Source organism: Neoarius graeffei, chromosome 26 (assembly GCF_027579695.1).
Source record: "Neoarius graeffei isolate fNeoGra1 chromosome 26, fNeoGra1.pri, whole genome shotgun sequence".
Lineage (NCBI taxonomy): Eukaryota > Metazoa > Chordata > Actinopteri > Siluriformes > Ariidae > Neoarius > Neoarius graeffei.
Window position 1 is genome coordinate 22589730 of NC_083594.1, and position 61969 is coordinate 22651698.

A 61969-nucleotide genomic window follows, 5' to 3' on the forward strand; every position below is an offset into this window, starting at 1 on the left:
TTTCAGGTTTGAACAAGGCAAACACACAACAGCAATGCTTAAAAAAAAGTTATAAAAAATAAATAAATTAAGGGGGGGGGGGGTGTTTGATACAACATACACATAGCAAGTTAACAGTTCTATATCATACACAAGGCTTGTGTACAAACATAATTATTTCATTAAGTCTTTGAGGAAAGCGACAGCAGCTGACCAGTCACTGATTGATTGTGGTGTGGCTTTATGAAATCTGGCTGTAGCTTGCTCCAAAATCAAAACGTCCAAAAAGTAGGAATGCCAGACAGATGACCGATGAATATCGGGTTCAAACCAACCTTTCAAAATTGTCTTTTTTGAGGCGGTCGGAATATCGAACTCTTCAATGAACCCAAACCACTGAAGAGATCATACACTACCGTTCAAAAGTTTGGGGTCACTTTGAAATTCTTATTTTTGAAAGAAAAGCACTGTTCTTTTCACTGAAGATCACTTTAAACTAATAAGAAATACACTCTATACATTGCTAATGTGGTAAATGACTATTCTAGCTGCAAATGTCTGGTTTTTGGTGCAATATCTACATAGGTGTATAGAGGCCCATTTCCAGCAACTATCACTCCAGTGTTCTAATGGTACAATGTGTTTGCTCATTGCCTCAGAAGGCTAATGGATGATTAGAAAACCCTTGTACAATCATGTTAGCACAGCTGAAAACAGTTTAGCTCTTTAGAGAAGCTATAAAAGGCGGCATGGTGGTGTAGTGGTTAGCACTGTCGCCTCACAGCAAGAAGGTCCTGGGTTCGAGCCCCGGGGCCGGCGAGGGCCTTTCTGTGTGGAGTTTGCATGTTCTCCCCGTGTCCGCGTGGGTTTCCTCCGGGTGCTCCGGTTTCCCCCACAGTCCAAAGACATGCAGATTAGGTTAACTGGTGACTCTAAATTGACCGTAGGTGTGAATGTGAGTGGTTGTCTGTGTCTATGTGTCAGCCCTGTGATGACCTGGCGACTTGTCCAGGGTGTACCCCGCCTTTCGCCCGTAGTCAGCTGGGATAGGCTCCAGCTTGCCTGCGACCCTGTAGAAGGATAAAGCGGCTAGAGATAATGAGATGAGATGAGAAGCTATAAAACTGACCTTCCTTTGAGCAGATTGAGTTTCTGGAGCATCACATTTGTGGGGTCGATTAAATGCTCAAAATGGCCAGAAAAATGTCTTGACGATATTTTCTATACATTTTACAACTTATGGTGGTAAATAAAAGTGTGACTTTTCATGGAAAACACAAAATTGTCTGGGTGACCCCAAACTTTTGAGCGGTAGTGTACATAAGATTTTTATTAATCATTTTGAAACCTGAAAAGTCCCATTATATTTAGAGTGGGTTTTCTTTTCTCTTGCTCCTTTAAAGGGAACAAGAGAAATTATTTGATATGATAAAATTAAATTATAAATGTATTAATCAATTTATATGATAATTTTATTATACATTTTGGAGCTTTTTTTTAAATTGAAAAATCATTTCTCTCATGTCATTTCAGTATGGTATGAAAACCCTGTAGGGTAATGCACCATTCTCACTCACTCTGAAAACATGTATTTTCGCGGACAAAGTACCCAACTTCATTACTTAAGTAAAAGTATGGATACCACTGGTCAAATGTTATTCCGAGACAAATGGAAGTTGTGCAGTTACATTTTTACTTCTAAGTTAAAATACTTGCTTTTGAAAAAATACTCAAGTATTAAAAGTATATTTTCTGTCAACGCATTGTTGTATTATTGCCACAACACTTACAAAACCTAATGCTTCTGAAGCAACCAACTGGATTTACTGACGAGTTTGTAGAACCTGTAGAGCTGAAGCTCCACCTGACATGCTAGCAAACTCTTTTCAAACTCGAAATCATATTGGGTAGCTAACTTTACTAGAAAAGAAAGATTCTACATTCTGTTCATTTGGCAAGATTATGCTAAAACATGTTTCTGAAAGGACTTCAGATACACTGGTGCCTGAAAGTTTGTGAACCCTTTAGAATTTTCTATATTTCTGCATAAATATGACCTAAAACATCATCAGATTTTCACACAAGTCCTAAAAGTAGATAAAGAGAACCCAGTTAAACAAATGAGACAAAAGTATTATAGTTGGTCATTTATTTATTGAGGGAAATGATCCAATATTACATATCTGAGAGTGGCAAAAGTATGTGAATCTTTGCTTTCAGTATCTGGTGTGACCCCCTTGTGCAGCAATAACTGCACTAAACGTTTGCGGTAACTGTTGATCAGTCCTGTACACCGGCTTGGAGGAATTTTAGCCCATTCCTCCGGACAGAACAGCTTCAGCTCTGGGATGTTGGTGGGTTTCCTCACATGAACTGCTCACTTCGGGTCCTTCCACAACATTTCAATTGGATTAAGGTCAGGACTTTGACTTGGCCATTCCAAAACATTAACTTTATTCTTCTTTAACCATTCTTTGGTAGAACGACTTGTGTGCTTAGGGTCATTGTCTTGCTGCATGACCCACCTTCTCTTGAGATTCAGTTCATGGACAGATGTCCTGACATTTTCCTTTAGAATTCGCTGGTATAATTCAGAATTCATTGTTCCATCAATGATGGCAAGCCGTCCTGGCCCAGATGCAGCAAAACAGGCCCAAACCATGATACTACCACCACCATGTTTCACAGATGGGATAAGGCTCTAATGCTGGAATGCAGTGTTTTCCTTTCTCCAAACATAAATGCTTCTCATTTAAACTGAAAAGTTCTATTTTGGTCTCATCCGTCCACAAAACATTTTTCCAATAGCCTTCTGGCTTGTCCACGTGATCTTTAGCAAACTGCAGACGAGCAGCAATGTTCTTTTTCGAGAGCAGTGGCTTTCTCCTTGCAACCCTGCCATGCACACTACTGTTATTCAGTGTTCTCCTGATGGTGGACTCACAAACATTAACATTAGCCAATGTGAGAGAGGCCTTCAGTTGCTTAGAAGTTACCCTGGGGTCCTTTGTGACCTTGCCGACTATTACACGCCTTGCTCTTGGAGTGATCTTTGTTGGTCGACCACTCCTGGGGAGGGTAACAATGGTCTTGAATTTCCTCCATTTGTACACAATCTGTCTGACTGTGGATTGGTGGAGTCCAAACTCTTTAGAGATGGTTTTGTAACCTTTTCCAGCCTGATGAGCATCAACAACGCTTTTTCCGAGGTCCTCAGAAATCTCCTTTGTTCGTGCCATGATACACTTCCACAAACATGTGTTGTGAAGATCAGACTTTGATAGATCCCTGTTCTTTAAATAAAACAGGGTGCCCACTCACACCTGATTGTCATCCCATTGATTGAAAACACCTGACTCTAATTTCACCTTCAAATTAACTGCTAACCCTAGAGGTTCATGTGCTTTTGCCACTCACAGATATGTAATATTGGATCATTTTCCTCAATAAATAAATGACCAAGTATAATATTTTTGTCTCATTTGTTTAACTGGGTTCTCTTTATCTACTTTTAGGACTTGTGTGAAAATTTGATGTTTTAGGTCATATTTATGCAGAAATGTAGAACATTCTAAAGGGTTCACAAACTTTCAAACACCAATGTAAGTTAACGTTATTCATGTTAGCGTAACTCCATTTCTGGGTATGTGCGTGTGCATGCATGTGTTCACTACTTCAGATGGGTTAAACGCAGTGGATGAATTTCACTGTGCTCGAGTGTGCATGGGACAAAGAAAGGCTTCTTCTTTTACATGCTAACTGTGTCTAAGTTAACTAGCTATGTGTTATCGTTAGCCGTGGACAAGGCGATGGCAACTTGGCAGGCAAATCCATAGAGAGTCATTTAACTAACCAGACTGCATAGCTATTGCAACGTTATCGCTAGCTCTAAAAGCACAGACCACTTCATTGCAAGCTTTCTCTTGGAATAAAACGTTTATATACCTCAATATGCTTCTGCAGGTTGGACAGCGAGTTTTTGTAGGCCGTGATGTGGTTCGTTTTAGGCAAACAAAGCAAACATTTAAAATGAAACGAATCTTTATTCCTTCCAGAAAACTGAAACATGGCTTCTTGGTATGGCCATGGGTGCGTGCATTCCCCAGAACTGCCTCTTTCCATTCTGCCATCAACTGATCATGTTCAAATAATACTGCTGAGAAATCAGTGAACTTGATTTTATATAGTCAAGTTTATTTGTATAGCGCTTTTAACAATAAACATTGTCGCAAAGCAGCTTTACAGAATTTGAACGACTTAAAACATGAGCCAATTTTGTCCCTAATCTAATATAGTCTATGGACGTGACCCTAGTGATTACTGATCAGCTGTCTCCGTATCAACTACGAAAAAAAAGTCTTTTTGGGGGGGGGGGGGGGGGGGGGAACCACTTTCAAAGCTGCTTCATAGTAATGAGTAACAAGGACCTTGATAGAAATGTAGTGGAATGAAAAGTATGATATTTGTCTTTCAAATGTAGTGAAGTCATAAGTTTAAAAAAAAAAAAAAAAGACCTCGAGTACAGATACTCAAAAAGCGTACTTAAGTACAGTTCTCAAGTAAATGTACTTTGTTACTGCCCACCTCTGACAGCATACAACTTATATGCTGTAATGCAGTCATGTGAGAATGGGAGCAAATTAATTATATTATTAATTAACAAAATATTAAATCTATCCCCTGGCAACCTAATAACATTTACGGAAATCGGAACCATCAGATTTACGTATTGTGACCGGTTGTGATGTAAATGATGTAGTGATATTGTGATGGAACGACTCATACTACCTCAGTGTAAAGTAACCGGCAGCAAAACTCAAAACAAGCAATCCTCGCCTTTGCTTGAACAAAACAAATGTCCAGAAACAGGAAGAGAACCTCTTTCAAATAGAGATGTGATGAAGCTTGACTGGCGCCATGTTGCTAATCAGATGTGTCTCAGCTTGGGTTTTTCTCAACAATGGACTGGTCATCTTGTGAATTATACGTCATATCCGGTCTCAAATTTTTACACGTCTCGTGGAGGTTTGCGCTCTGTAGCATCCCTTTAAACACGATCAGGTGGGAATACTTTTCCGTTATGAAAGAATGAAAATTAAATCTAGCCCATGTTGTTTTTACCTCGTACAATAACAGGTTTCGGCTGTGAAAGCGGCTGAAGACAGGCTGGGCCTTGGAATTTAAATATGTAAATACTTCGATCTGGTTGGTTAATGGAAACAAAACACACACACGACAATCTGGAGTCACCTATCCACCTACTGGTATGTTTTTAAGAGTACAGGTCAAACATGAGACCCTGCACACAGACAGTAACCTGAAGTCAGGGTTTAACCGAAAACCCTGGAGCTATGATGAAGCAATACGACTGTTTTGTTCATTCATTTCTTTTCTTTTTTTTTTAAAACATCATGTGACGATTGATTGATGGCAGTTACAACACTGATCATCCATTTTGAAATCCTGAGCACACAGATGCATACAGTGCAAATAAAAAAAAAGTAACATTGTACAGTTTACCATCCTAAACATTTAACAGCATTTATTACAGAAATCAACACACAAATCACAGTGTTAACATAAATAAACCTCAGTTCACTTAAATATATCCATAGTGGTATGGCATTACATTTAGACACGACCATGTGATGAAAAAAAATATAAAAAATATTCTCATATAGAACACAAACCGTGAAGGCTGAAAAGTCTCACTTTTTAAAAGAAATCACTGTCTTCATCCTCCAGCCTTTGAGCATCTTCCGCAGCTTTTTCACGCTATACGAAACTGTTTTCAGGAGTCCTTTACAAAAAAAGGTGAAAGCATTCAATTAGACTCAATGACCACAAGGTTAATAAGCACAAATTTTAAAGACGACAAATTTTAACAGACACCAGTTAAGATCGTACCTGCTGTAGCAATTCCTTTGGCACTTTGTGTTATGCTGGAGGTTTTTACTATTGTAGAGATACCTTGTAGAAGAGAAATACAATGTAGTTACACACACACACGACTGTAACCCAAAATCACAGGTTTATATTCATGCACTTGTTCTAATATGTTACTGTTTCTACTGTAGCAACTCATTTGCATGGACGTGTATGACAAACGGTCCTAATAATCTAAAATGTGATGTTATTTAACAAAGAAATGCATAGTTAGAGTGAAGTTTTCTGTAAGATGTTGTTTATAACATTTATAGAAGGAGTCCCCAGTGTCAGCAGTTTGAAACAGCCAGTAGGTTTTCCACCTCAGGAGAGTCTTCAGGGGTTAGCATTGTCGCCTCACAGCAAGAAGGTTCTGGGTTCGACCCCAGCGGCCGACGAGGGCCTTTCTGTGTGGAGTTTGCATGTTCTCCTGTGTCTGCGTGGGTTTCCTCTGGGTGCTCCAGTTTCCCACACAGTCCAAAGACATGCAGGTTAGGCTAATTGGTGGCTAATGGATGGATAATGGATAATGGATGGAGAGTCTTCAGGGCTGAGGATTTTACACTGGTTTCTCAGTAACATGAAAAGGAGAGACAGAGAGAGTGTGAACGAGAGCAAGGCTAGTGAGAGAACAATTGATTACAGCTGCCATAATGCAAGAGAAATCAGGAAATTTAAGCTTAAAAAGAAAAATGTCTTGTAGATTAAGAAGTTAAAAATTGGAATCCTGTTGTTTGTTTTTGTTTACGAGGTTAGTAGGTTCAGTGTTTTGATACGTCTACTCTCACAAGACTGATGACAAAGAGGAAAGTAGGGTGAGGTTTCTGGTAAAACCTCATCCTGTCTCACCAAACCGGCTTGCTTAGTCATGGACGAACAGCAAAGTGGTTTATCTGGTTAACAAAAAAAACAAAAAAAAAACAAAACAAACCAAACCAAAAAAAAAAAACCTGGTGGGTCTTTGCCGAGATGGAAAATACCAAAATGATCTGCAAAACAACATGCAGGAGTTTTCTAGTTATATGAACATGCATGTATGCAAGTAGAAAATGTTCTGATAAATAAAACACCTTAAATGTAATTGAGTCAACATACTAAATACACTGCAATTGCAAAATACAATTAAAGGATATTTTGTAGGGGAGCATGAGAACAGTAGAGCCACTTCGGCTTATAAAGGTAACGTCAGTGCTCTGTGGATGTTGGTTAATGCGAATTGCTCAGAAACCACACAGCACCAAATTGAGTGAAGCAAATATAGTGCCTCTTTGAACTCCAAACAATTCCTGTACAACAGATATAAAACGTTGCTTTAGTTTCCTCCTGCGTATTCACAAGAGCTTAACCTCATAGCTAGCATCTCGTCACTAGCTAGTGAAAAGTACAGTTAAACAATTAGTAAACATCTCGTAAGGACAGTCATGATTTCTGAAACATGCTGGAAAGAAACGAGTTAGTAGACAAATCAACTAGGTATATAACAATATATCATGATAAATCGCAATGTAAATTTATGATTATTTGAATCAATGAAAAAAAAAAAAAAATGAATCATGATCATCAGGCTGTGCGATTTCTTAGTGTTTCCTTGCTGTAACTGTGTTGGTTGAACAGCAGAGAGAGTGGAATAAATTACAATAGAGGGAATACATGTGATCTCACTCAAGGTGGAAGTAACACCGCTCTAATGCCACCAAAACAGATCTAAAATGGGAAAAGAGCTATTGTGCGACTGATTGAAAAGATTTAACAAGAAATCAAAGCTCTCTTTTTATACAGTGCTGAAAGCTAAAGAAAAGAGAAGAAAAAAGGAGGTAGTACAAATGTTCATAAAAAGTTCACTAACAAAGCCTATTTGTTATACCTTTTTTCTTTTTTTTTTAAAAATAGAACCTTTAAAGTTTAAAGCTAAACGGCCTTTTGACTTAATAAAACGTGAAATTTAATCATTGTGATACATGTTTATTCCTATAATATCCCACAAAAAATATCAGGCCATTCTATGGCTGTGAAGTGATTTAATTTGAGGGGATTCCCGAGCAAATAATGTGCATGAAATCGCTTGCTTCACGCAGTCAAGCAGACAGAGGAAGTCTGCGTACGCATGCGCAGGTTTACCTTCTTTTGGGTTTTACGGTAGCTGGCATCCACAGTGTTACATTACTGCCATCTACAGGTTTACCTTGACCGTGCACTGACAGTTCCATCATTCTGTCACTAAACAAACAGCTGATCACACCGAGGTGCTCGCTGACCGCTGATATTTATTAGTTTGGTCCTGCGTTTCCTTTCCTTCGCGACATAATGTCTTTTCTTCTCGCTTTCCGTTACTGTAGTCGGTCTTTCACGTTTCATTCGCACACTCACATCCTCCATTTTTCTCTCCTGTTACAAATTCGGATCCCATAATGCCTTGCGCGAATGGGGAAAGCCCACCACATGATGCATGACGTAGTATTTTGAATTGGTGAAGCAGGGAATAAATAAATAAATAAAATTGAGAATTTAGGGTGGCGGCACGGTGGTGTAGTGGTTAGCGCTGTCGCCTCACAGCAAGAAGGTCCTGGGTTCGAGCCCCGGGGCCGGCGAGGGCCTTTCTGTGTGGAGTTTGCATGTTCTCCCCGTGTCCGCGTGGGTTTCCTCCGGGTGCTCCGGTTTCCCCCACAGTCCAAAGACATGCAGGTTAGGTTAACTGGTGACTCTAAATTGACCGTAGGTGTGAATGTGAGTGTGAATGGTTGTCTGTGTCTATGTGTCAGCCCTGTGATGACCTGGCGACTTGTCCAGGGTGTACCCCGCCTTTCGCCCGTAGTCAGCTGGGATAGGCTCCAGCTTGCCTGCGACCCTGTAGAAGGATAAAGCGGCTAGAGATGATGAGATGAGAATTTAGGGTCACATGGCCCTAAATTCATCAATTGTTCTATTAAAAAAATAATAATAATAATAATAAAATTGGAAGTCTGATTTGAATTCAGTGGCTTTCGGTCCACTAAACAAAAATAATTGGGTGTCAGGGAAAATTCTTTTTATGACCTACACTTGAAAAATCTGAAAAGCAGTCTGCCTTTAACAGGCTATTATACTTTACTTCAACCTTTACAAATGTGGGTAAATAATTACTGTTGATTAAGAAAATGAAACAAAAGGGTTTTTCTAAATTTAATCAAAACACCATCTTGGTAATAATTCACTATTTATACTGCGGATTTTGAGGAGTTAAACAGTGTGGATCGATTTTCTAACATTGCTGTGGTACAAGCGGAATAAAACACTTAGGAACTCTGCTATAGGAACATAATCCACTTATGTTCCTTAAACAGCACAACCCATTGTGCTTTATGCCAAATATAAATATATAGAAATTACACTAAAGCACATCACAATTCTGCTCATTCTGTTACAACCCCGATTCCAAAAAAGTTGGGACAAAGTACAAATTGTAAATAAAAACAGAATGCAATAATTTACAAATCTCAAACTGATATTGTATTCACAATAGAACATAGACAACATATCACATGTTGAAAGTGAGACATTTTGAAATTTCATGCCAAATATTGGCTCATTTGAAATTTTATGACAGCAACACATCTCAAAAAAGTTGGGACAGGGGCAATAAGAGGCTGGAAAAGTTAAGTACAAAAAAGGAACAGCTGGAGGACCAAATTGCAACTCATTAGGTCAATTGGCAATAGGTCATTAACATGACTGGGTATAAAAAGAGCCTCTTGGAGTGGCAGCGGCTCTCAGAAGTAAAGATGGGAGGAGGATCACCAATCCCCCTAATTCTGCGCCAACAAATAGTGGAGCAATATCAGAAAGGAGTTCGACAGTGTAAAATTGCAAAGAGTTTGAACATATCATCATCTACAGTGCATAATATCAAAAGATTCAGAGAATCTGGAAGAATCTCTGTGCGTAAGGGTCAAGGCCGGAAAACCATACTGGGTGCCCGTGATCTTCGGGCCCTTAGACGGCACTGCATCACATACAGGCATGCTTCTGTATTGGAAATCATACAATGGGCTCAGGAATATTTCCAGAGAACAGCATCTGTGAACACAATTCACCGTGCCATCCACTGTTGCCAGCTAAAACGCTATAGTTCAAAGAAGAAGCCGTATCTAAACATGATCCAGAAGCGCAGACGTCTTCTCTGGGCCAAGGCTCATTTAAAATGGACTGTGGCAAAGTGGAAAACTGTTCTGTGGTCAGATGAATCAAAAATTGAAGTTCTTTATGGAAATCAGGGACGCCGTGTCATTTGGACTAAAGAGGAGAAGGACGACCCAAATTGTTATCGGCGCTCAGTTCAGAAGCCTGCATCTCTGATGGTATGGGGTTGCATTAGTGCGTGTGGCATGGGCAGCTTACACATCTGGAAAGACACCATCAATGCTGAAAGGTATATCCAGGTTCTAGAGCAACATATGCTCCCATCCAGACGACGTCTCTTTCAGGGAAGACCTTGCATTTTCCAACATGACAATGCCAAACCACATACTGCATCAATTACAGCATCATGGCTGCGTAGAAGAAGGGTCCGGGTACTGAACTGGCCAGCCTGCAGTCCAGATCTTTCACCCATAGAAAACATTTTGCGCATCATAAAACAGAAGATACGACAAAAAAGACCCAAGACAGTTGAGCAACTAGAATCCTACATTAGACAAGAATGGGTTAACATTCCTATCCCTAAACTTGAGCAACTTGTCTCCTCAGTCCCCAGACGTTTACAGACTGTTGTAAAGAGAAAAGGGGATGTCTCACAGTGGTAAACATGGCCTTGTCCCAACTTTTTTGAGATGTGTTGTCATGAAATTTAAAAATCACCTAATTTTTCTCTTTAAATGACACATTTTCTCAGTTTAAACATTTGATATGTCATCTATGTTCTATTCTGAATAAATCATGGAATTTTGAAACTTCCACATCACTGCACTCCGTTTTTATTTACAATTTGTACTTTGTCCCAACTTTTTTGGAATCGAGGTTGTATTTTCAAACATCATCTTTCCCACATTTGGGGTGGAGGTGGGGGATTCCAGTAATGAATGCTCACTGGAAGTCGTGAGCTTGTGATTACGACATGGGAAGTCATGTACACGAAATGCTTGGCATTCAAGTGGCATCGTCGTGAGAACACTGCTGCTAAGCAACGGCAACACGGACGCAAAAAAAAAAAACCTCTTCGTTCAGGTTAAACATTAATTTAGAAAGCTAATGAGCAGGCAACAATGGAGGAAATGCAAAGGCATAATGAAAACATGAGGCCACTGGGAATATCAGCATTTTCCTCAAACATATAAAATTACAAAGAAAACTCTATGCATCTAAAATTATAATACATTAATTTATCCACCAAAAATGTACTTCCATAGCTTCCGCCATTTCTGAAAACAATCAGCAAACATCACAGCTTGTGAATGCTGAGATTTCTGAAAATTTCCACTTCTGAAGTCATGAATACCACAAGACTGGTGAGCTCATATGGACTCTTCTCGTAAAAACTGTCAACACTGCTCCATTTGAAGGCACCAGAATATATACATTCATGGTTACATAGAAACGAGAGAAAGAATGGATCAGTTTGTAAGTTACATCCAGATGGCACGCTCCCCCTCAACTACAACCCCGATTCCAAAAAAGTTGGGACGCTGTATAAAACACAAACAGAAAGCTCTGATTTGCATAATCATGGAAATCCTATATTTCATTGAAAATACGACAAAGACAACATATCAAATGTTGAAACTGAAAAATCTTATTTCTTTTTGAAAAACTATGCTCATTTTGAATTTAGTGCCAGCAACACATCTCAAACAAGTTGTAACAAAAGACTGAAAAAGTTGTGTAATGTTAGATAGATAACAGGTTAGTTACATGATTGGGTATAAAAAGAGCATCCCAGAGAGGCCGAGTCTCCCAGAAGAAGCTGTGGAGTTGTTCACCCAAGTAGTGCAACAATTTGAGAATAACGTTCCTCAATGTAAAATTGCAAAGAATTTTGGGATCACATCATCTATGGTACAGATCATTAAAAGATTCAGAGACTCTGGAGAAATCTCTGTATGCAAGACACAAGGCTGAAAACTGACGCTGGATGCCTGTGATCTTCAGGCCCTCAGGCGACACTGCATTAAAAACAGACATGTCTGTAGTGGAAATCACTGTATGGACTCAGGAACACTTCAGAAAACCATCGTCTGTGAAAACACGTCATTACTGCATCCACAAATGCAAGTTAAAACCAGATATAAACAATATCCAGAAACACCGCAACCTTCTCTGGGCCTGAGCTCTTTTACGATGGACTGAGGCGAAGTGGAAAATTGTCTCGAGGTCTGACGAATCGAAATCTGAAATTCTGAGGGGGATAATCTGGCTTATCATCAGTGCACAGTTCAAAAGCCAGCATCTGTGATGGTATGAGGGTGCATTAGTGCACATTACATGAGTAGCTTGTACATCTGGGAAGGAAGCATTAATGCTGAATGATGTACACAGGTTTTGGAGCAACGTGCTGCCATCCAGACAAAATCTTTTTCAGGTAAGGCTTTGCTTTTTTCAGCAAGACAATGCCAAACTGCTTTCTGCACATATTAAAACTGCATGGCTCGGTTTTAAATAAATAAATAAATAAATAAAAAGTCTGGGTGCTAAACTGACCTGCCTGCAGTTCAGACCTGTCTCCCATTTAAAATATTTGGTGCATTATAAGCTGTAAAACACAACAAAGGAGACCCTGAACTGTTGAGTAAGCGCAGACTTACATACAGTGAAATGTTTCCTCTGCATTTAACCCATCTGAAGCAGTGAACACACACACGAGCAATGGGCAGCTATGCTCATGAGCAGTTGGTTAGATACCTTGCTCAAGGGCACTTCAGTCCAACCTTCAGGCCATGCTACCCCATGTTAACCTAACCACACTTCGGATGGTGGGGGAAACCGGAGCACCTGGAGGAAGCCCATGCAGACACACGGAGAACATGCAAACTCCACACAGTAAGGCCCCTGCTGGCTGCTGGGCTCGAATCCAGAACTTTCTTGCTGTGAGGACACAGCACTAACCACTACACCACCGTGCTGCAAGAATGGGACAACATTTCTCTTTCAAAACTACAGCGATTGATCTCAGTTCCCAAACGTTTAGAGAGTGTTGTTAAAAGTAGAGGTGATGCAACACAGTGGTAAACATGCCCCTGTCCCGACTTAAAAAAAAAAAAAAAGGGGTTACTGGCATCAAATACAAAATGAGCACATATTTTTTAAAAATAAATAAAAACTATACAATTTCTCTGTTTCAACATTTGATATGTTGTCTTTATAATATTTTCAATGAAAGCACAGGGGTTCCATGATTTGCAAATCATTATCACATTGTTTTAATTTGTGTATGTTTTACACAGTGTCCCAAGTTTGGGGTTTTATTTGGTTATAGTGAGATCATGACTGATGTGACAGGACACACCACTGCACAAAACTCCTAAAAGATTAAAAAGCTTATTACAAGAAGGGAATTTAACTTTATCCCAGTTTTACTCTCAAAAATTTACTGAGTTTTAACAGATTCCTCCCAAAAATGTCTGTTTAACCAATATTATGATCTTAGTGAAACTGGTCCTAAAATAGTGTCCATTTGCATCATATCACTGTGTGTAAAGTATTTCTCTATACTTTTAAATCCCAACAATACAGAAAACCAAAAGACTTTTGATCCTAAATTTCATACTTTTTTTTTAAAATACATCTATCAATGTACATGATGAAAACCCTTAAATGATGCTCAGGTATGCAAACAAGTTGTGTGTGTGTGTGTGTGTGTGTGTGTGTGTATACACACACACATTCAAAAGTTTGGGGTCACTTTGAAATTCTTATTTTTGAAAGAAAAGCACTGTTCTTTTCAATGAAGATCACTTTAAACTAATCAGAAATCCACTCTATACATTGCTAATGTGGTAAATGACTATTCTAGCTGCAAATGTCTGGTTTTTGGTGCAATATCTCCATAGGTGTATAGAGGCCCATTTCCAGCAACTCTCACTCCAGTGTTCTAATGGTACAATGTGTTTGCTCATTGCCTCAGAAGGCTAATGGATGATTAGAAAACCCTTGTACAATCATGTTAGCACAGCTGAAAACAGTTGAGCTCTTTAGAGAAGCTATAAAACTGACCTTCCTTTGAGCAGATTGAGGCTACGTTTACATTACGTCGAATCAGCGGATCATCAGATTAATGTTCTTAAAACGATTCGCGTTTACACTAAAACTGTTAGCCGTGCACATAGCAACACCAATACACGGATACGCTTGGCTCCGCAGGCATCCTGCGCTCCAAATCACTCCGCCCTGAACAGCGAGTGCCCTCTGGAGGGTGCGCACTCCGGCCCTGCGCAGCTCACAGAGCGCGCGAGTGAAGTGAACAAGCTGTGATTCGGGACTGAGCCGCTGTGTGTGTGATCCCAGCGCATATCACTTACCACTTGCAAGTGGAAGGATGGCAAGCCTAAAGACAATCATAACTACACAATGGGCAGTATTTGCATCAGTATTTGCAGTATTTTCATACTTTTATACTCTTTAATGAAAGGTGATACAAGGTGGAAGTCCGCGCCGTTTTTCAGCAGTAGCGTCATATGACCAACGCCAGCGAATCAGGAAGGTGGATGTCACAGTGACGTTGTCCAATGAGACGCCAGCTAGAGCTCAGCACAGCGTATCCGCGTATTCTCAATGTTTACACAGCACCGGAGCTGACACGATCTGGATTGAATACGTGGATGCTGGCGGATTCCTGTTTCCTGGCTTTTCCAGGGGGTTTAATGTAAACGGACAGTGCATCCACGAAGAAAACGAGACAGATACGGTCTAATGTAAACGTAGCCTGAGTTTCTGGAGCATCACATTTGTGGGGTCGATTAAATGCTCAAAATGGCCAGAAAAATGTCTTGACTATATTTTCTATTCATTTTACAACTTATGGTGGTAAATAAAAGTGTGACTTTTCATGGAAAACACAAAATTGTCTGGGTGACCCCAAACTTTTGAACGGTAATGTGTACGTGTGTGTGTGGGCATGCTTTTATTTCTTGGTGTGGACCACAAACACAGCTAGCTGATGGTAAAACAAGCTGTAAGCTCATTAATTTTGACTCGTGACATTTGAGTTGCTTTTGATTATGGCAACGCGACACCTGCACAGCGTAGACACATTACTACAGTACATCTGCCCTCCCCCTGTTCCTCCCTCTCTCCCCCTCTCTGAATTAATTCCTCCATCCTGACAGTGATGTCAGTGTTAGAGGAAACGCAGGATGTTAAAGATAAACATTTCAAACTAGTGTCTTATTACAGAAATGACTGCAGCACTCACTCTTCTTTCCTCCCTACCACATTTACTCCATCTCCCTGACTTTCTCTTTCCCATCAATCACGCTCTTCTCCACATTGCTCTCTTGCTCACTTTTTTCCTTTCTTCCTCTTTCCCTGCCATCTTTACTTTCTCCCCTCCTCCTTCTTTGTCCATGTATAGATTTCTTCTTTCCTTCTCCTCTCACTCAGTTTGAATGACATGCAGAAATGAAAAAGTATTGCCGTGAATTACGAGTTGATTTTTTTTCCCCCTAATAAAATGTTACATCCAATTCCCACCCACCATACAGCTCTCCCCATCACACAACAGTCATCAGCCAGGGAGGATGAAGGCCATCATATACTTCCTCCAAGGCACGTGACACCAGCAGACCACATTTTTTTTTCTTACTGCCTGCTCATGTAACATCAAGAGCGGGGTCACACTTGAACGAAAGCGCCATCCACCCACCTCCACATGCATGAGCTCACAGACACCCATAATTGGCTAGTGTCACTGTAATTGACAAGGGTGAGAGAATATACCACCCCTCCCTCTCCAAGCGCAAAATTGGGCCATGCTCTCTCAGGCTCCTGGCCATGAATTGCTATGGCATCATGAAGATTCAAACTAGCAATCTCCTGATGCCATTTGCTGTTAGAAAACTGAACCAGGGTCAAAAGTGCAGATTTGAATGTCTGGCATCTCAGTAAGAAAATTAAAAAGAATAAACCACACTGGTGCAACTCCTTCAGTTGTTGCAGACAACTGAAATGTAATGGTTTGAAAAATAATCAGGAATAAGGCTGGTCAAGACCCTGGAAACAAAAGCAAATCAAATACAGGTAGAGTTCCGGAGCAACAAGTAAAAACACAGCGTGTAAACGCAGCAATGCAGCTCATGAATGAGCGCCCTGTGCTGGGAAGCAGCGTGTGTTTATGACAGGTATCCAACAAGCACGAACTGGCCGCAGGCGTGCACAAGGTCAGGCGAATACCCTCTGGCTCCATGCCATCTGCATGCGTACAAACAATCTGCATGTGCCGTCATGTTCTTTTGTCTGTGAACACTAATTTCATGGCACATCATGATAAATATCGTTATCGTGAAAATGTCAGAAATATAGCGATATAATCGTCGCCCAGCCTTGATATGACCCAATATCATTAAGCTTCGCGTAGTCAGTGCTAGTCTGAAAGTCCTGAAGAGAATTGTGGATATTAACGAGATGCAGTTTGGTTTTGTGAGTGGCAGAGGAACATGTGATGCAATCTTCATCTTAAGGCAGTTACAAGAGAAGTACCTTGCCAAAGAGAGGAAGGTTTACTTTATCTTTATTGATCTACGGTAGCCTTCGACTGTGTACCATGTGGTGTGCTATGGTGGGCAATGAGGCGATTAGGTGTGCCTGAGTGCAGGGCAGCTGCACATTTTTCAAGTACAAATTTAAAGACTTTTAAGACCTTTTCAAGGCCTCCAAATGGAAAAATTAAGACTGTACCATGGCAAAGAAAATGATAAATACGACAACTTAAAACTATTTTCTGCAATAGTTTTTTTTTACTAACTTTAAGAAGAATGCACACAATTGGTGAACAACAGGGTGCATCAATGGCAACTGTTAGACATGCAAACAGCTGAAGCAAAGTCATATGTTTTGGGTCTGCAGAACTACTGTAGCAGCAAGGAGAAGACTGGTGTTTACTGGAGAAAACACCATGAATCATTTCACAAACAAAAACAATAAAACGGCAAGTAGAACCAGCTGAACAACCTTAGCCGGCATTATTTCAATCCCCAAAGATTATCTTTGATGTGTGATTTTGTGTCCGACAGCAAAATCAGTCTGAGTGTCGTACAGTATACAGCTGGCTGAGGAAGTTCTCAGAGTATCTTCTGCATTATAGCAGGTAACAGCATAAACCTGTTTATGCAGCCATACAATCATCAGAGCGTTACATTAAAGGGCTGATGACACGAACATGACTCTATGCAATTTCTTAAATAAACTATACAACATGGCAAACATGTTAGATTTCTGTTATAATTACGTGAAAAGAAGCTGTTACGCGAATATCCAACTTTTAATTGCACAGCGCAAGAAAACTGGGTCCGTGGCTCGCGGCCATGCTGTGACGTCAGTGGAAGAACACGCTGCGGTTCACTGGCTGTTCTACTCTGGTTCTACTCAATGGAAATGGCGCATGAAAACGCCGGTGAACTCTCTAGTGCTAGCTCTTCCTCTTCTGGGAGTCTAGAATTGTGTTGATCTCTTCCGAATAGAATCTATGATAGCCTACCCTCTTTACCCTTTGCCTCTCGTTGCTAGGCGGCAGTTACATGAAAGCCGCAAGCTTTCACAAGCAAATACATGACTGATATCATGCCGACTTTATGATTACATTTATGATTATCATGTAGAATCTATAGCTCTACGTACCTTTATCTTATGTCGTTTCACAACACATGTTCTGACAGGAGGACTGTCTTTGGATCCGGCATAGCTACTAGTAGACCCCCTCCGGAATACTGGCAGTGTTGCCAGATTGGGAGGTTTCCCGCCCAGTTGGGCGGTTTCAAGTGCATTTTGGTGGGTTTTGAACATATTTTGGGCTGGAAAACTTCAGCAGCATCTGGCAACAGATACTGCTGACGTTTTCCAGCCCAAAATATGTTCAAAACCCACCAAAATGCACTTGAAACCGCCCAACTGGGCGGAAAACCTCCCAATCTGGCAACACTGTGTAGGCACTGCTGATGGTAGTAACACACGGTTGTGCTGAACTGAACACCCAAGAGATTCTTTTAAGCTGGGAAGGGTGTCAAAACAATCCAAATCGAAGTGTTCAGAGCACAGGACGGATGTTGGTGAGGGCTCCCACTTGTCACGAGTGCGCCTGACTTGCTTCACCCACTTCACATGCAGCTCGGGATCTCTGGGAAACTTGAATAAACTTACCCCATCCTTGTGGGTTTTGGAGCAAAAGCCGGCAACACAACGCGAAGGCATAATATCTCTCTCTCTCTATATATATATCTATATCTATATATATATATATATATATATAAAAATGTATAATAAAAATACTAATAATGATAAACTGAACACCTGTCGCATCAACAACAAACTGGTAAGTGAGGAGGAAGGTTCTTTCGCTGACGTCATATAGCTCCTCCTCCTCCTTCGTCTCCTGGGTGCTGCAGCCCCGTCAAATTTGCCCAGATAGCCGCGTTTATCATCATAACTTGTAAAATAGGCGCCTTCGTGAATTAATATATGGATCATCGGGAATTACTTTTTATGTTATAAAACATCGCCAAAGATGTCAAAAACGTGTCATCAGCACTTTAAACACAGAAAAACAACTGGTCACCTTTCATAACCATTATCAATCAATGTGTTGTAATAACTGTAAACTAATTATCACTGCAATTGTTATATCAATGTTCATTATTCAAAAATAATCATTAATTATTATCTATAATCCATGAATAATTGTTTGTATTATTACTACTACTACTACTAATAAAACTACTTTTTTAATAATAATTTAAAAAATTAACTCAATTTTATAACATTTTAATAATCACTACTTATTAGCTATATTAGAGTAGCAATTATAATTCAGAATTATTAATTATTACTTAATTAATAAGCAGTGATTATCAAAATGTAATTTAATAAGTAGTAATTATCATCAACTACTAAATTATACTAATAAATAATAAGTAGTGATTATTAAAATGCTATAAAATTGAGTTATAATATTAGTTAAAAATTATTATTAAAAAAAGTAGTAATTATTATTATTAGTAGTAGTGATACAAAATTATTCATGGATTATAGATAATTTGTTTTTAATAGTGAACACCGATATAAAATAACTACTACTACAAATAATAATAAACAATAATACTACTAATACTTGTTGTTAATGTTATCAGTTCAATTGTTATAACATTAACAACAAGTATTACTAGTAGTATTGTTTATTATTCGTAGTAGTAGTTATATCAATGTTCACTATTTAAAAAAAAAAAAAAAAAAAAATCTATAATCCATGAGTATTTGCTTGTATTCTACCAATTATTACTTATTAAAAATTACAAATTAAAAACTTAATTTTATAACATTTAATAATCCCTAATACTTATTAATCACTAATTCATAAGTAGTAACGATTAATAATCAATAATAATTACTGTTACCACTAATTATTATTATTATTAGTGGTTGTTAATTATATAAAAATATATTATATTAAAAACACTGTTGTAGACGATAAGTAATAAAACTTAAAAAAAAAAAAAAAAAAAAACTTTGTACAAATTATTTATATTGTACTATATTTAGAATTATTGTATTTTCTGGAGTTCTTTGTAATCGAGTTTTGAAATAAAGGTTGTTTATATATTTATATTAAACTTAGTACAATAAACAAATGTTAATTATGTAAAAAAAAAAAAAAAATGCTAATCATCATTATTATTTCCTATAAGCCCCATTTTCCACCTGACTCTTGTGCGCATGCGCGAACCCCCCTGCGTTTCACTCCGGAGCGCTTGACTTCTAACACGCACGTGCGCGCCTCGTGTCCGTGAAAAGCCAGTTTCCCAGTGGGCGTGTCCCCAGCGCTGCGGTACCGTCTTTACACACATTTGTGCGATCCAGCGCTTTTTATCACAAACGATTCTTCTCCTTATTTTGGGGGCATTTATCATCCCCCAACCACTTGTCGTTAAACAGACATCTTCCCATAATTATCAACGCTTTCTAGCGCCCGCGTAAGCTACCTGCGCATCTCTCACTCTTCACACCACACCACACTTCCTCCAGTAGCCTCCTAACGTTAGTTCTTGATCTACGGAATGCATAGAAGACGCACAGAACCAATGCTGCCCCCAAAAGGTGCGCTGGTCACTTTTAAAATTATAGTTAAAAAAATACCCCAAACCGGATGGAGACATTTCACTCGTTCAGGGGGCGTTGTGGCTCGGGTGGAGGGGGCGTTGTGGCTCGGGTGGAGGGGGCGTTGTGGCTCGGGTGGAGGGGGCGCCGTGCTGTGGATCCGGGGACCCGGGTTCGATTCTGACCCGAGGTCGTTTCTCTCTCCGTCTCTCTCTCCCACTCATTTCCTGTCTCTACACTGTCCTATCCAATTTAAAAAAAAAAAGGTGAAAAAAACCCCCAAAAAACTTAAAAAAAAAAAATTTCACTCATTCGGTCCAATATTAAATTTAATACCTCCCTTTCGAAAATTCCAGTCATTCCAAACAATTTAAGACATTTTTAGGCCTTGAAAACCGAAAGTTGTATTTAAGACTTTAAGACATTTTAAGGACCCGCGGGAACCCTGGAGTGGCTGGTTGGTGTAGCCCAGTCAATGTATGCTAATGCAAAGAGCAGAGTTCGCATTAATAACTCCTTCAGTGAAGATTTTGATATCCAAGTTGGTGTTCACCAAGGCTCTATTTTAAGTCCACTGATGTTTGTCATCGTCATGGAGGCTTTATCCTGCGAATTTTGGACTGGCTGCCCTTGGGAGTTGCTATACGCAGATGACCTAGTTCTAGCATCAGACTCCCTAGATGACCTTCCAGAGAGGCTGCGTCTCTGGAAGTCTGGGCTTGAGGCAAAAGGGTTGTGGGTAAATATGGCCAAGGTCAAGCTAATGATATCAAGCCCCCACCTAGGCTCTTTGAAGGACTCTGGCAAGCACCCTCGTGGTGTTTATAGAAAAGCAATTGGTGTGAACACTGCTGTAAGTGCTGGGTTCACTCCGGACCCTGACTTCAAAGGCAGCTGTTGCCTTGGCATGGCCTGCCCCATCAATGGCAGACCCATCGGCCATGTGCTAGAGGTGGTAGACTCCTCCTGTTACCTGGGAGACTCAATCTCAGCTGGAGGTGGCTGTGAGGCTGCGACCATCACTCAGGTAAGAACTGCCTGGGGTAAATTCCGTAAACTTCTACCCATCCTGACAAGCAAAAGCCTTTCCATGAGAACCCGAGGCAGCATTTATAACATCTGTGTGAGAGGCGCAATGCTATATGCCAGCGAGTGCTGGGCCCTGAAGAAGGCCGACTTTTGTAGACTGCAAAGGAACGAGCAATCAATGTCAGGTGGATTTGCGGAGTGAGAGAAGACAATGACGTCCCAACCTCTTCCCTGCTTGAGTGGCTTGAAATTGCGGACCTGAAGACAGCCATTTCAGGCAGACGTCTAAGATGATTTGGACATGTGCAACGCAGCAATTTGTGGATTTGCCAAGGTGACCAGCCTTAGCGTGCCTAGGGGCAGGCCATGGAAAACCTGGGCAGCGGTCATCTGGAGTGACCTCAGTGAATACAAGCTGGAGGCCTCCGACACATTGGATAGACAGAGATGGAAAAGAAAAACCAAAATTGCCATACAACATCGTACCTGCCTCCCGGGGGAGAAACCGACATAAAACCGGATAGTAGTAAGACATCTTTATTCAGTTTGTAGATTTGTGTATAATATTATTCCCCTATAATTTGATGCAACAAGAAGTCATGCAACATGAAGTCTGATGAATATTTCTACAAGAAGTTTAAAAAGAAGCTTCACAAAGCCATGTCTGGTAAAAGGCTGATTTGCCATTCTTCTGTTACACACAAAAGAGATAATGTTACTGGGTAAACATTGAGTATCATGTTTGCAATCCTGCAGCCCCAGTGCCATTTATCATACAGCGTAAATCTTTGTATCTTAAAACTACTAGCTGTGGTTGGTGAGCTAAAAAAATCTGTGATAAGTCTCAGTTACCTTGCTGTACTAGCAGGCCACAGTCTGGGTCATGAGCGAGCTGCAGCAGGATCTCCTCCACGTCACGGTTCTTCCCTGGAGGATCCACCAGCCTTGTGATCTGCTGCTGCAGAGTGCGAGGCAGAGCCATCAGCTGGGTAAACTGGCCCCCTGGACTTTTATCAACCTACAGGAAAACAGGTTCACAGCACACAAACACTGATTTTCAGAAATCTACAGACATTATTCTACAATCCCGATTCCAAAAAAGTTGGGACAAAGTACAAATTGTAAATAAAAACGGAATGCAATAATTTACAAATCTCAAAAACTGATATTGTATTCACAATAGAACATAGACAACACATCAAATGTTGAAAGTGAGACATTTTGAAATTTCATGCCAAATATTGGCTCATTTGAAATTTCATGACAGCAACACATCTCAAAGTTGGGACAGGGGCAATAAGAGGCTGGAAAAGTTAAAGGTACAAAAAAGGAACAGCTGGAGGACCAAATTGCAACTCATTAGGTCAATTGGCAATAGGTCATTAACATGACTGGGTATAAAAAGAGCATCTTGGAGTGGCAGCAGCTCTCAGAAGTAAAGATGGGAAGAGGATCACCAATCCCCCTAATTCTGCCCCGACAAATAGTGGAGCAATATCAGAAAGGAGTTCGACAGTGTAAAATTGCAAAGAGTTTGAACATATCATCTACAGTGCATAATATCATCAAAAGATTCAGAGAATCTGGAAGAATCTCTGTGCATAAGGGTCAAGGCCGGAAAACCATACTGGGTGCCCGTGATCTTCGGGCCCTTAGACGGCACTGCATCACATACAGGCATGCTTCTGTATTGGAAATCACAAAATGGGCTCAGGAATATTTCCAGAGAACATTATCTGTGAACACAATTCACCGTGCCATCCGCCGTTGCCAGCTAAAACTCCATAGTTCAAAGAAGAAGCCGTATCTAAACATGATCCAGAAGCGCAGACGTCTTCTCTGGGCCAAAGCTCATTTAAAATGGACTGTGGCAAAGTGGAAAACTGTTCTGTGGTCAGACGAATCAAAATGTGAAGTTCTTTATGGAAATCAGGGACGCCGTGTCATTCGGACTAAAGAGGAGAAGGACGACCCAAGTTATCATCAGCGCTCGGTTCAGAAGCCTGCATCTCTGATGGTATGGGGTTACATTAGTGCGTGTGGCATGGGCAGCTTACACATCTGGAAAGACACCATCAATGCTGAAAGGTATATCCAGGTTCTAGAGCAACATATGCTCCCATCCAGACGACGTCTCTTTCAGGGAGGACCTTGCATTTTCCAACATGACAATGCCAAACCACATACTGCATCAATTACAGCATCATGGCTGCGTAGAAGAAGGGTCCGGGTACTGAACTGGCCAGCCTGCAGTCCAGATCTTTCACCCATAGAAAACATTTGGCGCATCATAAAACGGAAGATACGACTAAAAAGACCTAAGACAGTTGAGCAGCTAGAATCCTACATTAGACAAGAATGGGTTAACATTCCTATCCCTAAACTTGAGCAACTTGTCTCCTCAGTCCCCAGACGTTTACAGACTGCTGTAAAGAGAAAAGGGGATGTCTCACAGTGGTAAACATGGCCTTGTCCCAACTTTTTTGAGATGTGTTGTTGTCATGAAATTTAAAATCACCTAATTTTTCTCTTTAAATGATACATTTTCTCAGTTTAAACATTTGATATGTCATCTATGTTCTATTCTGAATAAAATATGGAATTTTGAAACTTCCACATCATTGCATTCCGTTTTGATTTACAATTTGTACTTTGTCCCAACTTTTTTGGAATCCGGGTTGTAAGAACATGAGTATAGTAGTTGACCTGTCTGCCTTTTGTCAGAGCTGCAGTTATAGAAAATTAAACAACAACAACGCGATATAAAAACAGTCAACGCCTTAAAATCATTCATTCAAATCTACAACTTATAAGACGCAATGAGCCACACATCCCCCGTATTTACAGACATGAAAGCATAAATGTGCAGCTCATCCTTCTAAGCACAGATGTGTTTTGGGCTGAGAGGTACGAGACTGCATCCACGCTTCGGTAGAAACCTACAAACCTTTCAGCATTTTGTCCTGGACGATCAAAGTTATAAGCTCTTGGCAATGGCAACATGACTCTGGGCATGTTGAAGCAACTTTAATGCTCTTAATATGATGAAATTTCACTTGGCACAGAGTTGGGAACAGTTAGTACCATACCTAAGTCTTACAGGGCAGAGACATGCAATAATGACAGGACTGTAAACAAGTCTGTCCATCAGATTTAAAGAAATCGAGGGGGAAGATCTAATGTGTAAAGTCATAAAAGAGGTAGCATCTTAGTAAGTGACGATACAGAACTGTTTGAATCTGAAATATACAAACAGCATTAAATGAGTTAATTAAGTAATAAAAATAATGCCATGTTTCAGGGGCAAGAATGGATACAACTTTAAGGAAAACGTGGTGAGACTGACAGGCATAGAGGCCCCAGCTTCATTAACCGAGGCTGACAGGCATAGCGGCCATGCTTCATTAACCAAGACTGACAGGCATAGCGGCCATGCTTCCTGAACTGAGACTGACAGGCATAGCGGCCATGCTTCATTAACCGAGACTGACAGGCATAGCGGCCATGCTTCATTAACCGAGACTGACCGGCATAGCGGCCATGCTTCATGAACCGAGACTGACAGGCATAGCGGCCATGCTTCATGAACCGAGACTGACAGGCATAGCGGCCATGCTTCATGAACCGAGACTGACAGGCATAGCGGCCATGCTTCATTAACCGAGACTGACCGGCATAGCGGCCATGCTTCATTAACCGAGACTGACCGGCATAGCGGCCATGCTTCATTAACCAAGACTGACCGGCATAGCGGCCATGCTTCATTAACCAAGACTGACCGGCATAGCGGCCATGCTTCATTAACCAAGACTGACCGGCATAGCGGCCATGCTTCCTGAACTGAGACTGACAGGCATAGCGGCCATGCTTCATTAACCAAGACTGACAGGCATAGCGGCCATGCTTCATTAACCAAGACTGACCGGCATAGCGGCCATGCTTCATTAACCGAGACTGACAGGCATAGCGGCCATGCTTCATTAACCAAGACTGACCGGCATAGCGGCCATGCTTCATTAACCGAGACTGACAGGCATAGCGGCCATGCTTCATGAACCGAGACTGACAGGCATAGCGGCCATGCTTCATGAACCGAGACTGACAGGCATAGCGGCCATGCTTCATTAACCGAGACTGATGGGCATAGCGGCCATGCTTCATTAACCAAGACTGACCGGCATAGCGGCCATGCTTCATTAACCAAGACTGACCGGCATAGCGGCCATGCTTCCTGAACTGAGACTGACAGGCATAGCGGCCATGCTTCATTAACCAAGACTGACAGGCATAGCGGCCATGCTTCATTAACCAAGACTGACCGGCATAGCGGCCATGCTTCATTAACCGAGACTGACAGGCATAGCGGCCATGCTTCATTAACCGAGACTGACAGGCATAGCGGCCATGCTTCATGAACCGAGACTGACAGGCATAGCGGCCATGCTTCATGAACTGAGACTGATGGGCATAGTGGCCATGCTTCATTAACCAAGACTGGCAGGCATAGCGGCCACGCTTCATTAACCGGGACTGACAGGTACAGAGGCCACGCTTCATTAACCTAGACTGACGGGCACAGTGGCCATGCTTCATTATCCGAGGCTGACCGGCATAGGGGCCATGCTTCATTAACTGAGACTGACGGGCATAGGGGCCATGCTTCATTAACCGAGACTGACAGCCATAGAGGCCACGCCTCAGTAACTGGAACTACAAGCGCCTTCATAATTCTGTGCCACCTCATTGCATTTATTTATCCATCTATCTATCCATCTATCTATCTGCTTTAACCAGCACAAGTTAAACTGTAATTTGTGAAGAATGTGTTAACATAATTTTGAAATAACTGCACCTAAAACAGAGTTTGCCTCACACTAGAATCAGCCTTTCCAGGAAGTGTTTCGTGTAAACCATCATCTTACGAGATGGACGGATGCAAACAATACCAAACGATAAAAATGTTCTATACTGCATACTAGACTGAAAAATACCATGAGGAATATTGTGTAATGCATAATACTACCTCAAGATTTAACTTGATAACTAGCACCTCCTGGTGGACAGAAACTACAAAGAAATGTTTTAAACCTGAATTCCAGTCTCACCTCCAGCTTCCCCTGCTGTGGCTTGTAAACCACCTGTGGACATTCTTGGAGAATATTATTATACAAGATCCGGAAGTGCTCCATGCTGTCCTTCACTATGTTGGAAACTTTGGATTTATCTTCGCCGATCACCATCCTGAAATCCCCTAAAATAAGACATTGCATACGTCACAGGAGGCACTTCAGGATTAAACAGCCCTGATTCTATGATGATAAAATTAAAGCATTTCGGAATCCTGAGTGGTGCAACAGAAAAGCGTTCGCCCCATCATTCGAACCCTGTGGATGCTACAGCCATTTGTGGCCAGGATGGTCATGGTCTCAGGGAGGGAAGGGTGACTTTCTCCCCCTCCCCTTTCAATCACAGTGACACTAGCCAATCACAGGCCTCTGTGAGCTCATGCGTGCAGAGGTGGGTAGACAGTGCTTTCCTCAGCGTGTTACACACACAGTTCAAAAAGATGTGGTCAGCTGGGTTCATGTGTCTTGGAGGAAGCGCATGATGGTCTCCGCCCTCCCTGATTAGTCGCAGTCATGTGATGGGGAGAGCTGTTTTGTGTTAGCCATGATTAAAATTGGAGAGAAAAAAAAAGAATTAAAAGCATGTCGACTAAAAGCATGCCTGCATTTTGAAAAGTGCTTTTCTGTAATTATAATAAATATAATTTCTTTAGATGGGACATGGTTCCTGGCATCACTGGCTAGGTTTACATGGAGCCTAATTATCCAATTATAATCAGTTTAAAACCCCAAAATGAACAAAAATACTTCATATAAAACACCTCAATCAGAATAAATAAAAAAAAAGACCAAACTGACTGAAATTTCAATCGGTTTCAGAAGGGTAGTTTAAACCTTTGCAATAAACCAATCAAAAGAAAATATGCACCATATTTGTGCGCATATGTGCAATACCTCTCCGGCTGGACTTTTTTTTTTTCCCCATATCATTTTTTTTTTTTAAATATTTGTATATGTAAATACTTAATTTTAAATTTATCTAGAAGTTTTCTCTATTTTCTATTCTCCGTTTATCCTGTAATGATGCTGCTGGAATTTTAATTTCCCCGAGGGAACCCTCCCAAAGGGATCAATAAAGTTCTATCTTATCTAATCTAAACCCCCAGGCGGAATGCCTTCTGCACCTGTAACCTTCTTCACACATTCTGTTCATCCAGGAGCTTTGTGTATAGTCTCGCTGTAACAGTGTGTACAACGTCAAATACTACTTCCAAAAGTGAATGGCAAAAATATGTGAACCTATCCTCAGTATCTGGTATGATCCCCTGTTCAGTAATAACTGCAACTAAACAATTCCAATAACTGCAAAAAATTTTTAAATAAATAAAGTTAAAAAAAAATAAGAAGGTGCGCTCAAGGACTATTAGTACTTCGTAGGGTTGTGCATCTCTGGTCTGTGGCGATATGATACGCATCTTGATACACTGCCAATGATCCGATGCATTAAAGATACATAAGCAGCAACTACCGATGCGATACAATTCGCCCCCAATTGCGATGCAGTGATTCAACACAGTGTGACTCAATGCGATGCAACGATGCAAAGGAATGCTGCTATGCAATTCAATGAGTTTGAGGATTTATTAACTGAATAAAACTGACCTTTCACAAACAGGCCTTGTTTCACAAGTCCTGTACACAAGTGTCCTCTATCTTTGTCAAGTTGACAGTACAGTACACTTTAATAACACCTGGCTCAAAATTAAGGATGCTTAAGATCAGTGTTGTAGTTGAGTCACTAACACTATGTTCACCAGGGCTTTGAACCGGAATTTTTTTCCTATTGGTTCGTTCCGAACAGAAACGGAATTTTAACATTTCCGGTTTTGGGTTCCACCATTAAATAGACGTTCCCGAACCGGTTAGAACAAAAAAATTTCGTTCCCGGAACGGTTAATTACGTTCCCTGTCAGCTGTTTAACAAATGGCTATAAAATTATGTCTCTGTCTCATCCAGCTTAAGCCAAATGTAGGCTAATTCTATTACAACCTTCATTAAATAAGACAAGAAATAATTCAAAACAATTATTATTTCAAATGTTGGTGATTTGGATTCTCAGTATGTCTTCCCATCTACACAAACAGAAAAAGTGCCAAAAATGAAAGATAATTCGTTTAGTGTGTTACCAAAGGCTAGTCAGGCCCTATAGAGGGCTACCGCATGACGTCACCGCGCCGCGAGATTTTGTTAGGCGCCATATTGGAAGACCAAGTACACATCTATGCAAGTACATACATACATAAAACAAACTACAGCTGAAATGTAGCCAGGGCCGGTTCTGCCCTAATCTGGACCCGGGTGCAACATCGCGCAACCCCCCCCCCAAAAAAAACACCAGTCTAAATCAGGACAACCATCACATAACTATAACATTTTATATCAACTATTTTAACTAAATGGGCTATAATAAATAAGCCTGCAGGCAGCCACGGCGGGCTGCCTCAGAAAAGTAACCATTTGTCCTACCTTAAAACTCGTTTTGCATTTTCTGCCTCCTTTTTTGTATTTTCGACCCTCCGTTTATTTTCTTTCCTTTTCTGAAAACCCGATTTGTGTCCAGACATTTTGTTCTGCTACCAACGAACTAACTCGTCAGGTCTCGTCTCTCAAGCCCGCGATGATTCCCGTGGGAAGGGCAACAATTGATACATTTTTACAAACAGCCAATAAACAGCCAATAGGGAGGTTGCATCGTTCAGGCTCTTCTTTGCTCAGGCACTCAGTAATGCACTTACTCACTAGTAGTCCACCTTCCCGCTCTCTCCATTCAGTCAGCGAACATCACACAGGAAGTGAACCCCAGCGGGTCATAGAAACTTGCGCAGGAGAAGAATGACTATTTGTAGGCTACAGAAACTTTGAGGAACAAAATAAAAACCGGTAACCATTATTTTTAATAAGCGTTTCTGTTCCGGAACATAAAAAATAAAGTTTCTGGTTTCGTTTCTGTTCCATGTGAAATAGAAAAAGTTCCCGGTTTTCGTTTTCGTTCCTTGAACCGGTTCAAAGCCCTGATGTTCACACTGCAGGCTGAAGTGACTCAAATCCGATTTTTTCGCCCATATGTGACCTGTATCCGATCTTTTATTGACAATATGAACGACACAGATCTGATTTTTTCAAATCCGACCCAGGCCATTTGGATATGTGGTCCTAATTCCGATTCCTATCCGATCTTTTCATACGTGACTTCAGTCTGAACCGCCAGGTCGCATTCATCCGACTTACACGTCATCAACAAGCCACAAACGTCACTATTCTGCGCTGAAGTAGGCGGCGGGTCTCTCAAAAAAAGTTACAACAACATGGCTTTGATGTTCCTTTGAACGGAGGTTGCAGTCACTACCCCGCAGAACGCCTGAGCCAAAACCCTTGCCCTCTTCCTTCTCAACCTCCTCCTTAACATCAGGCTATTGTGCATGTTCTGGCTCCGTCGCAACAACAACTGCATCATCGCCAGGTACTCCATGCTGGCTACTGTCATACACAGGAAACTTGAGGTTACTTCCATAAACACTGGCCATGCTCACTGCGTGTAACGTCGTCGTATCCTGCAATGCGCATGCGGAACACTTTTAGGTCGCTTTTCGTTCATACTGAGGATCACATACAAGTCGCATATATTTGTTAATGTGAACGACCTCACAAAAAAATCGGAATTGAGCATTAAGCCTTGCAGTGTGAACGTAGTGTAAACCTCGAGTCCGAGTCCAGTCTCGAGTCCAAGTCATTAAAGAAAATTTCGAGTTGAGTCCACTACTGAGCCGAGTCAAGTCCAAGACTCCAACTGCACCATTTGACGATGGCTGTTGCTGCCTTTATGTAAAAGCGTCTCTGCTACTGTGTTGGACTAACGTTACTGCTTGACATTTTAGTTAATAGGCTACAGATAAAAAGCTAGTTCATCAGTCAGCAAGCCCCGCCCACTATCGACAGGGCAAATAACATGAGAGAGGGTTAACACTAGCTAGTTCATCAGTCAGCAAGCCCCGCTATCAACAGGGCAATGAACATAGCGTGTCACTTTCTTCTCTGGGTGGAGTCTTACCAAATGACGATTGAAGTTCGAGGTTGTCCCCGTCGTCTCCTCGATAGTTCTTCTACATATGGAACACATAGCAGTGCATTTTTTCCCCCCACTGCACGAGAAGTCTGTATAAGCAAAACGGACAATCCTAGGGGCTTCTCTCCACGCATTTTAGTGCCGTTAACGTTAGTTTGTTCCTGAACATGATGTATGAACAGGTGAATGTGCATTCTCTTGCACAAAATTAGTATAAAAATTAATGTCGATATAAATATCTTATGCCAAATGGTATGTTACAAAAAATAAAGAAAAAAAAAAATCAGAATGGTTAGCACCGTCACCTCACAGCAAGAAGGTTCTGGGTTTGAGCCCAGTGGCCAATGAGGGCCTTTCTGTGTGGAGTTTGCATGTTCTCCCCGTGTCCGCGTGGGTTTCCTCCGGGTGCTCCGGTTTCCCCCACAGTCCAAAGACATGCAGGTTAGGCTAATTGATGGCTCTAAATTGACCGTAGGTGTGAATGTGAATGGTTGTTTGTCTCTATTACCCTGTCCACACTAGGGATTTTGTACCAATACGAAACTACTTTCGTACCGCAACACCTGTCCACACTAGCAACTATACCGGTACTGTAGCGGTATAACTGTATCGGAACGAAACCCACAAATGTATGGGTTTCGTACCAGTACAGTATCGGTACTGTAGCGCTTTGCTGTAGTGTGGACAGATGAAGCGGCTCTGTATCGATACAAATATAATGCGCATGCACAAAGTCACACACCTCAATCGATGTCTTCGCTGAATAAAATAGTGAAGAACGGAGTTTCGTTTGTTTCTTTCTCAACTGCCTCGCGCGTTTTATACGATTCGACTGAATAAATGACCACCAGAAATACAGACTGTACATTGACAACAAAAAGCACACACACGTTGTTTCATCCGCCATATATTCTCAGAAGGAAGTTACTCGGTAACCACGGAAACATTTCGCGCACGCACATTTCAACTACTGTGAAAGAAAACCGCAAACATTTCTCGCTAGTGTGGACAGATGCACTAAACTGTACCAGTATACTTTGTATCGATACAGTTATACCACTATCGTACTGGTATAAGTGTGAACACAGCATATGTGTCAGTCCTGTGATGACTTGTCCAGGGTGTACCCCGCCTCTCGCCCATATTCAGCTGGGATAGGCTCCAGCTTGCCTGCGACCCTACACAGAATAAGCGGCTACAGATAATGGATGGATGGATTTTATAGATGCAAAGACATAAAAACCGATTCGATCCCAAAATTGCATCTGTTCACAGCTGCTCTATCGATACACTCGCATCCTGCCCGCACGCGTCTGTGTATCAATATGAATTGGTTAACCTTCCCATAGAGTACTTTGTGTTCTAAATACTTTCTGGAATGTTGAAATACAATTTTCTCCCATTCACTTTTTGGGGTAATTTTAAAATGCTATACTTGAGGAATTCTAATGGCATGTAGGAGTGTAAAAAAAAAATGCAAAGGATGGAACAGCCACAAACATCACCTTGTTGGTTTATATTTACATAGAAGAAGTAGTTAGATACAAGTAAGGAATCCATCCTTGTTGCAAAACCCACTTAAACTGCCATAAGCATGCTCTCTGTAATACAACACTGAGGTCTGAAAGAGAAACTGGCTCAAGAACTAGCAGACTCCAGTTTGAGTAAGAAGAATAAAATGGGTTATTTTAGTCACCGGAGTAAGAGAGTCCAGCAATGTTGAGGAACAGCTCTTCTTCTGAGAAACTCTCTGGAAGCATGAGGAAGGAGGCGATGACTGCACTCTTCAGATTCGCCACCAGAGCAGCTCGCAGCTTCGTGTTTTCCTTCTGCACCAGAATCCGCACCTGAGGGAAACCAAGCACAGCATATAAGAGTGATTCTATACAAGTGTGGAGTAAGAGCGTATCAGGAAATGCTAAACAAATTATGACGCATGGGATCCACGATGAGCTAGAAGGATACTCCGAGAGCGCAAACCTTCACCGAGGAGGTTCACCTAGGTGAACCTTCACCAATCGACTCTTCTACTGCAACCACTTTATATGTCTGGATACATTTTCAAAACTACTAGGAATTATGTGCCTACATGTGTTTCCGAGACCATTACTGGTACTCATGAATGTAGATTGTGATATGGCGTCATTGTATTTCTACACTGGTTATGTTTTGTCACCACGGAACTTTACTGCCATCTACTGGATTTTAAGATGTATGGCATTTTTGAGTTCAGAAATCGGGCCAAATGCCATAACTGCAAAGTTAGTGAAAGTCAAACTAAAGTTTGTGGATCTGGTCCAAAATTTAACGGGTTGTTCTTTGGCCCAAGCTATACCTTTCCACCAAGTTTCATGGAAATCAGGTTGGTAAGTTTTGTGCAATCCTGCTTATAGTCAGACCAACAGTCTGCACTGAAAGCAAAATTTAGAAACTGTACCAGCTTGAACCGACTGTCTGTATTTTCAAACCAAATTGACCCCCCAGCCAGAATTTCTTCCTATCAAATTGGACAATTAAATAAATGGAGAAATTCTTACAGGTTTGTGCAGTCTGCCTGCTATATACATGGTTTTCCAGTGAAGCAAGTCGTCGATCAGGGCATCCGTGCTGATGATACCATACTTGATGAGCTGCAAAGGAACATATTACATACAGTTTTACAACATGACTTACAGATGTGCTGTTGCTCAACACCTCAGATATGCACAACACAATCAGCCCCTGACGATCGTGCCGGTCCTCACCTCAAAAGCACACCAGTGTTAATCTTCACTGCTCTTTTGGGTGGTGGGGGTTAAGATGCATCAGTGAAATACTGAGGATAAACCACACATGTTAGGTTTTGATCTGTCTGTACTGAAGGAGGTTGAATTGACAAAGTATGCCACCTAAGAGATGCAACCACATGTGAAGCTCTGCTGCAAATGTGTCTAGCATCTGTTTCAAGTCCTGGTTTTTACTTTACAACAGAGTATTCTGCTTCAAAAGAGACAAATGTTTTCTTTAAAAAGCATTTACAACCTCATCATATGGCGAGTGGTTTCCGAAGAGGACATTTCTGATGGACAAAGGATGCTATCGGAGGTGTACCGTACAAACACAAAAAAAAGTAACTTCCATTTAAATATCTTTCCATTTTGAATGAAAAGTTCTCTATGTGTCCCAAAGTAAAACCTTGTTAGTGCTAAAAAATGCAATTCTGAAATTAACCAGTGCAATCTAAATGTAATAATTAAAGTAGAATTAAATGAAATGACTGCAAGGTCAAAACTGAACCCACATTTGACTTCTTATATGTTCATAAAACTTATAAGAGACATTAGTGACGTAGGTAGGGCGGGTGTGTGTCCCTGTAAAACTCCAGCATGTATATACTGTACACCGGACTGTTAGGTTTTGATCGGTCTGTACCGAAGGAGGTTGAGAAAATATGATCTAGGAAAGTAGACCACTGCCGCTTAAGAGATTCTGTTGCACAGATCGATCCGGTCAGACACAGCTGCTCAGAGATGTTTCTCAGTTTATTGTTGGACAAACATGAGTAGATATTCCCATTCAAGAGTGTGTTGTAGCTATGTGACTGGACGATGATGATGTGATTGACAAAGCTATCTACGTAGTATACCGTAAATGGGTGATGAAGCATTACATCACTGGCTTAGAGTACACTACTCTATGAAAGAAGAGAGACATTATGTACCATTATATCACCCATCAGGATCATCGTCTTATGAAAAGAAGAAAAACATCACCGGTCAACATAACCTTCATTAAGCAGAGAGCAGAATGTGCACGCGAAGATAAATCTCAAGGATTTAACTAACCCAAAACAAGTAGCAATTAAGCCTGTACCAGTTTCAAGCATGCCAAACATATATTTTTATCAACATATCAACCACATCCTGATTTCTGAGCAGAAACAAATAATGAAATTTAAAAAAGGCTTTAAATGACTTACTGACCCTTTCCTCTGAGGGTACGAGGGTGTTGTAGTACACTCCAGCTCCATACTCATTCTGAATGCTGCTGATGTGCTTTGGACCAAGATATTTTAGAAAAGAGTAGTGTTTCCTGTTGTCTATTAAGTTCATGGTGTGCCAAGTGACGGGGTCGTCCACAGCAAACACAAAGTCCAGCATGTTATTCTGCAAACACAAATATACAGTGATGCTTAAAAGTTTGTGAACCGTTTAGAATTTTCTATAATTTCTGCATAAATATGACCTAAAAACAACATCAGATTTTCACACAAGTCCTAAAAGTAGATAAAGAGAACCCAGTTAAACAAATGAAACAAAAATATATTACTCTTGGTCATTTACTTATTGAGGAAAATGATCCAATATTACATATCTGTGAGTGGCAAAAGTATGTGAACCTCTAGGATGAGCAGTTCGTTTGAAGGTGAAATTAGAGTCAGGTGTTTTCAATCAGTGGGATGACAGTCAGGTGTGAGTGGGCACCCTGTTTTATTTAAAGAACAGGGATCTATCAAAGTCTGATCTTCACAACACATGTTTGTGGAAGTGTATCATGGCAAGAACAAAGGAGATTTCTGAGGACCTCGGAAAAAGCATTGTTGATGCTCATCAGGCTGGAAAAGGTTACAAAACCATCTCTAAAGAGTTTGGACTCCACCAATCCACAGTCAGACAGATTGTGTACAAATGGATGAAATTCAAGACCATTGTTACCCTCCCCAGGAGTGGTCGACCAACAAAGATCACTCCAAGAGCAAGACGTGTAATAGTCGGTGAGGTCACAAAGGACCCCAGGGTAACTTCTAAGCAACTGAAGGCCTTACTCACATTGGCTAATGTTCATGAGTCCACCACCAGGAGAACACTGAACAACAATGGTGTGCATGGCAGGGTTGCAAGGAGAAAGCCACTGCTCTCCAAAAAGAACATTGCTGCTCGTCTGCAGTTTGCTAAAGATCACATGGACAAGCCAGAAGGCTATTGGAAAAACGTTTTGTGGATGGATGAGACCGAGATGGAACTTTTTGGTTTAAATGAGAAGTTATGTTTGGAGAAAGGAAAACACTGCATTCCAGCATAAGAACCTTATCCCATCTGTGAAACATGGTGGTGGTAGTATCATGGTTTGGACCTGTTTTGCTGCATCTGGGCCAGGACGGCTTGCCATCATTGATGGAACAATGAATTCTGAATTATACCAGCGAATTCTAAAGGAAAATGTCAGGACATCTGTCCATGAACTGAATCTCAAGAGAAGGTGGGTCATGCAGCAAGACAATGACCCTAAGCACACAAGTCGTTCTACCAAAGAATGGTTAAAGAAGAATAAAGTTAATGTTTTGGAATGGCCAAGTCAAAGTCCTGACCTTAATCCAATCAAAATGTTGTGGAAGGACCTGAAGCGAGCAGCTCATGTGAGGAAACTCACCAACATCCCAGAGTTGAAGCTGTTCTGTACGGAGAAATGGGCTAAAATTCCTCCAAGCCGGTGTGCAGGACTGATCAACAGTTACCGGAAACGTTTAGTTGCAGTTATTGCTGCACAAGGGGGTCACACCAGATACTGAAAGCAAATGTTCACATACTTTTGCCACTCACAGATATGTAATATTGGATCATTTTCCTCACTAAATAAATGACCAAGTGTAATATTTTTGTCTTATTTGTTTAACTGGGTTCTCTTTATCTACTTTTAGGACTTGTGTGAAAATCTGATGATGTTTTCGGTCATATTTATGCAGAAATATAGAAAATTCTAAAGGGTTCACAAACTTTCAAGCACCACTGTAAGCACAAGTCATGTTCTTTCAACAATATGCAGCTGTTCCAGTTTTTATTTCGCTTCCAAATTTTATTATGGCATGAAACAACTAAACTATTTCAGAAATACAAAATGAATTAATTTCATCAATCTTACCCGCATCTGACCTTGGTTTGTCCCAGCCTGTTTAAATACTCCAGATCCATAGGCAAAAGCTAAGCTAATGTCTTGTGGAAACTGGGACAGAATCCTCCGATAAAACACACTCGTGTTTTGTAACGCCGTAAGCGCCATGTTAGAATAAATATTTAATTCTCCATGCTCTTTTTAAAACCGCGAAATTAATTTCGCCCATAGTTTCAATTATTAGCTAATGCAACTTCCACACTAACAGTCCTTCATATTTTTCGTCCATATGAGACAGCTGGTTAGCGGAACTTAGCCGAGGTTCAATCCCAAATGCCTTTCACTATATTTAGTGCACTACCTGGCCTGGAGGAGCCGTCACTTCATGTCCTATAGCTATAGAGCTAGTGACCGAGTATAGGGAATAGAAAGCTATTCGAGATTCGGCTCATTTCATAGCATCAGCTTGTTGTTATTATAAGTAGTTATTATCAAACTGGAGCTGTTTATAAGAATTCATAATAACAATGATAATAAAAATATTTTCAGAGACAAATTTAATAATACAATCTCTCAAACTAATAGATTAAACTTTTAAATGTGCCTTTTGAGATAAATGTCGCTATGACACGGAAGCAGTCTGTTCACAGCCGGAAAGGCCCACTGAGCTCTGTATCAAATCTGGAAGTTCATAGGCTAGTCAGAGTGAAGCCATCTGGCCGCCATCTTACCACTCACATCGCGTGTATTTGCCTTGTGTTAAACCATCATGTCCAATCAAATTTGCCCCAAGAAAAGTATCTCCTGCCTTTTTTCCCCTTTTCATTACCTCCTCTTATTTTCTCAACTTTACCCACATTCCTTACATTTTTTTGAACAGCCCTTTTACTACTATAATTATTTTTACAGATATTTAAAATATAATTTTATTTTACAGATATAAACTGGCACGGTGGTGTAGTGGTTAGCGCTGTCGCCTCACAGCAAGAAGGTCCTGGGTTCGAGCCCTGTGGCCGGCGAGGGCCTTTCTGTGTGGAGTTTGCATGTTCTCCCCGTGTCCGCGTGGGTTTCCTCCGGGTGCTCCGGTTTCCCCCACAGTCCAAAGACATGCAGGTTAGGTTAACTGGTGACTCTAAATTGACCGTAGGTGTGAATGTGAGTGTGAATGGTTGTCTGTGTCTATGTGTCAGCCCTGTGATGACCTGGCGACTTGTCCAGGGTGTACCCCACCTTTCGCCCGTAGTCAGCTGGGATAGGCTCCAGCTTGCCTGTGACCCTGTAGAACAGGATAAAGCGGCTAGAGATAATGAGACGAGAGATGAGATATAAACTGTCACGGTGGTGTAGTGGTTAGCACTGTCGCCTCACAGCAAGAAGATCCTGGGTTCGAGCCCAGCGGCCAACAAGGGCCTTTCTGTGTGGAATTTGCATGCTCTCCCCATGTTCACGTGGGTTTCCTCTGGGTGCTCTGGTTTCCCCCACAATCCAAAGACATGCAGGTTAGGTTAACTGGTGACTAAATTGACTGTAGGTGTGAATGTGAGTGTGAATGGTTGTCTGTGTCTATGTATCAGCCCTGTGGTGACTTGTCCAGTGTGTATCCCGCCTCTCGCCCATAGTCAGCTGGGATAGGCTCCGGCTTGCCTGCGACCCTGTAGGACAGGATAAGCAGCTACAGATAATGGATGGATATAAACTGGACTGATCACACGCACGCCCTGTACAAGAAAGGCCAGAGCAGACTCCACCTGCTGAGGAGGCTCAGGGCATTTGGAGTTCAGGGTCCACTTCTGAACTCTTTTTATGACTCTGTGGTGGCATCAGCTATATTCTATGGAGTTGTCTGTTGGGGAAGCAGTATCACAACAGCAGAGAGGAAAAAACTGAACAAACTGATTAGGAAGGCAGGATCTGTCCTGGGCTGTGCACTGGACTCAGTGGACGTAGTGGGGGAGAGGAGGATGTTGGCCAAGTTGTCATCCTTAATGGCGAACACCTCCCGTCCACTGCAGGAGACAGTAGCAGTACTGGGCAGCTCCTTCAGTGGGCAGCTCCTTCAGTGACCGGCTCCTCCATCTGCGGTATGTTAAGGAGAGATACAGCAGCTCCTTCCTCCCTACTGCTGTGAGACTGTACAACCGACACCTCACCAAGCACAGCACCAGTCACTCCTCACAATAATGAACAATACTGTCCAGATCACTTCTACATCCATAGAAACCCCTCTGAACGGATACTGTGTGCACTGACTATCAGCATCAGTACTTTACAGCAAACTGCTAGCTACACATGGTTAAAATGGCTCTTGTGCAATATACTGACTTACTTGTGCAATACTACCTGGGTAATACTGGTAATACTACCGGTGCAATACTTACATGTGCAGTTCCACCTTTGTAATACACTTATGATAACTGTATATCTGCAAACCTCTTAATTTATGCAAATTTGTTAATTTTTTATCTCTAAATTTGTAGTTTATTTCTTTTATATGTCCTTTTTTGGATACTTAGTACTTTTGCACTACTCCTTCACTGCCTTATCTTTTTCTCTTTATATATTTTGCTGCTGTAACAATGTAAATTTCCCCTTGTGAGATAATAAAAGGCTCTCTTATCTTATCTTATTTCAGTTTTTCTCTTATACAGTGTATCTTCCTCTTTTGTAGATTTCTTCTTCCTTTCTGTTATCAATCAATCAATCAATCAATCAATCAATCATACCAACACAAAGGCTGTACAATACTTCCTTTCTATTTAGGACAGTTGTTGAAGCAGGATTATTTTCTCATGTTAATTGCCATTTTCACTTCATTTCACACAGTCTTAACAGTATTTATTGGTCACATAATCCACTGTCATTTTAGACACAAACAATTCAATTTTGATGCTTTTTCTTTTTAAGACCACACAGTGTTTAGCAAAGGGGTAACCTTGGATCGCGGTCTTCAAGATCATATCTTCTGATGAGAAGTGTGTCTTCATCGTCTGTTTTATTTTCACCTGGACGTGGTCTAGAACTGGACACATGGAGAATTGGCATCTTATCCTGCAAATTGCAGTTTCTGAATGAATGCATCTGCAAAAGTCACCTTGCATAGCCATGAATGATTTCATTTTCCAATACATACATCATTCATAATTCTGATAAGAGTTGCATTTGTTTGTCACATTGTTTGCCAAGTTGTATTTCTCATTGCATTTGTTTACCACATTAAAGGTTATCACATTTGCTAAACACTGCGTGGTCTTAAAAGGAAAAAGCATTGAAATCGAATTCTTATCTCATCTCATTATCTCTAGCCGCTTTATCCTTCTACAGGGTCGCAGGCAAGCTGGAGCCTATCCCAGCTGACTACGGGCGAAAGGCGGGGTACACCCTGGACAAGTCACCAGGTCATCGCAGGGCTAACACATAGACACAGACAACCATTCACACTCACATTCACACCTACGGTCAATTTAGAGCCACCAATTAGCCTGGTGGCTCTGTTAGGACTGGGACTGTTTTGGCCTCTAGAGGCCGCTGTTATTTCCTTTTCTTGTCATGTTTGTTTTGGCCTCTAGAGGCCGCCACTGTTTCTGTGTTTTATGTTTGTTGTTTTCCATGTGTCTTGTGCCCCGCCTAGTCCTCATTAGTGTCATCTGTGTCCTATTTTAGTTTGTGTATTTATACCCCTGAGTTCAGTCCTCTTGTCACAGAGTCTTTGTGCTGTTATGTTTAGCTCCAGTTACCTCTGTTCCTATTTCCTTGCCTATGTCCTTGTGTTCTTTGTATTTTTGCTTTCTTTTGGACTTTGTGGATTTTGTTTTTGACTTTTTGGATCTTCTGAGCGTTTGGATTTTTACCCCTTCTTTTCTGGTTATTGGCTTTTGTATTTACTTTGAACTTTTGGATTTTTTTTATTTTTTCCCTTATATCTTCTGAGCGTTTTGGATTATACTTTTTGGATTTTTTGCGTGTAAATATTGTAAATAAACCTTTTGATACTTTTTCTACTTGAAATTTGAGTAGTAGACTTATAACACGACCACTGTTATTACAATTAATTATAAAGTGATCACAGGAACTTACATACATTATTCTTTACATACAACATGTTTCTTCAGACCATTAACACAAACCATATCATCAAAAAGGCCCAGTAAAGACTCAGGCAACTGAAGAAGTACCATCTCACAAAGCACGTGTTGGTCCAAAGCATTCATAGACATCATCCTCACATCATCTCTCACTGTCTAGTATAGGACCTCTGACAGTCCCAACAAGAAGAAACTGGAGTGGATTAAAGCCTCCAGCATAACTGGTTGTGACCTTCTCCCAGTCAACTCACTGTATATAAAGCACATCTTCAACCAGGCAGCTAAAACAGCCAGTGACTCTTCTCACCCAGCCCACCACCTCTTCCAGTTTGTATAATACATACAGGATGGAATAAAAACATGTCTTCTATTCCCTTCTCATGGGTTTCATTCATTTGGTTTGATAGCATACAATATTGTTAGCATATCGCTTATCCTACGTGTATTATGTCACTCTAACCAATAGAGATCGAGCGTTGAATATGGTTTATGATATTGCATGGTTGTCAAGACATGGCGTCGCACTTCGAAGACGTAAAACTTCTGTGCTAGCGAGTGACTGTGACAATTTGTAAACAAACATGTCCGCCAAGTTTGCTTTGTTAAATATGGAAGCTTTTGAGGGAATTTTGAAAGAGAAAGACACATTGAACACCCGAAAGGGATGTATAATAATAATAATAATAATAATAATAATAATAATGGCTTTTTTCGTGGTATATCAGATACATTCCATTCAGCTAGCATGATACTGAACTTGTCTTTGACTTGTTCAGTATCATGCTAGCTGAATGGAATATATCTGATATACAGTACCATGAAAAAAGCCAGCCATTATTATTTAAACATGTCACTCAGATCCACAATGTATTTTGTATGAAAAATGTGAGTTTTTAAGCATGAGAAGATAAACTTCAACTCTTCAAGCCAATGTGTGATTTTCTTTTTATTATTAAGATAAAATGACAATCAAAAACTATGCAAGTTAATCAAAACAATTCATCAATATCTTTACAGGTGAAGATATTGAAAAATATGTTATTTAATGTCCTGGATATAGTTCATCAGATTTTCACACAAGTCCTAAAAATTGATAAACAGAACCCAGTTAAACAAATGAGACAAAAATATTATACTTGGTCATTCATTTATTGAAGAAAATGATCCAATATTACATATCTGTGAGTGGCAAAAGGTTACAAAACCATCTCTAAAGAGTTTGGACTCCACCAATCCACAGTCAGACAGATTGTGTACAAATGGAGGAAATTCAAGGCCATTGTTACCCTCCCCAGGAGTGGTCGACCAACAAAGATCACTCCAAGAGCAAGGCGTGTAATAGTCGGTGAGGTCACAAAGGACCCCAGGGTAACTTCTAAGCAACTGAAGGCCTCTCTCACATTGGCTAATGTTAATGTCTCATGAGTCCACCATCAAGAGAACACTGAACAACAATGGTGTGCATGGCAGGATTGCAAGGAGAAAGCCACTGCTCTCCAAAAAGAACATTGCTGCTCGTCTGCAGTTTGCTAAAGATCACGTGGACAAGCCAGAAGACTATTGGAAAAATGTTTTGTGGACGGATGAGACCAAAATAGAACATTATGGTTTAAATGAGAAGCGTTATGTTTGGAGAAAGGAAAACACTGCATTCCAGCATAAGAACCTTATCCCATCTGTGAAACATGGTCAGGGTTTCCGCTATGTACAATTGGCTGTGGCAGGCCGCCGCACCTTGATTTTTGCCGCCGCACCTTCAGGAATTCCGTAGCACCCCTAGGCAGTCCTATTTTAAAAAATAGGCTAAACCAATATTTTTTGACATTGAGCGGACTCGAGCCTGGCATGAACTGCTCCGACGCGCTATAATGACACCAATCTATCACCAGCCAATCAGGAGACTTAATCAAACGCATCCCCCGCCCACCAATCTATCACCAGCCAATCAGGAGACTTGGATCAAACGCATCCCCCACCCACTTGTGTCCGTGTCTGACGTTGAATTTTCACAGAAGGAGGGAAGAAGTTGACTGAGGTAAGACTGTGTGATAAATTAACGAACGAATAAGAGAGGAGTTTCAACATATAGGGCTTAAGTTTGTTACCATTAAATAAGCATTGCTTGTACAGTAACGTTATGTCGTTACAACGTTGACCCACTTTTAATGTGCTGAGTACCGACTCAACTGTAGCCGGTAACATGCTAATTAGCTTGCTGTCAAAAGTGCAAAGACCTTAAATTGCTCTGTATAAATTAGAAAATGGCACAACTTCCTCTGTAGCCGTCAGCTCAACTTGTCTTGAGTTTTGAGCCGATCACAACAGGGCAGCACTGTGGCCTGAGGTAAAACATGATAGTTTAAGGCCCACTTTACACGGGGACGGTCTGAAACAAAAACGCAAAAGTCCGTTTTCGTTCTCACTTTTTTCCGCGTCTACACGACCGTTTTCAAGGAGGAAATCTGCGTCTATACAGTGACGCATAAATGTGTGGAATTCAATTGGATGTGCATGCCAGGCAGCTTAGTGGTGCTGTGAAAGACCTCCGCTATGTCTGCACGCATGCACAACGTCTTCCGTCTTGTCTAATCTGCACATCTGCACCGCGAAAACTTTGACTACACTGGCTATGGCTACTCGTGAGGTTGCCAGAGCAGCTTGAAGGTCCGTTGGATCGATGTAATCAGACATGCTGTAGCCATTCTATATGAGTGGGTGGAGCACAGAGGACGGCAGGACAGAGATCAAGTTTACAGATAGGCTTTATTGCCACACTTTTCAGTCTAACAATATTTTTAAACCAACAGAGACACACGCAACCGGTGTCTAGCTTGGGGATGAGCTTCTCTGCTCTCCCTCTTTAAATAGGGCGCGGTCACTGGGAAGACACACAAACACAGGTTAATTGACATCAGGTGTAGTGATTCTGCCACTTACCTTCCCCGACTCCACCCTCCTGTCACAGACAGCCCCCGCTGCCACACATGCTCTTACTATGACGTAAACGGGGGCTGTTTTTAACTTATCCACTCTGGAAGGCGTTTTCAATTTTTTCCGTTTTTCAGCCTCGAAAACGCCGTCCCCGTGTAGACGAAAGGCACTTCCGATAAAATATTTAGTCGTTTTTACCCGACAGCGTCCTCGTGTAAATGGGCCCTAAGTTTGTTTAAATTACAAAAATGAGTACACCCAATGACTGTCTCATATACTCTTCATATACTCATACTGTTTAAGTAATGCAATAAAACTAATCTTTAAAAGTGGTATTTACTCAAACTGTTTGCATAGAATGAACTTTCGGGTTAACAGTGTAATAGTGTTGCAGTGTTCTGCAAATCTGCAATTTAATATTTCAGATCTTGAGACATGAAAGTGCTATTTTAAAAAATAAAAGGTCAGAGATGTTTTCTTTGTCGCCTATTTAGTTCATTTTATTTCCTCAATAATTTTCCTTGATAGAGAAATCGGTCTGGGCTCTTATGGGTTAATCAGTAGCCTGCATGATTGTTAGGACTGGGACTGTTTTGGCCTCTAGAGGCCACTGTTATTTCCTTTTCTGGCCATGTTTGTTTTGGGCCTCTAGAGGTCACCACTGTGTTCTGTGTTTTGTTTTTGTCTTATTGCCTGTTTCCTGCCCTGCCCTGTCCTTAATTAGTTTGTGTATTTATACCCCTGAGTTCAGTCCTCTTGTCAAGGAGTCTTTGTGCTGTTATGTTTAGCTCCAGTAACCTCTGTTCCGATTTCCTTGCCCGTGTCTTTGCGGTTTTTGTACTTTGCTTTCTTTTGGACATTTTGGACTTTGTGTTTACCATTTTGGATCCTCTGAGTGTTTGTATTTTTGCCTCTTCTTTTCTGGTTTTTTGGCTCTTTGTTTCTTTGAACTTTTGTTTTTTCCCTGGTTATCTTCTGAGCGTTTGGATTATACTTTTGTTTTTGCCTTGGATTGTAAATAGTGTAAATATTGTTAATAAACCTTTTGATACTTTTTCTACTTCCGCCTCACGCCTCTGCATTTGAGTCATCCCCCTGGTGGCCTAGTGGGGGTTTGCTGGATTATCACACCAGCGAACCAGGTTTGAATCCCAGCAAAACCCTAACAGAAAGACTCCGTCATGACCGACTCAGCAGAGGCTTCTTCATCTGTCTACCCGGCCAACCTTCAGGGAATGATGGCTGCGTTAACATGCCTCGGATCCACCATGGACACTCATGGACGGACTCTCGCAAGCCAACGTGAGACCCTTGCTCGCCACGAGGTACTGCTTCAGCAGATTGGGAGAACCCTGGCACAGCTGACTTCTCTGCCCCCATCTCCTCCGCCTGATTCTGCTCCTGCTCCACCATCCGCTCCTGCTCCAGTGCCTCCTGCCATGCTGCCTTCTTCACCTCGCGAACCCAGCCTTCCTGCACCACAGAGGTATGACGGCAAGCACAGTGAGTGTCAAGAGTCCCTTACCCAGTGTCAACTCACCTTTGAGCTTCAGCCTACCACCTACACTATGGATCGCCGCAAGATTGCCTTTGTGATAACCTTGTTAGCTGGTAAGGCACAAGCCTGGGCTACTGCTATCTGGCAGAGACAGGGACCTGAGTGCTCTGATTTCCAGCTGTTTACTGAGGAGATGCTGCATGTCTTCGATCAAGCAGACATCAGTAAAGACGCAGCCAGAAAGCTCATGTCCATCCAGCAAGGGGGAAGCGTCGCAGACTACGCCATCTCGTTCCGGACGCTCGCAGCAGTAAGTGGATGGAACGAGACTGCCCTGGTGTCAGCCTTCCACCATGGTCTGTCTGACCCCATCAAAGACGGTCTGGCTTCTATCAGATGCCCAAGTGACCTCGAAACACTGATCTCACATTCTACTCGTCTGGACAACAGGATGAGAGAACGCCGCCAAGTACTGAGCCTCCCCGGCCTCCCTGCCTCTACCTGGAGCCCGTCTACCTCCTCCAGTGACTGTCCAGAACCCATGCAAGTGGGTCGTACTCGCCTCTCCGCATCTGAGAGGGAGCGCAGAAGGAGGGACAAGTGCTGCATCTACTGTGGCAAGCCTGGTCACTTCCGAGCATCATGTCCTGAACTCTCAGGAAAAGGACCACCCCGTCCAGCCGAGGGAGGGTTGTGACGGGGCCTACCCTCTCTCCCGGACTCCCTGGCCAAGGAATCTACATCCCGGTCTCCATCTCCTGGGGTGAGTCCGTCCACTCTTGTCAAGCCTTGTTAGACTCAGGGGCGGCTGGAAACTTTATGGATATCCACTTTGCCCAAAGCATCAATGTCCTGACTGCGCCTCTTGAAGTCCCACTGTCTGTGTCTGCCCTCGATGGCCAAGTGTTAGGCGATGGAAGAGTCACCCAAGTTACTTCTCCAGTCTTCCTCCAGTCTCAAGGTCACAAGGAAGAAATATCCCTGCACCTGATTCCTTCACCTGAGTTCCCAGTTATTCTAGGTCTTCCTTGGCTTACCTGCCACAACCCTCGTATAGACTGGGTTACAAGCCAGGTTGTGGAATGGGGCCCTGCATGCCATGCCTCTTGTCTGCTCTCTAGCTCTCCTGTGTCTCCTGCCGAGCCCCCTGATCTCACCGAGTTATCTCAAGTTCCCACAGAGTACTGGGATCTCCAGGAGGTCTTCAGCAAGAGCAGGGCCGCCGTTCTTCCTCTGCACCGCGCCTACGACTGTGCCATCGACTTGCTCCCTGGGACTACTCCTCCTCGGGACCATCTGTTCTCCCTCTCTCAGCCAGAATGCAAGGCCATGGAGGAGTACATCAAGGAAGCCTTGGCCTCTGGGTTCATTCGACCCTCCACCTCACCCGCTGGTGCCGGCTTCTTCTTTGTCGGCAAGAAGGATGGGGGTCTCCGGCCATGTATTGATTATAGGGGCCTGAACAAGATCACCGTGCGCAACCGCTATCCCCTTCCGCTGATGTCCACAGCATTCGACCTGCTCCAAGGCGTCACCATCTTCACCAAGTTGGACTTACGGAACGCATACCACCTCGTCCGTATCCGACAGGGAGACGAGTGGAAGACCGCCTTTAATGCCCCGTCAGGGCACTACGAGTACCAGGTGATGCCCTTCGGACTCACCAATGCACCGGCTGTTTTTCAGGCCCTTATCAACGACGTCTTGAGGGATATGATTAATCTATACGTTTTCGTCTACCTCGACGACATTCTTATATTCTCCAAGACCTTACAGGAACACCGCCACCATGTCCGCCAAGTCCTCCAGAGACTCTTGCAGAATAATCTGTTTGCTAAAGCCCAGAAATGCGAGTTTCATGTCCCTGAGGTCTCCTTCCTGGGATTTATCGTACGAACGGGGCAACTCCAAATGGACCCAGCCAAGACCCTGGCCGTCCGGGACTGGCCTACTCCCAAGTCTGTTAAGGAGGTTCAGCGGTTCTTAGGATTCACTAACTTCTACTGCAAGTTCATCAGGAACTTCAGTTCCGTAGCTGCACCTATGTTGGACCTCACCAAAAGGACTGGTGGCTCCTTTGTCTGGTCCCCTCAGGCGGAAGAGGAGTTTAATGACCTAAAACACTGCTTTTGCACGGCACCCATTCTGGTTCTCCCAGACACCTCCCAACCATTCATCGTGGAGGTGGATGCCTCGGACAGTGGTGTCGGCGCGGTGCTCTCTCAACGCTCGGAAGGGAAGCTGCACCCCTGCACTTACTTCTCCCACCGCCTGAGCCCTGCGGAGTCCCGCTATGATGTGGGGGATCGGGAACTGCTAGCGGTCAAACGAGCCCTTGAGGAGTGGAGGCACTGGCTGGAGGGAGCGCAACATCCATTCCTGGTGTGGACGGACCATAAGAACCTGGAGTACCTCCAGCAAGCCAAGAGGCTGAACCCACGACAGGCTAGGTGGGCTTTGTTTTTCAGCTGTTTCAGCTTCACCCTATCATACCGCCCGGGCTCTAAGAACACCAAACCGGACGCGCTCTCCAGGCTGTTCTCGCCCAACAACAGGGAGAGTGAAGTTGGGCCTATCATCCCTATATCCCGGATTGTGGCTCCTGTCCGCTGGGGTATTGAGGAGACCGTTCGACAAGCTCAACGCCGGGACCCTGATCCTGGGACGGGGCCACCGGGCCTCCTGTATGTCCCTCGTCAAGCCCGGGCCAAGGTTCTCCAGTGGGGTCACTCTTCCCCTCTCACCACCCACCCGGGAGCTCGGAGGACCCTTGACTTCCTGAAAAGACGCTTCTGGTGGCCTGACATGGAGAAGGAAGTGAGGTCATTCGTCCTGTCCTGTGAGGTCTGCACCAGAACCAAGAACCCGCGACAGCATCCCCAGGGTCTCCTGCATCCTCTGCCTATTCCCCGGCGTCCCTGGTCCCACGTGGCAGTCGACTTCATCATGGGTCTCCCTGAGTCTCAAGGTAACACTGTCATATTGGTCATAGTGGACAGATTCTCCAAGGCCTGCCACTTTATTCCACTGTGCAAACTCCCCTCTGCCCTTGACACTGCTAAATTGTTGTTCACTCATGTCTTCCGAGTTTTTGGTCTCCCTCAGGACATCGTCTTTGACCAGGGACCCCAGTTCTCCTCCCGAGTATGGCACGGCTTCTGCAAGAGCATAGGGGCCACTGCCAGCCTCTCCTCTGGGTTCCACCCCCAGTCCAACGGCCAGACGGAGAGGCTCAACCAGGATCTGGAAACCACCCTGCGAGGCCTGGCTATGGATAACCTGACATCGTGGAGCACCTGGCTGCCATGGGCAGAGTACGCCCACAACACCCTGCAGTCATCGGCCACCAAGCTGTCGCCGTTCCAGTGCCAATTCGGGTTCCAGCCACCTCTGTTCCCGGACCAGGAGGAGGACGCTGGGGTGCCCTCGGTCAACCATTACATGATACGGTGTCGCAAGACCTGGAGCAAGGTCAGGAGGGCACTCATCCAGACCTCCAGTACCAACCAGACTCAGGCCAACCACCATAGGAGACCTGCCCACACTTTCCGCCCTGGGCAGCGGGTTTGGCTGTCCACCAAGGACCTTCCGCTGCGGGTGGAGAACCGCAAGCTTGCTCCTCACTACATTGGCCCCTTCAAGGTTGTACACAGAGTTAACCCTGTCTCCTACCGGCTCCAGTTACCACGTACGCTAAGGATCAACCCCACATTCCATGTTTCCCTGTTGCGGCCCGTACTGACGTCCACGTATGCCCCTGCCCCTAGGAACCCCCCGCCCCCCCGCATCTTCCAGGGTCAGACTGTGTTCACCGTGCGCCGCCTGCTGGACTCCCGCCGGGTTCGCGGGGGCCTCCAATATCTTGTGGACTGGGAGGGCTATGGCCCTGAGGAGCGCTGCTGGGTCCCAGCTCAGGACATACTCGATAAAGAACTTTGTCTGGACTTCCATTCGGCGCATCCTGATCGTCCTGGGAACGTCAGGAGATGCTCCTGGGGGGGGGGGGGGGGGGGGTCCTGTTAGGACTGGGACTGTTTTGGCCTCTAGAGGCCACTGTTATTTCCTTTTCTGGCCATGTTTGTTTTGGGCCTCTAGAGGTCACCACTGTGTTCTGTGTTTTGTTTTTGTCTTATTGCCTGTTTCCTGCCCCGCCCTGTCCTTAATTAGTTTGTGTATTTATACGCCTGAGTTCAGTCCTCTTGTCACGGAGTCTTTGTGCTGTTATGTTTAGCTCCAGTAACCTCTGTTCCGATTTCCTCGCCCGTGTCTTTGCGGTTTTTGTACTTTGCTTTCTTTTGGACATTTTGGACTTTGTGTTTACCATTTTGGATCCTCTGAGTGTTTGTATTTTTGCCTCTTCTTTTCTGGTTTTTTGGCTCTTTGTTTCTTTGAACTTTTGTTTTTTCCCTGGTTATCTTCTGAGCGTTTGGATTATACTTTTGTTTTTGCCTTGGATTGTAAATAGTGTAAATATTGTTAATAAACCTTTTGATACTTTTTCTACTTCTGCCTCACGCCTCTGCATTTGAGTCATCCCCCTGGTGGCCTAGTGGGGGTTTGCTGGATTATCACACCAGCGAACCAGGTTTGAATCCCAGCAAAACCCTAACAATGCTAGTATATGTTCCATTTACAGTCAAACATTTTGATGTAATCCAGGCTCAGTTTTGATTAATCAAAAATCTGCATAGTAGTACAGTCTGAAGATGCTCTTGCACATTCGGTGTCAATTGAACAGAAATTATGGGAGGATATAGGTTTAATAAGTTTTACAATTTTTGAAGTGAGTGATGGATTGATAAGTTTAGATGTGTTCAATATTTTCTTATCTTCAGACATAATATTGTAGATGTTTCTTTACCTGCTTGATAGTTTTGACCGGGACTCCAATCTTCCTCAGAAGAGTCATTAGTCCTTAAATTAAATTTGTTATAGACATGAACTTAAAATCATTGTTTTATTTTATGGCCTCGGGTGCCCTGGCTTTTGGCCTTCGTGCCCTCGGCATCAGCAGAGCGTTTGTTTTCCACACTTCGTCGACTGAAATCATACCTCTGATCCACAATGACACAAAAGAGACTGAATGACTTGATGAACTGCCATATTCACCGTGACATTCTGGAACAAACTGACATGACAGCCATCGCAAAGGAGTTTGTGCAGGCCAATGACAAACGCAGGCAGGCCTTTGGGAAGTTTTAAGGGTAAGTCATTGGTTACTTCTATTAGCACCGCCGAGTGCACTGCTTCCTCTGTTTTCAATGTTTCTATACTGCATTGGTACTGATACAAGCAAGTTGTTTAAGTTGAGTTAGCCTACTACCGAGGTACTTTTGTTGTGTACTGTTGGCTGTTTTAGCATTTTATTCTGCGCAGTTATGTGCTGGCATGTTGTGGGCTAAAGTCATGACCAATGGATTAATCTATGTATAGCCTTCTGTGCTGTTGGCTGTTTTTATCCTCGTACTGGGGTGGGATGTCTGAGCACAGGTCTTGCCACCGCACCTTCAGACATTTTCTAGGGGAAACACTGCATGGTGGTAGTAGTATCATGATTTGGGCCTGTTTGCTGCATCTGGGCCAGGACGGCTTGCCATCATTGATGGAACAATGAATTCTGAATTATACCAGCAAATTCTAAAGGAAAATGTCAGGACATCTGTCCATGAACTGAATCTCAAGAGAAGGTGGGTCATACAGCAAGACAATGACCCCAAGCACACAAGTCGTTCTACCAAAGAATGGTTAAAGAAGAATAACGTTAATGTTTTGGAATGGCCAAGTCAAAGTCCTGACCTTAATCCAATCGAAATGTTGTGGAAGGACCTGAAGCGAGCAGTTCATGTGAGGAAACCCACCAACATCCCAGAGTTGAAGCTGTTCTGTACGGAGGAATGGGCTAAAATTCCTCCATGCCGGTGTGCAGGACTGATCAACAGTTACCGGAAACAGTTGCAGTTATTGCTGCACAAGGGGGTCACACCAGATACTGAAAGCAAAGGTTCACATACTTTTGCCACTCACAGTTATGTAATATTGGATCATTTTCCTCAATAAATAAATGACCAAGTATAATGTTTTTGTCTCATTTGTTTAACTGGGTTCTCTTTATCTACTTTTAGGACTTGTGTGAAAATCTGATGATGTTTTAGGTCATATTTATGTAGAAATATAGAAAATTCTAAAGGGTTCACAAACTTTCAAGCACCACTGTATACATATATAGTGTGTGTGGTTTCCTCGTCTGAATTCTTCCAGTAGTATCAATACAGGCACAGGGGTCATATCAACGCTTAACCCCACTCCATTAATAGTGTGCTGTCAATAAATCAGGGTCTCTGTGCTGTCTAAAGACTGTTTCTTCTTTCTCATGGGAAATCCCACTGCAATCAGCAGGGAAGGCATGCTCATAAAATATTTATTCTGTATGTGTTGTAATGGTTTATGGTGCCTGCTTGTTTTTCTCTTTTATTTTTGCACTGGAACTGAGCTCTCATGCTGTACCAAAACAATTACCACCAGCAATGTTATGTGGCAAAGATAAAGTATCTAGTATTTATCTGTCTGTCTGTCTGTCTGTCTGTTAACCTAAGACAGGGGTCTTCAATCCTATCCACAAAGGGCCAGTGTGGCTGCAGGCTTTCATTACAGCCAAATTGGAGGCTCACTTGATTGTTGATTGGAGACGAGGGTGAAATGATTAAACAAGTGAAATCAGGTGTAGCTCCTGCTTGGTTGGAATGAAAGCCTGCAGCCACACTGGCCCTTTGTGGATAGGATTGAAGACCCCTGACCTAAGACAAAGATGATGTTGGTGTGTGTATAGGTGCAGTAAGGTGGTTGTACCACTTGAGGGCACACCTTTTTGATGCAGCAGTGCAAAACAATCATATTCTGAACTCATTCTGTGACTAATTACTTCAGAGAAATTGTTTGTGTTTCGGTTAATTTCCAAATGGTTTTTATTATATAATTATAAGAAATAACTATATAGGAATATTTTCCTTTGGCCAAGTTCAGAATTAAAACAAAGATGATAATAATTAAAGACTACTATTATACTAGAATACAGTATTGTTCATATTATATGCTGCCTGGTCAAAAAAAAAGTCACACATTCTAATATTTCCTTGGACTGCCTTTAATTTTTTATTATGGCACATATTTGCTGTGGGGCGGCACGGTGGTGTAGTGGTTAGCGCTGTCGTCTCACAGCAAGAAGGGCCGGGTTCGAGCCCTGTGGCTGGCGAGGGCCTTTCTGTGTGGAGTTTGCATGCTGTCTGCGTGGGTTTCCTCCGGGTGCTCCGGTTTCCCCCGCAGTCCAAAGACATGTAGGTTAGGTTAACTGGTGACTCTAAATTGACTGTAGGTGTGAATGTGAGTGTGAATGGTTGTCTGTGTCTATGTGTCAGCCCTGTGATGACCTGGCGACTTGTCCAGGGTGTACCCCGCCTTTCGCCCGTAGTCAGCTGGGATAGGTTCCAGCTTGCCTGCGACCCTGTAGAACAGGATAAAGCGGCTAGAGATGATGAGATGAGATATTTGCTGTGTCATTGTTTCGACAACCTGATGCAACATCACACTTTTCTTTCGGTCTAGTTGCATTCATTTTTCACTGAGATCTTGTATTGATGATGTGAGAGTCCATCCACTCCATAAAGTCTTCTCAAAGACTTTCATTGGGGTTAAGGTCGGGACTCTGTGGTGGTCAATTCATGTGTGAAAATGATTCCTTATGCTCCCTGAACCACTCTTTCAAAGTTTCTGAATGAATCCTGGTATTGTCATCCTGGCATATGCCCGTACCATCAGGAAAACAATAATCAGGGAAGTGATCACCTGGTCATTCAGTACATTCAGGTCGTCAGCTGACTTCATTTTATTGCCCCATAACTTTGCTGAGCCTTGACTTGACCAACTGAAGCGACCCCAGATCATAACACTGCTTCCAGAGGCTTGTACAGTGGCCACTATGCATGATGGGTGCATCGCTTCATGCACGTCTCTTCTTACTCTGACACACCCATCACTCAGGACTTATCAAACCACATGATCTTTTTCCATTGCACCAGAATCCAATCTTTCTGCTCCTTAGCAAATTGGCACCATTTTCCCCAATTAGCTTCACTAACAAGTGGTTTTCTTATGGCCACACAGCTGTTTCATCCCAGTCGTGTGAGTCCTCATCACATCGTCTCATCTCATCTCATTATCTCTATCCGCTTTATCCTTCTACAGGGTCACAGGCAAGCTGGAGCCTATCCCAGCTGACTACAGGCAAAAGGCGGGGTACACACTGGACAAGTCGCCAGGTCATCACAGGGCCGACACATAGACACAGACAACCATTCACACTCACATTCACACCTACGGTCAATTTAGAGTCACCAGTTAACCTAACCTGCATGTCTTCGGACTGTGGGGGAAACCGGAGCACCTGGAGGAAACCCACACGGACACGGGGAGAACATGCAAACTCCACACAGAAAGGCCCTCGCCGGCCACGGGGCTCAAACCCAGACCTTCTTGCTGTGAGGTGACAGTGCTAACCACTACACCACCGTGCCGCCCCTCATCACATTGTACATGCATAAATTATCTTACTTTCACTATTAAACTTAGTCGTGAGTTCTACTATCAATTTTTTATCCTTTGACTTCCCCAAGTCTTTGTGATCTCCAACATGGTCAGTGAAGATTTTTTTCTGACCACACTTCTTCTGTGAAGTTGAAGGTTCACCACTATTCTTCCAGGTTTTTCATGTGTTGGACAGTTCTTAACCCAATTCCATTAATTTCAACAAATTAGTGCAATTAATTTTTGTTGAAGATAATTATTTCTTAATAAGAGATTCATTTTTCTCTGAATAAATTTATTTCAATTAAAGGTTGAATTTTTCTCATTTTTTTCAGTGTGAGATGAAGCGGCTTCACCAAAACTGACCTTTTTACTAATCTTTACAAGGGGTGCCAATCATCATGGAAGGCACTGTATCTGCAATGAAATGCATCCATCCATCATCCGTAACCACTTATCCTGTGCAGGATCCCGGGCAAGCTGGAGCATATGCCAGCTAACTATGGGCGAGAGGCGGGGTACACCCTGGACAAGTCGCCAGATCATCACAGGACTGACACATAGAGACAAACAACCATTCACAGTCACATTCACACCTACAGTCAATTTAGAGCCACCAATTAACCTAACCTGCATGTCTTTGGAGGAAACCAGAGCACCCGGAGGAAACCCACACAGACACGGGGAGAACATGCAAACTCCACACAGAAAGACCTTCTTCAGCCACTGGGCTCAAACCCAGAACCTTCTTACTGTGAGGCAACAGCGCTAACCACTACATCACCATGCCACCCAATGAAATGCACACCTTCCCAATTCAGATAAAGTACTTTATTTTAATTCTTTTTTCTTTTTATTTTTTGCAGAATGTAAAAGAATATGGTGTGTACCACTCACAGAGGGATTAAGGCAAGTTCAGAATTCTGGTCAATTCATGAGAGCACCATGAACCTGAACTGTCAAGAGCTAACATACTCATGATTATGGCTTTACCATTTCACTTGGGGCGGCACGGTGGTGTAATGATTAGCATTGTTGCCTCACAGCAAGAAGCTTCTAGGTTTGAGCCCAGTGGCCAATGGGGGCCTTTCTGTGTGGAGTTTGCATGTTCTCCCCGTGTCTGTGTGGGTTTCCTCTGGGTGCTCAGGTTTCCCCCACAGTCCAAAGATGTGCAGGTTAGGCTAATTGGTGGCTCTAAATTGACCGTAGGTGTGAATGTGAGTGTGAATGGTTGAGAGGAGAAAACCTCTATAATAATCCAGTAGAAGGCAACGGGAAACCACGACTGTAATGTTCCCTAGAGACTTTGATGGCTGAAGCTGTCAGAGCAGCCATGTCACTGTAGTGACATGCCAAAATGGATGGATTTCACTTGGCCCTTGGAGAAAAATGAGCTGTGTTGATTAGCGCAATTCAATAATGGTTAGATTAGATTAGATTAGATTAGATTAGATAAAACTTTATTGATCCCTTTGGGAGGGTTCCCTCAGGGAAATTAAGATTCCAGCAGCATCATTATAGATAAAAAGAGAAAAGAAATAGAGGAAAACTTCTAGATAAATTAAAATAAATTAAGTATTTACATATACAAATATAAAAAGAATAAGATATGGGGAAGAGAGGAAGGGGGGAGGGGGAGGAGGAAAAAAATGTGACATGTGACAGACATGAGCGTGTTACTCAATACCATGTTTTCAGTTAGGCTATTTTTTTTTTTTTAGTATGAACCCAGTAGAACATTACAGCCTTCATGACTGCAGCTACATATCAGCCTTTAAGTGTATGTGCATACAATGCCTTGCAAAAGTATTCACCCCCTTGGATTTTTATCTATTTTGTTACATTACAACCTTAATTTAAATGTTTTTAATCTGAATTTTATGTAATGGACCTGCACAAAATAGTCTAAGTTGGTGAAGTGAAATAAGAATTTTTTTAAAAAAAATTTAAAAATAAAAAACTGAAAATTGGTGTGTGCATATGTATTCACCCCCTTTGCTATGAAGCCCCTAAAAAGTTCTGGTGCAACCAATTACCTTCAGAAGTCACATAATTAGTGAAATAAAGTCCACCTGTGTGCAATCTAAGTGTCACATGATCTATCAGTATATATACGCCTTTTTTGAAAGGCCCCAGAGGCTGCAAAACCACTAAGAGGCACCACTAATCAAACAACACCATGAAGATTAAGGAGTTCACCAAACAAGTCAGGGACAAAGTTGTTGAGAAGTACAAGTCAGGGTTGGGTTATAAAAAATATCCAAATCTTTGATGAGCCCCCGGAGCACCATCAAATCCATCATCATCAAATGGAAAGAACATGGTACCACAACAAACCTGCCAAGAGAGGGCCGCCCACCACAACTCAAGGACCGGGAAAGGAGGGCATTAATCAGAGAGGCAGCACAGAGACCAAAGGTAACCCTGAAGGAGCTGCAGAGTGCCACAGCAGAGACTGGAGTATCTGTCCATAGGACCACAATAACCCTAGGCTGACACTTGCACGACTTTTGGCCACGATTTTGTCGTGGCAAGTCGTGCCATTTTGGGGCACGAACTGGGAGGCTCCCGCACTGTTCACAACTAGTTCACGCATAGTTCACGACGAGTTCACGAATGCGTGCCCGTCCACATTCATGAACTGGCACGACAAGTTCACGCATAGTTTGCGCATAGTTTACGCACTTCCTGCATTGGCACGACGAGTTTGTGCAATTTGGACGGTGTCGTGCCAACTTGGGCATGCCTGTGTCATGCACAACCTCATCCTCATCAGATACCCACACGCAATTTCAGAAGTGGACCGCGAAGATCCGGACACACATGATCTGATCCCTGGTGGATGGAGGACTGACCGACACCTGCAGGGGCTGCTGCCTCTAACCGGCCATCATACCCAGAAGGATGCAAAGGATCAGCGAGACTACCTGTCACATTACTACATGTCCCCTGCTGGTGCTGTCCCTTGGCAAGAAAAAATGGTAGTAGCTTCATGAGCTGCATCCACAGTTGTTCCATTTTTGAAATAAAAGAAACGAAACTCCTCCCCCCCCAAAAAAAAAGTCATGAAGGAATAGAAAATAAAAGACACTAAAGAAAAAAGCAAGAAAAAAAATTGCGAATGGCGAGAAGTGTCCGGGAAGCCCTATATATACCCCCGCACCGACGCAAGCGCCACTGTCGCGCAGTAGTTGTGAACTGCTCGTGAACTGCTCGTGAACTCGTCATGAACTGCTCGTGCCATGCACAAACTGTTCGTGAAGTGCGTAAACTAGTCGTGAACTGCTTGTGCCATCAATGCGTGACCGTGTCAGTGGGAAGGCGCGGCCACGCTGCGACACGCACCAATTCGTGAACATGTCGAACTACTCGTGAACTCGACATGAGCTGTTCGTGAACTATTCGTGGCAGTTCGTGACAGTCGTGGCATGGCGCGCACTTCCACGCACTGACACGCATCCTCCCGCATCGTCCTGACAAGTTCACGACGAGATCACGAACAGTTTGTGCATAGTTCACGACCCAGTCACGAAATTTTGTCGTGACCAAAATTTTGAACATTTCAAAATTCTCGTCCCGACATGGCACGCAGTCACGACGGGTTTACGCACACTTCACGCCAGTTTACGACTAGTTTGCGCACTGGCACGACTCGAGTCGTGCCAATGCGTGCCACGGAATCGTGCAAGTGTCAGCCTAGCCTAAGCTGTACACTCCACAGAGCTGGGCTTTATGGAAGAGTGGCCAGAAAAAGTCATTGCTTAAGAAAACACATTTGGAGTTTGCCCAGCAGCATGTGGTAGACTCCCTAAACACATGGAAGAAGATTCTCTCGTCTAATGAGACTAAAATTGAACTTTTTGGCCATCATGGGAAATGCATTGTGTGGTGGAAACTCAACGCCCTGAGAACACTATTCCTACAGTGAAGCATGGTGGTGGCAGCATCATGCTGTGGGGATATTTTTCATCTGTAGGGACAGGAAAGCTAGTCAAGACTGAAGGAAAGATGGATGGCACTAAATACAGGGCAATTCTGGAGGGAAACCTGTTTGAGTCAGCCAGAGGTTTGAGACTGGGATGATGGTTCATGTTCCAGCAGGACAATGACCCTAAACATACTGCTAAAGCTACTGTATACTGGAGTGGTTTAAAGGCAAAAATTTAAATGTCTTGGAATGGCCAGTTAATGGGCAAAAATCCCAGTGGCTAGATGTGGCGAGCTCATAGAGACTTATCCAAAGTGACTTGCAGTTATAATTGCCGCAAAAGGTGGCTCTACAAAGTCCTGACATTAGGGGGGTGAATAGTTATGCACATTGAAGTTTTCTGTTATTTTGTCCTATTTGTTGTTTGCTTCACAATAAAAAAAAATCATATCTTCAAAGTTGTAGGCATGTTCTGTAAATGAAATGATGCAAACCCTCAAACAATCCATTTTAATTCCAGGTTGTGAGGCAAAAAAACCTCAAAAATGCCAAGTGGGGGGAGAAATACTTTTGCAAGGCACTGTAAGTTTCCTCTACATCAGTGACATTATTGTGTCATTGGTGAGACCTTGTAACATAATGCATTCTCATTGCTAATATTTTCATTGTTATTCTATTGAAAGATATTAGATTTTAGCCTCATACCTAATATCATACCAGGCATCACTCTGGGGTATGTATGCACTTAGATGTTTAAATAAATGTATTCATGATTATACTGCATTCCTGTATATAAATCTGTTTTTTTCCCCTCCAGAATTTCTTTTAACATGATATGTAAGTCACAAACACAGATTATAGACACTGCCTCTTAATGTGGCGTCCTTATCATCCAGCCCAGTCCTGGATATTGTCTTCTGATTGATCTCTTGGTCTTTTTCGATTGAAGAGCCCCGTGGTATTCACTGCATGTGAGTCTCAGATTGAATCTGAGCCTCTGCTCTCTTCATTGCCATCACGATGTGAAAAGAGAGTGCCACTCCACTACCGAGGCTGTTGCCATGGTGATACACCTCCTATTCGCAGTTTAAAGTATTTTCTGTGAACAGAGCTCCACAATTGCAACACATTTCACTTTGCCAGCCTGCAGTCAGAGAACTGTCAGTTTCACACTGCTAAAACAGAGAGGTTAGGTGTGAAATTTAATGTTGTTAGCAGAAAGCATGCATGCATGCACATATACTGTATGTACAAAGACATAATTCACACAGCATTTGGAAGGTAGGGTGGTTTGTTTGCTTATGGCTTGCTTTAAAGGCAGACTGCCTTTCAGATTTTTCAAGTGTAGGTCATAAAAATAATTTTCCCTGACACTCAATTATTTTTGTTTAGTGAAATGAAAGCTACTGAATTTGAATCACAGGCTTCCAATGTTACTGTATTAGGTTTTATTTTCTAATAGAACAATTACTGAATTTAAGGCCACATGGCCCTAAATTCACCGCTATTTTTTCCTGCTTCACCATGACCCAATACAAGATACTATGTCATGCATCATGTGGTGGGCTTTCCCTGTTCACGCAAGGCACTGTGGGATACAAATTTGAAACAGGAGAGAAAAATGGAGGACGCGAATGAAACGTGAAAGACCGACTACAGTAACGGAAAGTAAGAAGAAAAGACATTATGTTGCGAAGGAAAGAAAACGCAGGACCAAACTAATAAATATCGGCAGTCAGCGAGCACCTCGGTGTGATCAGCTGTTCGTTTAGTGACAGAATGATGTAACTGTCAGTGCATGTCAAGGTAAACCTGTATGTAGATGGCAGTAATGCAACACTGTGGATGCCAGCTGCTGTAAAACCCAAAAGAAGAAGAAACAGATAAACCTGCTCATGTGCACACGGACTTCCTCTGTCTGCTTGACTGCACGAAGCGAGCGATTTCATGCACATTATTTGCTAAGGAATCCCCTCAAATTAAATCACTTCCCAGCCACAGAATGGCCTGGTTTTTTTTTTTTTTGAGATATTGCAGAAATAAACATATATGACAATGACCAAATTTCAGAGGGAACTAAATTTCACCAATTTTATGAAATCGAAAGTCCGTCTAGCTTTAATGAGTTAAAGAGCATTTATTCAACCACAGCTCTTAGCTCATGCACTACTCAATATGCTACACTTTCCAGCCCATATTCGGTGTATTTATTGTCCTGCACATATAGTTCTGTGCAGTTTTTTTTTTTTGTCCTGCACTTTATGTTGTCTTGCATACTGTTATGTTTGCACTATGATCCTGGAGAAATGACATTTCATTCCAATGTATACAGTACAAGCTATACAGTATAGAGGATGTGCAGTCACGTGACCCGCACGTGTGTACTCCACCATATTGGATGGCATCAGGATTGTTTACCTTGCGCGAGCGTAATGGATCCAGGGAGTAATCCCCAAGAAAATTCGGAAAATACCCCATCTACATCGCGCGATTACTTGTCTAAGTTTGTTCAGCATCTTGAAGGTGACGTGAGGCAGTGTTACGTGGAAAAGTGTTCCAGGTTGGGGATTGCAGATCCGTACAACTTGCAGCAATCCTTGTTCAGGGAAATTCGGAGCTGCGGTGCCGGCGATTTGCCTGATCTGGCCTACCACAACATTTACAATTTTCTTGTTAATCGTGAATCGTGTTACACTGGCAAAGCCCACAAAGCTTACAAGAGCCTGGAAGCTTATAAATATTTTGTTGTGGGATGGGTATCCCAACTATACCTCTGGAAGGTTCCGAAGAAGGAAGTCTACTTGATAACCTCACGGGTAAGTGGCATTAAGACGTTTATCATAAAGAGACTATGCAGGACGTTTTATTGTAGGAATGTTCGAAATCTAAACTCAGTTCCAGATAAGTATGAGAAGAAAACAGTAAATCAGAAAGCTGCGCACATTTGCGCAGCTTCCGCGAAAACGTGCGCAGCTTTCTGATTTACTGTTTTCTTCTCATACTTCCTATGTTTCATGGACTGTAATGGAATTTGCTTATTAAGTAATTTTAATACAGAATTTACTCTGATGAAGTTATTCACACTCTCCAATGCCCCCCCCCAAAAAAAATCGGATCTGCACGATTCAGCCGTGAAAAAGGCGGCATCCGCCGTTTGCATCCCTGTTTAAACTCATAGATTAACCGACTTTAACCGGCTAATGAGGCTCGGTGGTCGGTCAAGATTTTTTTTTAGTTTTCGCCATCCCTACTATGGATTGGCCTTTCAAAGGCATATATGAGCCAAAAAGATAAAACATTGTCATAGACTAGGCCAGGGTAGTAGGGCTAGGCATAGCCATTTTAAACGTTAGAGATCAAGCGGACTGATGACCACAAACACTGTTCTGTCTAGTTTCTAAGTATGCAGTTATCATTCAATCTGAAAATCAACTTAACAGATGTACTAGGAGTATTGAATTAGAAGATTACACCTACCTGATATGAAGTGTTCACTACAAATTCGGCTGGTAGAACTGGGGTACCAGTTTTCTCTTCGCACAGCGGACACCCATTTTGCTTGTCTCTCCTCGTCTGCGGGGGATCTATAAAATGACAGGCCCTCCTTTTGGCCCTGTCTATTGGTACAACCAAATGCTGAACAAGATATAACCACTCTCGAAAGATCTACTCCCACACACTTCATAATTAGAACGGGTTCGTCTAAGTTCTATGCGGGGCCTTGCCGTCCAAGATGGCAGATAAACAAATATCACGTGACCTCGTGATGTCACGTGCACGCTCTCTATAGAGGAATGACAAAAAAAACCCACTTGAGTTGACCTCACCTAATTAATGATACACTTTTATAATCTTGCTCAAATGAGGGGCTTTATTTATTGGTATGATACAGTGCCTTGCAAAAGTATTCATACCCCTTGAACTTTTTCACATTTTTCCACCTTACAACCACGAACTTAAAAGTTTTTTATTGAGATTTTATGTGATAGACCAACACAGAGTAGCACATAATTGTGAAGTGAAACAAAAATGATAAATGGTCTTCAAAATTTTAAACAAATAAAAATCTGAAAAATGTGGTGTGCATTAGTATTCAGCCTCCTGTCCTCTGATACCTCTAAATACAATCCAGTGCAATCAATTGCCTTCAGAAGTCATCTAATTAGTTAATAGAGTCCTACTGTGTGTAATTTACTCTCAGCATAAATACACTTGTTCTGTGAAGGCCTCAGTGGTTTGTTAGAGAACACTGAAGAACAAACAGCATCATGAAGACCAAAGAACTCACCAGACAGGTCAGGGATAAAGTTCTGGAGAAGTTTAAAGCAGGGTTAGGTTATAAAAAAATATCCCAAGCTCTGAACATCTCAAGAAGCACTGTTCAATCCATCATTCAAAAATGGAAAAAGTATGGCACAACTGCAAACCTACCAAGACATGGCCGTCCACCTAAACTGACAGAGCGAGCAAGGAGAGCACTGGCCAGAGAAGCAGCCAAGAGGCCCATGATCACTCTGGAGGAGCTGCAGAAATCCACAGCTCAGGTGGGAGAATCTGTGCACAGGACAACTATAAGTCGTACACTCCACAAATCTGGCCTTTTTGGAAGAGTGGCAAGAAGAAAGCCATTGTTGAAAGACAGGCATAAGAAGTCCCGTTTGCAGTTTGCCAGAAGCCATGTAGGGGACACAGCA

At 42.4% G+C, this 61969-nt stretch overlaps 1 protein-coding gene across 4 annotated transcripts; it reads right to left on the minus strand.

Annotated features, from left to right (window-relative positions):
• Positions 1-3527: 3527 nt before the first annotated feature.
• On the minus strand, positions 3528-36575 carry tamm41 (TAM41 mitochondrial translocator assembly and maintenance homolog). 4 transcript variants are annotated; one of them, XM_060911039.1, is made up of 8 exons: positions 36290-36575; positions 34354-34536; positions 32929-33021; positions 32088-32238; positions 26307-26452; positions 22054-22219; positions 5887-5949; positions 3528-5779 (listed from the first exon to the last, which is right to left on the minus strand). In XM_060911039.1, the coding sequence occupies exons 1-8, from the start codon at positions 36425-36427 to the stop codon at positions 5688-5690; spliced, it is 1032 nt and encodes a 343-aa protein (XP_060767022.1). In that variant the 5' UTR covers positions 36428-36575; the 3' UTR covers positions 3528-5687. The 4 variants fall into 4 exon arrangements, with proteins under 4 accessions (XP_060767022.1, XP_060767025.1, XP_060767024.1 ...); XM_060911042.1 differs by lacking the exon at positions 36290-36575 and adding an exon at positions 33136-33206 and having other exon boundaries at positions 34354-34435; XM_060911041.1 differs by lacking the exon at positions 36290-36575 and adding an exon at positions 33136-33206 and having other exon boundaries at positions 34350-34368.
• Positions 36576-61969: the final 25394 nt, after the last annotated feature.

What these genes read in the sequence shown, in the direction of transcription:
- tamm41 (XM_060911039.1), bottom strand. Translation starts at nt 36,427, where the DNA reads ATGGCGCTTACGGCGTTACAAAACACGAGTGTGTTTTATCGGAGGATT. An exon ending in CAAACCAAGGTCAGATGCGG is followed by an intron (nt 34,537 to 36,289) that starts GTAAGATTGATG and finishes TTGTGTTTGCAG; the next exon opens with AATAACATGCTGGACTTTGT. An exon ending in CACAGCAGGGGAAGCTGGAG is followed by an intron (nt 22,220 to 26,306) that starts GTGAGACTGGAA and finishes GTTTTCCTGTAG; the next exon opens with GTTGATAAAAGTCCAGGGGG.